Source organism: Myotis myotis, unplaced genomic scaffold (genome assembly GCF_014108235.1).
Source record: "Myotis myotis isolate mMyoMyo1 unplaced genomic scaffold, mMyoMyo1.p scaffold_m19_p_18, whole genome shotgun sequence".
NCBI lineage: Eukaryota > Metazoa > Chordata > Mammalia > Chiroptera > Vespertilionidae > Myotis > Myotis myotis.
This window is the reverse complement of record NW_023416322.1, coordinates 34,716,125-34,787,672: the sequence shown is the minus strand read 5'-3', so window position 1 is coordinate 34,787,672 and position 71,548 is coordinate 34,716,125. Positions and strand designations below refer to the sequence as shown.

At 49.1% G+C, this 71,548-nt stretch overlaps 1 protein-coding gene across 1 annotated transcript; it reads right to left on the bottom strand.

The window, feature by feature from the left end:
* Positions 1 to 21,045: 21,045 nt before the first annotated feature.
* Positions 21,046 to 70,515, bottom strand: NGF (nerve growth factor). Its single transcript, XM_036344576.1, has 3 exons — positions 70,468 to 70,515; positions 28,481 to 28,604; positions 21,046 to 21,929 (listed from the first exon to the last, which is right to left on the bottom strand). The coding sequence occupies exon 3, from the start codon at positions 21,915 to 21,917 to the stop codon at positions 21,192 to 21,194; it is 726 nt and encodes a 241-aa protein (XP_036200469.1). The 5' UTR covers positions 21,918 to 21,929; positions 28,481 to 28,604; positions 70,468 to 70,515; the 3' UTR covers positions 21,046 to 21,191.
* Between the last annotated feature and the right edge of the window lie 1,033 nt (positions 70,516 to 71,548).

The following is a 71,548-nucleotide window of genomic DNA, read 5'->3' as shown; positions in this document are numbered from 1 at the left end:
AGGACAACTTTAAAACGGATAAAATATTAATATGCAATAGCTTAGTTAAAATCTATGTGGGAAGCAATAAGGAGATGATTTTATAATTTGGAAAACAGAATTAATAGTGTGAAGAAGAAACTTAAGGACATTTTCCAGAAGGTGGATATAAGAGACAAAGGAATGAAACTGGTGTGAGAAGATGATACATAGGTGAGGCTTCCTCCCCTGAGCTGGCTTTGCTGCAGGTGTTATCACAGGTGCTGGAGACACAGCAGTAGCTCCTTGGGGAGACACAGGCAAAATACAAGGCAAGTGTGTAAATTATAGACTACATTTGAAGACCTTGAGGTCTATTGAGAAAAGTAATGCAGGAAAGGGGTGGCGGGCCTAGAGAGTATTGGGGAGGTGTTAGACTTTAAAATAAGGTGATCAGCAAAGGTTTTATTTCCTTGAGAATGTGGCATTTGAACAAGGTTTGAAGGTGATACAGAAGCAAGAAAAAATGATCCATCTACAAAGGTAAGCACAGAGACAGTTAAGGGGACACAGAGGCCCAATTGAGGTGAGGGGAAGTAATTCCTTTCATTTCAAATTTCTGAGCCCAGAGAACATTCATCCTAGGAGATTTAAAAGAATGCATATAATATCACTCCCACTAAATGGAGACACAAATATTCTGTGTGCATTTTTTTTCCTAGAAAAAGATAGATTCTGGCACTGACCAACTGGTTAGATTTCCCTCTGTCCTTGATAGAATTCTAGGCTGCATTAACAAACAGGTGATTGTGAGCATTTAGACAAGGAGATAGTTACTGGTGCTCTCCCAGTATCCTCACATGATTGTGTGTGTGTGTGTGTGTGTGTGTGTGTGTGTGTGTGTAGCATAGATTCCATGGTGAACCAATTTGAAATTCTATGTGGTATATCATTCCAACTAGAGCCTCACAATGCACATTAGCATATTAAAAACTCCACAGCAAATGAACTTGTTTTATTTTTTGACTCAAGAACCACTCCTTAAAAAAAAACAAAACGTATTGCTGGCAGAGGAGTGTTCCAATAAAGCACACTTGTAGATACTTGATGTGAGAAGAAAGGATCAAAGATGGAATTAGAATGTGAAGGAATTAGAGTAGGCAGTGGAGGGTTTGGGAGCAAGACTGGACTGGACTAGACTCGAATAAGCAAGAATAGCCCTCTGTGATACGCATGAGCAGCTAGGGGGTTGGTAGGGAGAGCCAGGCTGGCTTAAAGGGCCAGAAGGAGAGCAACCAAGCGCTCCAGCCAGCATAGATCCTCTAAGAACAAGTCTTTCCAAACTAAATCATTTCCTTTGATGGGCTTATTGAACCTGCAGATCCAGGGGATGCTATAGACACAGTACTGTCTGACTTCAAAAAGGCATTTGACAGAGTTCCTTATAAATAATATTCCTATGGAAAGGATGGATGGAAATAGCTTAATTGATAGTACAGATGTTGGACTTGTAGCTGATTAACCCAGATATTCCCCAAGAGCATTGATTGTTGGACTAATGATGTCAAAGTGGAAGGAAGTCTCTCAAAGTGTTCTGGCTGGAGAAATACAGAGCAGTGGGTAAGACTCTGGAGCCAGGACGCCCGGCCTCAAATCCTGCCTCTGCCATTTACTAGCTGAGTGACCTTGGGAGGTGACTCAGTTTCCCCATCAGTAAAGTGGGGGATATTCATTATACCTACATCTGAGCATTGACATGAGAACTACATGTGCTAACTCATGAAGTTTAGAATAGTGCCTGGCATGTGTTCTTAAACACTCAGTAAATGTTATAAACTATTGAATATTCTGTCCTGGGCCCTGTCGTATACATACGTGTTTTGTTTTTTTTTTTTGTTTTGTTTTTTTTTAAACTTGGGCTCAGATTAAGACATAGAAGTCACTTTTCTCCTAAAGCCAGGAGGGATAGATGATATGTTAGGTGACAGTGCCATGATTCAAAACCATTTCAATAGACTAAACGAAGCCTTGAAGCCTGGAGATAAACATTTCAGAGACAAAGGTGGAGATGGGCTGTACGCTTCAAAAAATCAACAGTGTCCAACATGAGGTGAAGGTGACTTCGGAGCCAGTTAATGCAGAAAAAACCCCAGATAAACCATAGAATGCTAGGATTGTGTCTTTTTTTTTTTTTTTTTTAAAGAACAAAGGATAAGGGAGGTCAGGTTCCAGCATCTTCTGTACTCAGCAGATCACCTCCAGAGGATTTTATTACTATCTGGGAGTTCCCTGCCTGCAAGACATCTTCAAGCAGGAGCCTGTTCAGTGGGGCTGCCTGAATGGGGAGGAGCCTGACAACCCCAGGAACCTGGGAGCCATTCAGCCCAAAGAAGAGAAGACTCAGAGGAGGCCCTCCCACCTACTTTAGCATATTTGAAATTTGATTTATCCTTTGAGGTTTCACAGGGTAGAATGGGTCTGATGGTTTGAGTTACAGGGAAACCATTTGGGACATGGAGAGGAGCTAATAAATAAAAGGCCTGGACTGTACCTTGAGGTGGCAAGCTCCCATCATTGGAGGCCCCATGAACAGGGGAGATGACCCCCAACAGGGAGGGCCTGGTGACAGAGGAAATTCCTACATGGGGATAAATGTCTTGCTAGATGGCCTCTAAGGCCACTCTCAACTCTAAGATTCAGGAATAGGATGTAGTAGGTTTGGAGAATTTTCTTTCTTTCTTTTTTTTTTCTTTTTAAATATATATCTTTATTGATTTTAGAGAGGAAAGGAGAGGGAGAGAGAGATAGAAACATCAATGATGAGAGAGAATCATTGATTGGCTGCCTCCTGCACACCCCCTACTGGGGATCGAGCCCGCAACCTGGGCATATGCCCTTGGCTGGAATCGAACCTGGGATCCTTCAGTCTGCAGGCCGATACTCTATCCACTGAGCCAAACTGGCTAGGGCTGGAGAATTTTCTTTGAAAAAAAAAAAAAGATTTCATGAGTTTTTGTCTGGAGGGAAATGCATGGGGGCATTTGGGAGCTGGTCGCTGGGTTCCTGGGAAGATGGCAGTGCCCACCTTCACCCCCAGACCACTGCGCAGTAGCCCATCCCATTTTGCATCACTGAGAAAGCCTTGGAGACAAAGCCTTTTTTGGGATAATAAAATAAAAGAGGAATGAAGCCAGTGTTGCTGTAGAAAGGGAGCACTTGCTTGGAGAGTTCGTTTGATGCTTTTGTTATTTTCTAAGCAGCTTGGCAGCAGACCTATTGGAGACGGCGTCTGTGCTCCGGAGTGTCTTTCCAAGTGTTACAGGCACAGATGTTTTGCAAATCTAAACAGGCTGCCTGAAGCTGATTTTTAAAGTGAAGAACTGTTTTCAAGTAATGTGGCAATCCATTTCAACTGCCTATCTTAAAATATTCTGTGCTCGCATGAAGAACAGTTTTAACTGCATGACCTGATCATAACTCCGTGGAGACAATCAGAACCTCTGCGCGATGAAAATTTGGGGCCACAGAGAACTGATTCTGTAACAAAGAAGGAACCCTCCCCCCCCCTCCCCCCACCCCAGCATAAACGTGTGTTTCCACCATGGAGGACTTCTCTTCTGCCTTCTCTCATCTCAGGGTGGATTTAATCAGGCTTCTGTGACCCTGGTCCTGAGTGATGATAAAGTGAAACAGAAAAACAGAGCCCAGGTCTTCAGGAAGCCTAAACTCAATTGGGACTTTGTTTGCTCTACACGAAGTGACTTGAGGATAATTGTAAAGCAATTAATTAACTGATAAGCAGGTCTGGCCCTGGCAGGGATGGAGACAAGCTATGCTCACTGCCTCCCATGCCAACGCGGTATTTTTTTTTTTTTTGAACGACTCATATTATGGCAGCTTCTTAGGAAACACGGTTACAGAGAGGGTGAGCTCCAAAGCCTGTTACATAAATCTCAGCGTGCGCGGCTAATGCGACTGCTCTACTTGGCTTCTTTTCCTCAGGAGGCCAATTAGAAGGAAGTATCAAGGAGGAACTTGGTATGAACTTGCTGGCAGCAGAACATATGTACCTTTCACTTGGCTTTGAGCAGGAATGGAAGCAAGAATAGTTCAGACAACTGCATTCAGCAACCCAGCTTAAGTCATGCTTGTCTGATGAGTTGATATATATTATCAGTCAACATGCATTTTTTGAGTCTCTCTCTTTTATGGGCTAACGTTTGCTAAGTGTGTAGCAGACCTGACTGCAAGAAAGATCTATTCCTTTGCAGGAGTCAGATTTGTGAACAAAAATGCCAACTTGTTAGATATGAAGAGACACCTTGTTTCCCAGCCATAGGAACCTCATATGTGTCTTTTTTTTTTTTTTTAAACTTCTAGTACATTATGGTAAAAGAAGAAAAAGAAAAGGAGCAAAAAGAAGGGAAAAACATTGACAGGAAATAATAAATATTGTTTTATTAGAAGTTAGAAGAATGAGGAATAACTCTTCTTTTTCTAGTAATAATTACCCTTCTGAAGGGACTATGTCATTATTTGTTCAATCCTCATGAACCTCATAATGACAAAGCTTTCCAGGGAATGCAAATTATGTAAAGAGAGGGAACTTGGACTTAGGGCTCCCCTTTTAACATGGAAGGCTTCCTGCTGTGTCCCTTGCTTGAGGCAGGGAGCACAGAAAGGAGGTTGGGCTAGGTTGGCCAATAACCTACAACCATGACATTCTGTTAGAGATGGCGGCCTTAGGCAGCCATTGCCCCCCTTCTGTCAGGACTTTTCCTCCCACGATTTTCATTTGTGGGACTATAGTTCCTGGTTTGAGGCTGGACACACGCCCTTCTCTTAGACTCTGCGGTCTGTGTTTATTCCACAGGAAACTGAGCGTGCATTAGCATCTTGTACATAGTCTTCAACAGGGAACCAGAATTTCCTGATTCCTTACCCCGGAACTCATTTTCCTTTAAGTTAACCAACTATATCTATGACCTCAATGTCTTCGCTCCAAGCTGTCTGTCTGTACACACAATGAGAGTCAATTGTCAAAGTAAAGGGAGGGCTTTGGGATGGACAGTGCTTATTGATACCCTTTGAGTCTTACTAGTAGTTGTCTCACTTGTAAAATGGAAGGAATTTAATGGATACAGAGGTTCTTTAGCAATGGTAAAGGGCTATAAAAATAGAAGGGATGACTAGAAGATTGCAATGGGAAGAAGTTTCTTATCTGGGAAACTGGGAGTCATCCTTGACTCCTCCATCGTTATCACCTACATCTGATGTTCCCTCCCGATTCACCTCTGCAGCACCTGCTCTTTTTCTTCCCACGGTTGCCACCCTTGTCCAGGTTCTTATTCCCCCATTGTGTCTCCAACCACCTTCCCCTCTTGCCTTCTTATAGGCAGCTGGAGGCAGGTCCCGTCCTGCTGCTCAGAGAACTATTGTGCTGCTTACTACTGATCCCAACAATCTTATTGTTTTCTTCTTTCCGTCCTCCAGTGCCTGCCATCAACATTTCTCAGACCCTCTTCTTGCCACCTCAATCCTTCTGACTCATCAACATGCATTTCTCACTCTTAAAATCTACATATAAAATGTAGAATATATATGTGCAGCTACAGGAATGTGACTTCAACAGTCTGATTTTTGTGTTCCTTTAACCCTTTCAGTAAACATTGATATTTTTATTTCTGCATGTCTCATGGTGCCTGGAGGAGTCCAGTGCACACACAGGCTCTTAGTGTCTGTTAAATGAGATTGTGTTAATCCAATCATAGCACCCTGGGATTGAGAGGATAACTGAGGTCATCAAATGTCAATATTCATTTGTTTGAATCTCTTCTATAACATTTCTTCCTGGTGTTTAGTTTGTTTAAACAATTCCAGTGACAGGAGACTCACTCCAAGGAAAAATGTCCACTTTTAAAAGAAAATTATGATAGAAAGTTTAGCCCTCTTTCAATTCAAAATTGATCTAAGTGTAGCATCCTGCCCTTGGTCTGAACTACCTCTCATCCATAAGGAAAACGTTGCCCATGAGCCCTGCATCTCACTGTGTTGGGTGGCTTCTTACTTGAGAAAATTTCACACCAGTGAATTCCATGAACCAGGATAAGTTTTCCTCCCTGTTTAAAAACAGCCTCAAAAGGCCCCAGCTCTCAAACATATTGCTGCGGCATAGCCATCACATGAAGGAAGACCTTCCCTTTGGCCACCCCCATGTTGCACAACACATTGGTGGGGGGTTTGAGGAAAAGTGGGAGTCCTCTATGATCGCGAATAGTGAGGGCAAATAGCCACAATGTGGGGTTCCACAGACTTTTCTCTCAGGTGTCGTAAAGCAACCCCAGCCGTTGGCCACAAGACCACACAGAGATACTCACCTCACCAGCCCTGACCTTAGCTGTGCTGTGTCTGGCCACTGATCCTACGCCTTCTGCAGGGGAAGGTCCATGAATGACTAATCCTGGAGTATAAAAAGGCTTTTGCATGGAGACATGGAAGGTCCACTTGCAAGGATGCTGCCGGCATGGGTCTGAACGGAGCAGGGAGAGGGATTTACTTCTCTGAGCTGCATCTCTGGGCTCCTCAGGCAGCGGTGGTGGGCTCTGCAGGGGAGCCACGTGGTGCACGCACGCAGGAGCACTCCCAGCCCTGGAGCTGTCCCAGCCTCACAGGAGTGTATAAAGTTGAAAGCTCAGCAGAGGAAATAATATCACAAATGAAATGGTTTTGAATGATAACAAAATGAGTTTTCCTTGGAAACTGTTTTGTTTCTTTAAATCAAAAACAAAACCTCAGACTGCAGAAAAACACGACCCAGAGACTGAGGCAATTTGGGGAGCTTGCGTGCTCCTTCCTGCCCTTTCCCTTTCCCATCCCCACCCCTACCCCCTCTCTCCACTTGTTGGGCCCAGGAGGGTCTGATGGAAAATGTGGGGCAAAGGACCTCTTTGACACCTAGACAGTCCCCAGAAGAGCTTATGACTTTCTAAGGCCAAGAGATTGAGTTTTCTGCAGGAGGAGAGAAAGAAGAGCATTGAAAATATGATGAATTTATTACAATTATTTAACCTGTCTACTTTCCAGGTACTGGAGATGTGGAGAGGATTAAGACTCAGTCCCTACCTTCAAGGCGGGAGAAATACCCACTCAATAATTATGTTTTGTTGTATATACATAAAACAGCCCAGTGTGTGTAAAACAGCTGTCGTAGGGGCCATTAACATGTGTGGAGTGTCACTGTGTTTCATAATTCAACATTTCTCATTACAACCCAGTGGAAGTAGTGGTACCACGGCTATTCTCTCGTTATAGATGGAGACACGGAGGCATAAAGTGTCTAAGTAACATGCTCAAGGTCAGACACCAAGTAAGAGGTGCCAGCAGACTGGAACCAGATCTGTCTGCTTCAATCACCAGTGAATTTAACCAGGGAGTTCTACACACACACTGTTTTGTTTTAAAAATATACATATATTTTTATTGATTTCAGAGAGGAAGGAAGGGGGAGAGAGAGATAGAAACATCAATGATGAGAGAGAATCATTGATTGGCTGCCTCCTGCACGCCCCACACTGGGGGGTCAAGACCGCAACCTGGGCATGTGCCCTGACTGGGAATCGAACCATGACCTCCTGGTTCATAGGTAGATGCTCAACCACTGAGCCATACCGGCTGGGCTACACACACTGTTTTATTTAACCCTCCCATCAGACCTAGTGGGTGGGATAAATATCCTTGTTTTACTAGTTGAGGAAACGGAGAGAGACAGATTAAGCAATAACTTGCCCAAAGTGTCACATGCAGTGAGTGCTGCCACTTGACCCAAGTTTGTCCCTAGCAGTAAGCTCTGCAGGACGGTCCTAGGCAGCTGGTTAGGATAGGCCCATTCTACCAGATATAGAAGGGACTCTCCGTACCAACTTGCACCAACATCGTGCCTGGCACTCCCACACTCTCTGAAGGTGTTTGTTGAATAAAATTTAGCTTAAACTCTCCTGCAGCTCCCTCATAAATGAAACCACACACACACACACACACACACAAAGGTTCATAGAGTTTTTTTCTTGTTTGAGTTTTCACAGCTAGCAAATGCAATTAACTAAGACTTGAACAGGCTCTGGGTGGGGATGCTGGAGTAACTAAGACGTATCAAATGATTCCTGCCCCGTAAGTTATAGTCTGGGGGGAGGACTCAATCTATCTGTGTAGGGATGACCTCGCCTCGCCAGATGCTGTGGCTTAATGTAGCGAGACCCCCACCCCCTGCCACCACATGGCTGTGTCTCATGAGAAGATGCTCTGAGCTCCCCATCTCGACCCAGATCAGAAAGACCTGACCTTTCTGTTTCATTTGCATCTCGATCCCAGATTCCTACTCTGTCTCTGCATTTACTTGGGACCCGATCTCCTACTGGATCTTCTTTTTAGGCCCAGGCCTGGTGTTAGACTCAGTTTCTCTATCTTGATACTAAAGCACGCGGTCATTGTTTTACATTGCTATCCTGCATCTCCCTGCTCTTCTCTGCCCCTGGTCACTTCTCTTTCTGGCTTAAACTTCTCCTTACCTTGATCATCCTGCCTGGTACAACCTATCCAGCCTGGCTCTTTCTCCGGGGGAGGGTTAGATAGCTGCACAGCCAATTTTTGAATTATCCTAGTAAATGGATTTCTCTCTGTTGCCCAGGTGAAGTTGAAACTGCTTTCTTCCTATCAGTATCTGAATGCTCAAAAGTACCCATATCAGCCCGTTTTACTACTAATCCAAGGAAAACGATCACAGAAAGAGAAGCAGGTACCCATTTGTCTGTTGCTACCCATTATGTCTTTTTTGATGCTTTTTGAAGAGACATGGAAGCTCTTTTATTGCTTTATCTCCTTTGGTTTACCTATAAGACTACTCCCTATGGGTAATAACCGAAAGTATCATTTCTGAGACTATAATGGGCAGATATTTCTCCCTTACTTAACACCTACCGATACCCCATAGAATTAGTGTTCTATAGAACACACTCTGGGAAAAACTGAGCCAACTCTAGCTGTCTTCCCAGAGTTTCTGTGATTGCTATTGCTTTAGATCCTCTGTCAAACAAATCCAAGTAACACCATATATAAAATGCCAAATGTATATGGGCCAACCAGTCATTGATGTCAGATGAGTTAAAATTCTCTTTGATTCTTCGCGATTACAAATTATCCTTCACATGGCTGCCTGGGTGATCTCTCTAAAGTACAAATTGGAGCTTTAGAGGCTTGCCATCGCCTATGGGATAAGATCTAAATTCTAGAGAACAGTGTTCAAAGCTCATCATGAGTGACTCTTGCTTGCTTTTCCAGCATCATCTTTCTCCTGATGCTTGAGGGCATCTTAGAGTCTGTCCAAGCCACCTTCCTTCAGTTACCCGCTGCCCCATGCTTTCCTTTGCATCCATGCCCTCGCAAATGCTGTTTCTCTGCCTGGGACTTCCCTTTGCCCCCTTGTAGAGTATCCCTACTTATCCTTCAAGCCTCGGCTCAAATGCCCCTCCTGTAAAGGGCCTTCCTGGCCTCTACAGGCAGAGTTAAGAACTTTCTCTCACAGTACCTTTTGCAGAAGGCCATTATCTCTGCCTTCCTCCTCCCAAGTAGGTCCCACTCATCTCTCACATCACATGTGCCTTTCTCCTTCCCAACCAGGTCAAATCCCTCTATTGTGGTGCTCATGGCCCTACATACTTTTATTTGTAGCTCTCATCATGGTTGCCATTTCACTTATTTGTGGGTTATCTCTCTCCTTCACTAGACTGTAAGTCCCATGTCTGATTTTTCTTACAAGTGTATTCCCAGCTTAGATGAACAAATGAATGGATAGGAACGATAAGCTCCACGTTAAGCAAAGGCAAAATATGGAAATCTGTGGGAGGCAGCCTGGGGTCTAAAGCTGGCAAGAACAAGCAAACCAACATGGTGAGGGAGTTAGCATTTAGACAAAATGAGTTTGTAGTAATTTCCTTGGGCCAAGGTCACCTACACTGGTCGTTCTCTCCAGAGGTCCCAGTTGGCCTGACCCTTTCTCAAGTCACCATTCTCTGACAGTTGAGAAGATCGATCAGTACGTTGGTTTATCAGATCAAGATTCAGATAGGAAAGATCAGTGGTCATTCAAGTTATTGAGCATTTCTTATTAGTCCCATGCTCTAACCTCTAGGGGGAGCTCAAGGCTTCCCCCTCCTCTCACAAGGTGACCAAATAGAAGAGATGGGGCTCTTAGTCTGAGGAATAGAATGCAGCTATAAATGGAGCTGGACTGAGCAAACACTCTTTTATTCACCCATGTCTCACACAGTTTGCTATGCTTTTTCTCCTCTGCTGTGTTTGCCATTAGATGGGTTGTTTGAATGAATTCACAAAAGTCCTACAAAGGTCAGAGGTGCTCCAGCCCAGGTTGTCAGGGTGGGAGACATTATAAGGGCTTGGGGGCCAATGGTATAATCCTATATAATAAAAGTGTAGTATGCAAATTGCCCCCTCTGTTGGGAGGTCGTCCAGGAGTTTGACCAGGGGGTGGGGCTGTCTGGGGGAAGGGAAGGAGGCTCCGGCCGGCAGCCAGAGACCCTACTAGTGCATGAATTTCGTGTATAGGGCCTCTAATTAGGAATAAAGATCTAGCTTTTTCCTGGCGCATTTTTGGTGCTTTTATTCTTTAATCTCTCATCACGGTGGGAGACAGCTGTAGAAGATGTAACTAACATGTCAGTGAACCGGGCACTGTACTAGGTTCTGGGAAACCATGATGACTTAGACTTAGTTCCTGCCACATAGACTGCAAGTCTAACCATTTAGTCAACCACACGCCTATGTTTAGCCTGAGTAATCACTGGTAAAAATGAAAGATGAAGGAGTCCTGGCTTAATAACAATAAGAAAACAAAGCACAATAAGACAAAACAAAAAAAACAAGTTATAATTTTCCATGTACTCAAAGTAAAAACCTAGAGTGATGTGGCAGCTGAAACAGTTTTTGTAATTTTAGGCTCCATTAATAGAAATATACTATGCGGATCAAAGGAGTTAATATTCCCATTGTAATTAGTGCTGGTCAGTCCACTTCTAGAGTATTGTGTTTCCTTCTGGATACCACATTTGAAGAGGAACATGAACAAATTAGAGTGTATCAGAGAGGGCTGACCAGGACAGCAAGTGACTGGAAACTCTATTATATGGAGATGACTGAAGGACCTGGACTGTTTAGCTTGGGAAATGAACAGCATAGGTGGGGGACATAATAGCTATTTTTGGAGATTTGTCATGTGGATAAGGGCACGGGCCAACACCTCATGTTGTATCAGAGAACACTTCCTAGGGACAGTACTTGGGTGAGTAGGTGGAAATGTTGGGGAAAGATTCTTAGTTCAACATGAGGAGAAACTTTCCAGCATCCAGGCCACCAAACATGGACTGGGTGTTCTCTTTTCTTAGCACTTCACTTTCTTGTCTCTCTCTCTCTTTTTAAAATATTTTTATTGATTTTGGAGAGGAAGGGAGAGGGAAAGAGAGAGAGAAACATCAATTGACTGGCTCCCTCCTGCATGCCCTACCCTGGGGATGGAGCCCGAAATCCTGGCATATGCCCTGACTGGGAATCAAACCATGACATCATGGTTCATAGGTCAGTGCTCAACCACTGAGCCACGCCAGCGGGGCCACTTTCTTGTCTCTTTTCTGCCTCTCCTTGTCCGGGTAAAGAGCTGGTTTGCAGGTTCCCTTTTCTTCCCTCATAACCTCAAGTCTCAGATCCTTCTTCGTCACCCTAATGGATTGAAGCCCTAGAATTTACTTCTATGTGAGTGAAAGATGATATTGACAACTAACGCTATGCTGAGCACTTACAGAGGTCATAGTGAATGCAACGTGTAGGATAGTTATAATTATCATTCCCTTTTACTGAGGCAAAGTTTACTTAACTTGCTCAAAGTCACATACCTTAGTTTTATAGAGTGAACGGTGTGTCCCTAAAATTCATGTGTAGAAACCCTAACTCTCAATGTGACTGTATTTGTAAATGGGGCCTCCAAGGAAGCAATTAAAGTTAAATAAGGTCATATGGATGGGGCTCTGATCCAATAGAGTTAGTGTCTTTATAAGAGCTCTTCCTCCCTATTTCTCCTCTCAGGAAGAGAGCCCTCACCAAAGACCAAATTGGCCAGGAGACTTTTCAGCCTTAAAATCTGTGAGAAAATAAATTTATGCTGTTTAAGCCACCCATTCAATGACTGATATAGGCTGTAAATGAGAGAGCCAGAATTTGAACCCGGAATTCTACTTCCATAATTTACTCCCTTAGCCACCTGCTAAAGTATAAATTCATAAACAAAACAAACCAGGTGGATTAGAAGTTTGGCTGAACGTGGACTGATGGAGTAAGGTTTCTCTCTCACCCCAGTGAATAAGGGGCAGAGATACATGTGTAGCTTATGTGGCATGTTGAGGACAGTGGGGATCAATGTGTTCTTTGGACTTGTCACTCCTTGCCACCTGAACTGTGCACAGTTAATCAGTACTCAGATCCACCCATAGTCCAGATGGTCTGCACGTGTCACCAGGCTGAGCCTTCTCCGTTCAGTGGCACAGTCAGGATTCTGATTTAAATATTGCTTTCTTGTCTGACACTCCCCTTATTCCACTGGGACCTGGTTATCCCATTCTAATTGTGACTTTATTGCTTTACATAAGACAAAGCCTTTTATAACGAGTAAGAAAACTGAAAAGCTTTTAAAAACTTCTATGACTCACCAAATATGCACAAACCACAACCCAATGAAGCCATAATTAAAGTCTATATAGACTAAATCCCTCACTGAGTAGAGTTTTGCATCCTCTTACCACAGGGTATCCAAACCCTTTGATGTATGTTGGGCCCTCTTGCTCATAGACCTCTGTCCTATCATCACTTTCCGCACCGTGAATCTTATGCCACTGTGAGTTCTCAGTGGAGACGAAGTCATGTCTGGCAGGAGGTACAGAGGGAGGCTTCCTGGAACATGTAGGGAGAATCCAGGAAAATGACAAAGTGAAAGTTAAGTCCAGAAGAAGAACAGCGGTAGCAAACAGACAGCTTTCTCAGTGAGAGAATTCTTGCTTGTGCTGAATCCAGAGGCTGCTGGCATAAGAGAGCAAGACTTGATTTAGAGGGAATTTTGCCCACATTTTGGTCTTTTGGCTCTCATCCTGTGTAGGATCATGTTGTAAAAAACAATCAAACAGTCTCTGAAACAAAATATTTTTCAGAGATAAGTTTATATTTACCACCTGAGGCTGCAAGTCTGTGGCTTTGAATACCTAGATGTAAACCAAAGAGATTCTGAATAGATGACTTCTGGTATGCACATACAACATTTACTTTGGTTTTATTGCTTTTAGCATCTATTAATTCAGAGAGAACTAGCCGTCTGTTCTGATAAACTTTAGGTGGCTTAAATTCTCTGCTATGTTTTTCCAGCAAAGCTTCTTTTAGGGCATTTGAAAGCCTCCTCTCTTTTTTTGGTATGTCCATGATATTTTACTTAAAATAGTGATATTTTTACTTAAGGGATAAAAGAGAGATTGTAACTACATCAGCATCCATTATAGATCCAGAAAGGAGCCAACTAAAGAGAAAAGGAATAGAACTGGCTGTTATTTTTAAATGACATTCTTCAAATATGACAAACTGTAAATAAACTGTATATTGCCCTTTAAGGGTGAGAGCCAGAGGTGGAAACTCCACATATGGCCATCAAGGGAGCAGTTTGGGGTTTTCAAATGCTTCAATGACTCCTGACATGATTTGGCTTTGGAATTCATCTACTTAAAGCTGGAGGAAGACAAACTCTGAGACTGATGGTTGCTACTTGTTTTACATACTTAACTGTGACATTTTTACAGCCATTGCCAATAGTTATATCAAGTGTCATATAAACTGTCCCGGGTGCAGTAAAAACAGCCCCTCTGAGAAATTTTAGGACAGTCCCGAATGTCTGACGCCGATGAAGATGACTTTTCATCCCTCTGTTATCAAGATGAACACACTGAGTGTCGGAGAAGAAAGCAAGCCTGCTCGGAAATATTTTGACACGAAAGATGGCATCAGGCCTCCGTCGTGGTGCTTTGCTTGTCACCGACCCTTCTTCTACGACTAGGACCAAGCCTGGTGCCAAGTGGCAGATGCCTTTCCCTCACCCTGCTTTGCTGCCAGAGGCCTGACTCTGACCTCGCCTCTGCCTCTGGCTTCCCGTTGGGATGAGTTTCTACATCCTCAAGACTTGGTTGTAGCCCTCATCACATTCTTGCCATATTTATGTAAGTCAGGCCTTCCCCTTCCTGACTTCTCCCCATCAAGGGAGGACAGCAAAGCTTACCATGTGGGACACTGGGCCAGGAGCGTGAGGCAGGGGTTGAATTCCCAGTGGCTGGACGTAGAGCCAGGACTGTTGTACCCAAAGCTAATTTGGACTTTGAGAACAAGACGGATGAGTCTGGTTCAAGTTCCCAACTTGACCTAAGTGAGAACTGAGGTCTAGACTTGGGATGACCATGTGTGGTCTATGACCCTGCTTCTCCAGGGTGTGGCCCCCAAAACAGCATTGTGGGCCTTGCCAGGGCGCTTGTTAGGAGTGCAGGATCTCAGCTTCCCACTCCCCCACTACTGAATCAGGTCCCCAAATGATTTAGGTGAACATTAAAGATGGAGAAGCACTTCTCTGGAAAACCTAGGGCAGGATCAGGGTCAGGGTCAGGGGGACAAGAGTTTGGAACTCAGTAGGGATGAAATGGAAGTGATAGCAGGTTAGGAGCAAGCAGGTAGAGGCCAAGGTGAAGAGACAGCATAGTTGCTACCAACACCAGGGTGTGTGAGAGCCCGCCTCCCTGTGCTGTGGGTGTGTGGTATGTAGATATATCCAGACTGAAAGCTGAAAGACCGAAATCCTCTCTTCAGCCTACAATTCGGATGTTGGAGGGCAGGAGGCCCATCTTGTCCCCTGTCCACTCAGGACCTTGGGTGGCATTTGCACATCACAGATGTGTAGCTGGTCTCTCCTGAACTGAGTAGGTCCCTTCACCCACCCTTAGGGTAATTGTAGTGGAGAGTCACCACTGATTCTGGTCTCCCCTAGGAGACTTCTGGTAAGATAAAGACAGTTTGCTGTTTTCTTTCCCAGAAGCCACCTTGCTGGATCAGAGAAGTTCCAGCCCTCTATTCAGTGAAAGTCCAGGCAGTGCCCCAGAAGACCAGGCCCCCACCTGGGTGTTGAGCTATTAACATGCCATTTCTGCATAAAAGAAAAATGGACTTGCTGATTCTTGCTATTATTGCGGAAAAGTCGGTGCGTAGATGCCAAGTTCAGAGGCTTGCTGTGCACTTGGGGGATTGTTACTGCCAGCCCCTGCAGAAGGCCGGGAGTGAGCTCGGCTTGCAGCAGCCTCCTCCTGGCAAGAGTTAACGCTAAGGTACAGCTGAAAAAATGTGAAGGCAGGAGAGCCAGCTTGTGGGATTGCTTTTGCAATCAGAAGACGGCCCAAGTCGGAGCTGCAGAGCCCTTTGAAGGGGTGCCAGCTTGGACACATGTTTCCAATTATCATATGCAATCTCGAGACAGTGTGCAAGTTGCACTTTCATTATGTCAAAGTGAAAGGAATGGTGAGGGCGAGATAAAGGGGGAGAGGCCCGCTGAGCTGGAGGCTGCACTTAGCCGTGGCACCAAATGTTAGCCGAGGCGTCTAGCTGGCCTCACACTCAAGTCCATCCCCGGGTCCGGGGCACATGAGGGCCTTCCTTTTTCCTACTTATTTTTTGGGGGATCAAGGAGATCCATCCCAGCTGATCAGGACGGGTGGAGGAAGCCCCATCTTCAGGAAGCTTCTTGACAGGCTCTTCAGCATTTGGTCTGAATACAAAGATATCCTGTGCCCACCTGCAGGACTTCACATGGTTGTTCTTTGAGTTTTCCCGAGGTCTGTATTTGCAGGAGAAGCTGGTCCCGCTGCCAGTTTGTGGTTCACGATGAGGTGAGAGGATAGAGGCTGCTCTCTCTCTCTCATCCAGACCTGGGAAACCTCTGGTTTGGGTTTTACCTTGTTTGTAAATCTGGAAGAAGTCCCAGCACAAACAGTAATTTCACTCAGCCTTTTCCCCCAAACACGGTTCAGAGGTTGTTTCCTTCGAGACATCTTCCTGGTTTTACTCTTCCCATCTGATTGCTTCTCATTGCTGTAGCCATCGCTCAGAATATTCATCTGCATAATCTGTGCATTGCTCTGTGTTTTGAAGTCAGTTTGCGAGTGCATGTGAGTGTGGAATGTACACTTCCCGGCTGCTTCTTAATGCTCAGTGGCTCTGTGAGTGTATATGTATATTGTGTGTGTGTGTGTGTGGGGGGGGGCCTATATTTACTAGTATGTGCATATAGCTGTGTGTATGTTTGCATGTTTTATATACAATAATTTACTATATGCCAAGCACTGGACTAAGTGCTTTACAAGTCGACAGCGTAGGATCTATTATTATCATCCACATTTTCCATGTAAGAAAACTGGAGTACAGAGAGAGCGGTCATTTGTCCAATGTCACTCAGACAAGCTGGTGGTAAGGCTAGGGTCTGACCGGGGCCATCTGATCATGTTCTTCACCATGACACCAGCCTCTGAAAAGTGCTGGGATGAGTCCCACGCAGTGGCCTCAGGAAGGACCTTACCTTCAACTCAGACTGTTAACCCACTTATTGCTGACACAGGGTAGGCACAGGCCGGGATGGGAACTAATTCTATCTGACCCGCCCTAAGATACTGATTGAATGCCTGTGACCTGCAAGATTGGGTCCAGGGGCTGCAGCCCTGAGTTTAAGGGGTTCTCCTCAGGCTGCTGCGGGGGAGGGCCCGTCCCACCTAATGTTGGCCCTGGGCCCCCGAGCCATCTCCACACGCCCAGGTGAACTCTAAGCAGGTCAGCGCTCTTCCTTTGCCGACCCAGACTAATTGGAGCAAACCAGAACCCACATGCTGGACACATGGAAACTCTCAGCGCCAATGGTTTATAAACTTGCCAAGGGCCGAGAGAGTAAACACATCCCAGAGAACCGTGGAGAGGCTCGCTGGCAGTGATGCGTGAACACAGAAAGCGCAGCCTCTGGCATCTCCGCAAGGTGCTCCTACTACTAGAACGTGGAGGCTTGCTCCGGCTAATCCACGTTAACTGCTTCCTACGGGGCCGGCACACAGCACACGCTCAGTAAATGCTAACAGTCATATTAGCTTGCTCGTCACAGAGTAAGCCCGTGATGCATTTACAAAACGCTCTGTTCACGAACCTCCTTGCCTTGCTGAAAGGTGTTCCACCCTGTTCCAACATCCTTTCAGGGTTTCTCAGCCAACTCTACTTAGTTCTCAGAACTAAAACGTATTCCATCTTCTTCAATGCCAGGCACTTGTGTATGTTTATATTATATAATTTATATCATTTAATTGTCTCCCAGCCCTCTGTCCTCATTACACAGATGAAGAAATTGGAACTCAGAGAAGTGAAGCAACTTGCCTAAGGTCACACAGCCTAAGTAGAAGTATCCTGCTTGTCTGGCTCCAGAGCCCATGCTCTTAATCAGGTCTCTAGCATCTAGGGCAGTGGTTCTCAACCTTCTGGCCCTTTAAATACAGTTCCTCATGTTGTGGCCCAACCATACAATTATTTTCGTTGCTACTTCATGACTGTCATGTTGCTACTGTGATGAATCGTAATGTAAATATCTGATATGCAGGATGGTCGTAGGCGACCCCTGTGAAAGGGTCGTTCGACCGCCAAAGGGGTCGCGACCCACAGGTTGAGAACCACTGATCTAGGTGGTTTTCCCGAGCCCAGAGCAGAATAGCTGCTGGTCTCACTTTTACCCTTCTGAGCCCGGCTGTGCCAGGTCCATATTTTTAATGCCCATGAGCAGAGGGTTTCCCTTACCCCATCTCCACATCTGCCAGCAAACAAATACCTAGTGAGCACCTCATAGTTGTTACTCTCCTACAATCACTGTAGGGATTGTAAGTTTAGAACAAATCACTTTGCCCTCCACTTGCAGGGCACCTGACTGTTTACTTTCAAATGCATGGTTTTGCTTTAGCTCTGGCTATAGAAATGCTTATTTTCATTCCACAAGGGCAGGAGCTGAAGTCAGAGAGGAACAGTGGCTTGCTGAGCGTTCGCAGGCAGGCATGGGAGCTGGGCCGACATCCTGGCTCTGCTGACACCAAGCCCATGTTTGTACCTCCACATCGGACTGCTTCCTCAGCACCAGGGCCCCAGCTCCCCACTGTCCCACTCAGGCCGTGGAGCAGAGACTCTGAGGTCACTGCTGAGTTGGGCCCTGTGTTCCTGCGGGCCCCTGCCCAACGGTCGGTCCCTTTCCTCCAAGGAGCAGGGACCCTGTGGCCCAGGAGGGGCAGCCCCTCTGTCCTCTGCACCCCAGGTGGGGGGCAGCCCCTGATCCCATCACGCAGATGATGCCGAGACGGTGGTGGGATGGACAGCAGTCCTGGGGTTCATGGGAATGAAAGGAGCCGTTTGGTTGTGTTGCAGACCTGTCTCCCGCTGCAGGATGTCTGTGAGGGGAAAGCAGGTCTCGGGGAGGCTGGGGCCTGCGCTGGGAGGGGGTCAGAGGACTGACTTGGAACATGAACTAGGGTCAGGCTCCGTCTCCCAGATCCAGCATTTTGCCTCAGCGTCGTCGCTAGGAGAGCTGGGCTGTGTCAGGCCGAGGCGGCAGGGACTTCGGTTGCTGGAGGGACGCTTTGGAGAGGGAGCTGCTCAGGGGAAGGCATCTGTTCTGACCTCGGGGCATTCCGTGACCCGGGCACGAAAACCTCAGTGAGGCAAGCAAAGGGAACGTTTACAAGACCCACTTGCCACTGCTGCTCCTGTGCAGAACACAGCGGGCGGTTTTGAGCCATTTTCAATGTGTCCAAGCGTCTGGGGCCTGGCGACCCAGGACGGCCCCTTGGGGGCAGCCCGGGTGGGTCTGGAAGCCAGAGCTTCCCCCCCCACCCCTCCCCCCCTGTGTGGGGGGCAGAGTCCAAGTTGCAGAAACCACCAGGCTCAGGGTTGTTTTTGGACCCCTCGGTTCAGGCAGACTGATAATCCCATGCGGTGTGTAAACACATTGGCTCCAGGCTCGGCCTACAGCCAATGCTGCCTTTGGGGAGGGCCGTGGTTAGTGGGGTCAGGGGGCCTCCGTTACCCACCCCTCGGCCTCCATCCTTCCTCGAAGGCTGTCTTCCCTCCAGGTCTTGGGGACCCATGCCCTGAAGTGCGGAATGGCTCCCAGATCCAGACTCCACGCTGGTGGAGACAAAGCCAGCTTCCCAATGCCCCCGGCCCCCTCCTCTCTCACCACCTCCGGGGCCCAGCAGGCCTGCGCAGCCCTAGGAGGAAGCGCCCGGGAACTGTTTGTTAAGAGGGGCCAGGGTGGCTGAGGCCCTGGCACTGGTGCCCAGGGAAAAGCCGCAGACACAGGTCAGCGGGAGGCCTCTCCCCCTGCAGTCTTTATCTGACCAGAATGTTCTGGTTGGTGTTTCTTTAACATAAATCTGCATTCTAGCTGCAGTAGCGTTGATAGGAAAAGCAGGCTACATTTCATCATGCTTTCGCCCTCATCAAATTCCTCTCGTGCCAAAGCTCTTGACGTTTCTAATTCGCCCTATTTGGGTTGGGTTGGGGGTGGGGTGGGCCATGGAGAGTTACAGAGGAATAAGCACGATTATTTGCTTTTTATATCAGAGGGACAATTTGGGCCAGTTCTCATAAAAGCTAGGGTCAGGGAAGGGGTGGGGGGAGAGCAAAATTCCCATTTCAGTGTAAGTCTCTCTCTTGAGGGGAGGTAGTTGTGCCTTCAGAGAAAATACAAAACAAACAAACAGAAAAGTTACAGGGCAAAGTGGCAGCTTGAGGCTGGTTGGAGTCCTGTTCTGGACTGTAACCTGGAGTCTTTCTGTCACCTCCATCTCTCTCTAAGACAAGATGCTCTTGACGTTGTCAGTGTTGATTAGCACCCATCCCTCCAAAAAAGAAGACCCCCCCAGGGTGCTGGGTCTCTTGGAGGCAGGGGAGGCTGGTAAAGGTGAGATGGCACCTTCCCCCTCCTCCTGCTCCGTGTCCCCCTTTGCACACCCTCCCGCCCTCCTCTCTCCCCTGGTGGCTCCCCTGTTGGGGAGCAGCGGAAAGGCACTGTTACCCTGGCGTGGCCCACCTTACCTGGTGTATTTGTGTCGGTTTTCGCTCCATTTACTTGGGTCTTTCCTACCCCTACCCTCTCTCTGAGATCCCAAGACCCTGCCCACCTTCAGACAAAATCACCCAATTAGAATGGAAACATTTTCAAGTTTTTTTTCAGGGCAGGTCTCTGACTCCCCTGAGCAGAGGCTGACATCGGAAGGGCTGCGAGGCCCTTCGTGGGTAGCAAGAGTGTGGAGGCCCTACTATTTCCTCGGGTAACAAAGTCTTTCTGTGGGAAGCGGCTGGAGGAGAAGCTGAGGACAAGCCATTTAAGGACTAAGACAATCCGAACCGTGAAATCAGATCCACCGTGACAGGCCTCATGTGGTTATTTCGGTGCAGCTCTGCCAAATAGCTCCTCAGCTTTTTGCAGATCTTCCCCTAGAAGCCGGCCAGCCTCGCGGGTCCTTGGTGCGAGTCTCCTCCTGCCTACAGAGTGAGCGGGTCCCCCCAGGACGGAGCCTTCTGATGAGGCCCCACAGACTCCCCGAGTGGAGCAATCAAGGCGCATGCATCCAGGCCGAGGGGCAGGTAATCCAAGGATTAGGGAGCTTTGGCTCTGGAATGCAGAACAAAGTTACCATCCAGCAGACTTCCCTTCCTAATCACGTCCACTGTGGGCTAATATCTGAAACCAGTTAGCCTTCCCGGAAGCGGCAGTGCCGGCTGGGGTGGGCTGAGGGCTCCAGGCAGGCCTTTCAGGGGAGCCAGGGGCTGCTGCGGACGACACCTCCCTTCCCCTCCGCCCCGACCCCGGCCGGCCCCAGACTTGCAGATGGTCACCCTGGGGAAAATGACCGGAGTGGCAACACACAGGATGCTTCCAAAAATTTAATAAATAATGATATTTCTTTAAAACTGTATAAACTATAAATTACCATGCAGTCCTTATAATTTAAAATAATTTACAGGTTGAGGTAGGGAGGGGCCCAGGAGAGAGTGGAGGAAGCTGGGGCGGGGCCGGTGTGCGGTCAGGCTCTCCTCCCAGCCTTCCTGCTGAGCACACACACGCAGGCCGTGTCTATCCGGATGAACCGCCAGGCAGCCTGCTTGTCGTCCATGGTCAGTGCCTTGACGAAGGTGTGCGTCGTGGTGCAGTACGAGTTCCAGTGCTTGGCGTCAATGCCCCGGCACCCGCTGTCCACGGGAGTGGGGTCCCGGCACTTGGTCTCGAAAAAGTACTGTTTGAACACGCTGTTGTTGATGTTCACCTCTCCCAACACCATCACCTCCTTGCCCTTGATGTCCGTGGCCGTGGTCTTGTCCCCCACCCACACACTGATGCTGTCGCACACCGAGAACTCGCCCCTGTGGAAGATGGGGTGGGACGCGGAGCGCTTGCTCCTGTGAGTCCTGTTGAAGGAGGCCGCACCACCGGCCTCCAAGTCCAGCGGCTGGGTGTCCGCGGCCACAGGCGGGGGCTGCGTGCTGAACAGCACGCGGGGTGAGCGCAGTCGCCGCTTCTTAAAAAGCTTGGGGTCCACAGTGATGTTGCAGGTCTGCCCGGCCACCCTGGCGGCTATCGCCCGGGCCGGGGCGCTGCGGGCTCGGCGGAGGGCTGTGTCGAGGGAATGCTGCAGGTTCGTCCAGTGGGCTTGGGGGACGGGGTGCCCTGCTGGGACATCGCTCTCTGCCTGTGGTTCTGCCTGGATGCCGATCAGAAGAGCTGTGATCAGAGTGTAGAACAACATGGACATCACGCTATGCACCTGAAACGAGGCAGAAACGAGGGTCATGCACGGAGGCTCTGTCGCACACAGGCAGAGTCTGGGTCGCGCAGAATCGGCCTCCCAAGAGGATCACAAGGAGGCTTCACCTGGGAGGCTCTGGAAATGACCTTCAGCCGGGACACTTTCGAGAGGGAAAGGGGGTGCTAGGAGCAATGACACTCAGACCACAGGCATAAATAGGCCTGGCTCAGACACCGGCTATGAGGTCATCCTCTCAGGGGTGTGCTTTTCCAGGAAGGGGCAGAGGCCCTGAAAGTCTGCCCTGTGGCCTGGTATGAACGTGGAAGCATCGCTCACAGAATCCCTGGAGCTCCCTGCCTGCCAGCTGGAGGCAGCCGTGAGCGGGTGCGTGTGCATATGCATGTGCACCAGGAGGCAGCGGGTGAGTGGGCCTCCTCTCCCCTCTCCTGCCCAACAGCTTGACTCCCCGGGACAGCAGTGGGCAGGGCTGCCTGGGACATGTCCGGAAGCCTTAGCAAGAACACACACCCTCTTCAGAGCCGCCGCACTGTGTCAGCTCTGAGATCCCGTGACTCTGAACACTTATGAATCCATGAAGCATCGTGTTTGGCAAAAGCTGTGTGGTTCTGAGACCATCTCAGTCAGCCAGCCCGTCTGGTCAGCCGCAGGCCTCGCCTATGACGTGACACTGATAACGTTCCCTCTCTGTGCGTTGTTGTGAAACTTTTCAAATATGTTCACTTCTAATTTCTCATTAGCCTGTGAGTTAGGTTAGGATTTATCCTCTTTCTCCTATATACGAGGAAAGTGATCCACAGAAAATCAACCAAGAGGCTTAAAGTCACTCACACACACTGGAACAGAGATAGAATCCAAACCTGGTCCTTTACTGAGCGAGTCCACCCTTCCATGCTTTCCTTCCTCCCTCACTTTCTCCTTCATTCTTCAACATGTCCTTTCTTTCTATTATTTGTTCTTAATGAGAAGAGATCAAGTGGCATATCTGTCTCTCCCCAAGAGGCAGTGCAAGCCCTGAGCATGAGCCAGATGGGCCCCGAGCTGCGTATGGTTACCCACCAGTAACCAGCCCCGCCCCCCCGCCCGGGTCAATTAGCTGTGGCACTAGCTCTCTTCTTGAGCTGGTGAGCCTCTGTTCACATGCGTAGATTCATATCAATTGTCACCTCCTCTGTGAAGCTTCCCCAAGTCTTCTTAGCAGGGTAAGAGCATCCCCTGTAGAGGGTGTTCAGATTCTAAATCTATCCCTTCCCCCACCTCCCCTCCCCATGCCCATGGGTCCTTCTGCTCCCTGCCTGCTTGTCCAGCCGGGCACAGATACCACCTGCGTCTTGAGACCTTCTCAGATCACCCCAATCAAAAGTGATCTCTTTCCATTCTCAACTTCGGAAGTGTGTGTGTGTGTGTGTGTGTGTGTGTGTGTGTGTGTGTTCTCTCCTGCTAAATCAATGTAGTGGAAAGAACTCTGCATTGGACCTGGGGTTAGAAAACCTTGTTTGGATTCCCAGCTTGCCTACTTGTTAACAAAAGGAAGTCACTAATCTTTCAGAGCCTTGGTTTCCTTATTGATACAAGTGGGCAATAAACACCATTTCACAGGGTTGTTGATAGGATTAATTAGGCGCTCATAAAATCCGAGTTAACGCTGACTCACTGTCATATCCTGTGGCCAAAGACTTCATCTTTCTGAATTATATAGCTGCTTCTTCGCGCCCCGAGCTCACTCCATCCACATCTTGTCATAGCACCTTGTTTTACCTCCATCAGGCTTCTTTCAAAGTGTAATGATTGGAGCCTGGCCCCCCACTGGCTGTGCCTGGGGGACAGAGCTGTGTCACACCAGCTAGTCACTCCGTCCCTGGCACCCTCCTAGTGCTGCGGATAACCACTTACACGCCTGTCTCCCCAGGAGAGCATTAGAAGCTGTGCCTTTTGCATTTAAATATCCCAGGGCCATGGGCAGTGCCTGGCATGTAATAGGTCCTCAACAACCATCAGGAGAAGGGACGGAAGAGTGAACAGGGATCGCCAGGGCAGCTCCCCATCTGCCTCCTGTCCACCATAGCTCACGTCTGGATTTTGTGCATGTGGCCACACCCGGCGTTCCTACCGCTTTAAAGCGATGCATTCCGCTCAGTACCGTGCTTTTCTGCATCTGGAAAACAGCTCTTTGATCAGATACCAAGAACAAGACCATCGCATTCTTTTCTCTTTGGTCACTTTGAAAACACTCGTGTTTGCTCCAGTTCTCCAGCCGGCCGTGCAGGGGGTTGGGGCACGTCTGGGCTGCTGACCACGCCCGGTTCTGTTGGCCAGTGGCCGGGCCGATCAATGCCAGCGGCTGTTAGAGAGCTCATCACTCAGGTGGCAGCGAAGCCAAGCCCTTTACTTTGGCTTCTTTTCATGCGTCATTTCTCTCTGCTTCTTAGGACACGGTATCTCTCATTAGGTAGATGGAGGGAGAAGAACTGAAACTGATATTCATCCCTCTCTACCCAAATTAGAACTTGGATGAGGAAATGAAAGAAAGGACTACACTGTAGGGTTTTGATGGCAATAAGGGCCATATTGCTCCCTGTTTCCCCTTTCCAGGGGTTCCCACCTCACTCCAGTCTCCCCGTTGGTGCTCTCACCCTCTTCTAAGGATTCACCTGAAATTGCTATGTTGTCGATGCCTGGAGACTGACACCTTAAACGCGAGGCATCTGAAACAGTCCCTCTTAGGACCATCACCTCCTCCTCTTTCCTCAGCAGCAGCGGCCCACTGGGGGCCCCTCACTGATTACGCAGCCGTTCCACGGCTACTGCCTCCTGACCCCTCTCCCCATCCTTCTCCGCGTGTTTCTGCGCATGCCCCTTTCTCCACGCCCGGGCCCCTGTCCTTCACTCTCCAGCTCCGGACCTGGGCTCAGCACCGGACTCCGCTCTAGTCTTGTGCCCTCCCTCCAGCCCTGTGGGTTCTGGTTCAGGAGCATCTCTTGAAACTGTAATCTCTCCCCTCTATACCTGGACCCTCATCTCTCTTCTCCCAGTGCCTGCTACCCCTGGCCGCCCCACTTACCTTCTTTAGGTGCTGTTCTGAGCACATCAGCCCGCTCTGAGCACCCAGTGGGGAGCTGGTTGTCTCGCGAGCCAGTGGGACTGCTCAGGCGCACGTCAGGCCCTGCCCGCCTTCACTGCCTCACACGTTTTGCATTCCCGGTAAACAGAACTCCTCCCCGGAGCGTCTGCTCTGTGCTTCCCCACCATTGGCCCCTTCAGACTCTTCTGTCCCAGGCATACTCCCTGCCGCCCCTCCCTGTGTCTTTTCTGCTCCTATCTCTGCTGGCTGGACTCCTTCCTGTTGTCTTTTAACACCCAACAAAGATGCCACCTCCACTGGGGAGCTCTTCCTGTTTCCAAAGAGACGAACTCTCTCCCTCTCCATTCTAAAAGCATTTCCTCCAGTCTCTTATCACAGTTGTGTTCTTCTCTTATCCTTCCTTCTAGAGCAGCGGTAGCCAACCTCTCGGACCTCATGGGCCACCAGTGGTTCACGGGCCACCGGTTGGAGACCGATATTCTAGAGGGCAACCTCCCCGAGGGCAGAACATCCTGTTCATCTTTGTTGTGTCAGGTGACCTCGTGCCCCGCCCTCCCCCCTGCCCCCCCCTGCCCCCCCGCAGCTAGCTCCGCCTCTAAGAATCTGAGTGTGTGGCAGGATAAAAGGCACCGGTGGGTCCCCCCACTCTTAGTCCCTTCAGTGCTCCTTAACTTCTCCATCTGAGTGGTAACATTTAAGGTAGCTTCCAACTCTGACCTTCTTGGCGTTTAAGCAATTACAGTCACACTTTGGAGATGTTATGGGTTTAGTCTCAGGCGACCACAATAAAGCGAATATTGCGGTACAGCAAATGGCACAATTTTTTTGGTTTCCCAGTGCACATAAAAGTTATGTTTACATTTTCCTGTAGTCCATGAAGTGTGCAATAGCATGGTGTCTAAAAATACACTGTATAACACCTTCATTAAAAACGACTTCATTGCTATAAAATGCTAACCGCCATCTGAGCCTTCAATTCAGCGAGTGGTAATATTTTGCTGGTTGAGGGTCTTGCCTCGATGCTGATAAAAACGAAATATCTGGGAAGCGCGACAAAGCGAAGCGTGATACAACGAGGTCTGCCTGTACGAAGCTTCCAGCTCTGCTGAGCGGCCTTGGCAAAGCTCTCACAGGCTAATGCTCCCTCTCAGCCCACCGTTCGCACAGAGCAGTGGGGCCTGGTGGCGTGCACTCTGGGCCGGGATTTGCATCATGGACAGACAGTTTCATTAAGATTTGAAGATACTCTCATCTGGGTTTCACAGGAAAAGGTGTTATTTTTAAAAAAGTATTTATTTGATTTACCATAGTGTGCCCTTATAATCTTTTTAAACTAAAAAAGTCTTCCTTGAAAAAAATCATCAGTAGAAAAAAAAAAAAGAAGAAACGAGTGTGTTTTCTATTCCAGTGATATAATGCACAACGCAGTTTACAAAAGAACATTCTGTCCTTAGTTGGAGTGAACCCGGCAGGACTTTGAAATGATGACAGTCCTGACCAGGGCTCCACTAAAGCGGAGCTCGCTCCGGAGCTCCCTGAGCTGAAGGGGGGGCGGTGAAGATAGGCTGAATGTGTGAATGCTCCCTGATGGCCCTGCTCCTCCCAGAATGGAAGATAAATGACTAAGAGTGCGGGGGACCCACCGGTGCCTTTTATCCAGGTACGAACAGGCTGCCCAGCCCTTTCTTCTCTTCCTGGGCCAGGGGTACCTCACACCCGGCAATAAGAAGAGACATTCCAGCATTAGGTGAATGAGCTTTGTGTAGGTTTTGGCCTCATCTGAATAGGGGATGAAGCTGCTGGACAGAGCTAAGCCACTGGCCCAAATAGGAGGGCTGAGGCATGGGGAGGCTCGGCCACCTGCCTTCAGAGGTGCGTTGCAGAGGGGAGTAAGAGCCTTCCTGCCTCCAGGGGCTAGCGCCAAGAGCTCTTAGTGATGCTCGGGCCAGAGATTGCATCAGTGAGCCAAGGTCACTGCCTCTTAGTGAGAGGGGAAATTCCTGCGGCTGAGGAAATCCAGCCTCCTCCTCCTCCATCTCACTCGCCACATTATGACAGCGGGTCAAGGGTCATGTCTTGTTTTACACTCGGCCTCCGCTGTAAATGTAAGCGGCTGCTGTCTTCAGTTGTAGACTCAGACACGCTCAGTGGTCGGGGCCTGTGTGGGGTGTGAGGGATTCTGTGGCTCCTCAGCTCCCCGGGGAGGTAGCCCCGACCAAGGCTGCGGTGGAGAAAGGCACCCAGCCCTTTGCTAGCTTTTCCCAGGGGGACTGGAGGGGATGTCAGAGGGTCTCAAGTCCAGAGGTGCAGTGCATGGGAATCACCCAGAGAAGGTGTTAAACCACAGGCTGCTGGGCCCCTCCCCCGGTTTCTGATTAGGGAGGCCTGGGGTGGGGCCCGGAAATCGGCATTTCTCACAAGTTCCCAGGGGATACTGGTGCTGCTGGTCTGGGGACCACATTTTGAGAACGACTCATCCAGCTCAATCATTGAACTTGACAGAGCAGAGAAATGGGCCTTGAAGGCTAAGTGACCTGGGGTTATGCAGGCTCCACAGGTGGGCCCTTGACGTTGCTCAGCACTTTCCAGGGGATAGAGGACTGAAGTCCCACACACGTCGTAATTGCTGGGGTCCTGGGCTAGGTTTACTCAACCCCCGACATCAAAGTGAAAATTCCTTTCAACAGACCATACGTCTTACCCTCCTTAGGCCACAAATCCAGATACCAGGAAACATTTGGATATTTAGTTATTTTAAAATCTAGTTTATCAGGTTTCTGGGCCTCGTGTAAACTTGATCCAAAAGCACTTAAAATCCCCCTGGTGGAAATAAGCAGCCAGAACACGCGGGCACATGCGGGTACCTGCGGGTTTATTGGTCACTGCAGGGCAGAATGGAAACAGAATCTACTGATCCTTGTTCTTAGAGACACATCTTAAAATGAATGAGGTGAGATCTTATTATCATCTCTTGGGCTTAACTGTCTCATTAACCATCACAACAAGCCGGGGATATAGGCCTTGTTATTTCCATTTTGTAGAGGAGGAAGCAGACACGGTGAGAGTAACTGGACCACGGGCACATATCTGGAGGGAAAGGAACTCAGAGCCAGGCCTCTGCCTCCACATCTGGGCTCTCCCCTCGCTCCACTCCATGGCCAAGGGCACGGGAGTGATCAAGGACCTCGCATCCCTTAAGGCTACCTGCACAGAGAGAGCAGGAGCTGTGTGAGCCCTGTGTCCCGTCATTTTAGTGGTGGGCGCTCAGACTCCCAGCATGTCCCTGGAAGCCCTGAGAGCACAGGGACTTCCTCTCCCACCTGGGCCAGGAGAGTCACATGTGTTGGAGGTAGGCCTTATGATCAGCAGTGGGATCCAATGCCCCTTCCCCAGCCAGGGGCTCATTTTCCGCCCTCCCGGCAGTTCCAGAGCCCGGAACCACGGTGAGATGGACACCCCCAGCGCTTACCTCAGTGTGGCCAGGACGGAAAGCTGCTTCCTTGGAAAAGCCGTTATTGGGCCCGGACGCTGAGCTGAGCTTGGGTCCAGCATGCCATCCAGCCACCTGGACTGCACGACCACGGGCCAGGACTCTGTGGGAGGAAAGAGCTGGCATGAGATGGGCACTTCGCCACATTCTCAGGCAGATGGAGAGCTGTGCCCCAGGCAGGAAGGGAGGGATGTGCCAACAGGACAAACCCCATTTCCCTGCGTTCTGGGATTTTATCAGCATCAGAGCTCAGAAAGGAGCTAGAGCCCAGCTTCCCAAACTGCTTGGGGCTGGCCTTGCACAGACCTGTGGTGGCATCTTGTGCCAGCACTTTTGGTTTCTGCTGGGACACAGTCTGGCTGATCTTATGCCCAGCATAGGTGCTTCCAATCCCACACCAGAGTCCTGCTCCAACAGACCCCCTAATCCAGCACCAACATGGATATTATTCTGTACATCACACACATGTAGATGTAGTAGACCCAACTCTGGACCAGCCTAAGATAACATACGGAAGGAAAAGTCTTGGCACTTGAGAATAAATTGGTGCTTTGATAAAAATCCAGGCAACCTGACCACTTGACAGATAACAGAGAGCTCTACAGGACTGGGATGGGAATCTCAAGAACCATTGCACAAGCCAAATTCCGGGAATCAGAAGCTATGGGGATCATTCAAGGAGAAAAAAATGCTACCCAGTTTTAGGTTGTAGTTCCTGGAAGCAGTGGAAGGTTTCTGTTTTCTCACTCATATAAACTTCATATATATATAAGTGCTTTATTCATTTAGTCAGCAATATTTCCTGAGCACTTACTATGTGCCAAGCACTATTTTAGGTGCTGGGGACACGGCAGTGAATAAGACGACAAGGTCTCTGCTCTCATGGAGCTTATAGTCTTGTGTAAATAAATAAGGTTATCTTCAGATTCTTCTTATGCCATGAAGGAAATACGTGGGGTGTGATGACAGGGGCAAGTGGCGAGGGGCTACTGTAGACAGGATGCTTAGTGAAGGGTTCTCTGAGGAAGTGGCATTCACATTGAGATCTGAAGGATGAGAAGAAAAGAGAGAGAGAGCATTTCAAGCAGAAGGAACAGCAATTGCCAAGGCCCTGAGGTAGAAACAAGTCGAAGTTGCTGAATGAGTAGGGAATAGTCCTAGGAAATGAGTTGGGATGAGGTAGAAGGAGCCAGGTCTGCAGGGACATAGCTGGGAACTATGGTTTTATCCTAAGGGAAATGGAAAGGGAGTGAAGGGATTTAAGCAGGAGAGTTACATGACACTTTTTGAATGAATGAATGAATGAATGAATGACTAAACTATTGTGTCTGCTGCAGAAGTTGTAGGGTGTGGCAGCTCTAATAAAAGAAAAAAATTATAGGATGACATTGTTACCCTTCCTGTCTATATTCTCTTTCCAACGCCCCAAACTCCTTTCCCCTGGGCCTTTTTTAAGTCTTTTTCCACTGTGGATCCCCACCAGTTACCTTCCTTCAACCCCCCTCTCATTTTGTGCTACAGAAGCAAATATCAATGAAGACACTGTGGCCCCAAGTCCCTCCCATAGAGGAGCCGAGGACAGAGAGGTGCAAGGGCCTCCTGCTGCTAGAACCATGAACCAGGGTGCTTCCATTCCTCTTCCTTACCCACTTTGCTCAAAACAGCCTCTTTGCCTTGGAAGAACCAGGAAAACCTTCCTACTCAATTGGGGTTCAGGCCTAGAGAAGAACACTTGCTCAGAGACTCTCAAAGAAGGTTACGTTCTGCAGCAAAGAACATTTCCACTCTCTCTGGGTTGGATTTAGCACAGGAGAGGGCGGATGTCATGCGCCCCAGGGTAAAAGGTTGGCACCATGGCGTCTGGTTCCATCACTTGTAGGAAAGGGGATCTGATCTAGTCCACACTCTTTTTTTTCTTTTTAAGAAAATCTTTATGGTTGAAAATATTACATATGTCAGGGTACCAGAAACTCTTTGTTTTGGTCCAGTTTGCTCTCCTTCTAGGGTAGGTCACTCAGTATCTTTAAGGAGCTTCCTCCGACGCAGAGCGAGGAACTACCACAGGTGATAGCAAAGGTCCCCTCCAGCTCTGATCGTCTGTGACTCTATGAGCATTAATGTTTTCCAGCCCACAGCCCTACTGGGTACTTGACGAATGCTTTCCCCCATTCAAACACTGGAATTCATTCATCCCATTAATTAAACATTAAACTTGCAGGTGCCATGCCAGCTACTGTATTAGGTGCTAGGGACACAAATAATACAAAATAACATTTAACCTCCATGAGCAAATAATCTCGAGGCGAGGAAAGGCCAGCACAGGAACCTGTCACATACTTAGCACAATGCGATAAGTATGACGGGTAGTGGGCGCGATATGGGAGGAGGACTTAGTCTTATCTGGCCAGACTCACCAGAGACATACGTTCCTAGAGGAAGTAACATCTGAGGAGGGTTCTTAAGGATAAATAGGAGCTTGTTAGGGAAGATGGGGAGGAAAGGCATCACAGAGCCCCAGAATTCAAGAACTGGCAAAAGGTCCAACGTGACTTCATAAGGGGTTTGGGGAGAGGTGAGAGGAGTATGTGATGGGCCTTATACAGAAGTAGGTGCCTATGAGCTTGTAGAGTTCACTGCTGTGGCCCACCCACTGGCTGCAGTTTCACAAAAAGCCTCCACTTTTTATCTAGGGAACAACCAGAGAAGTAAGGTGACTAGAAATATTCTGGATATTCCACTATATGCCAGGATGGCCTCCAATCTAGATTGGAGAAGAAGAGTGAAGTTCAAAGTAAATAAAAAAACACTACAACCTCTAAGCAGACCTGCCTTTCTTGGGGTCAGCTATAGACCAACCGCAAAAGGTTCCCTGCCCCTATTTCTGCGTTCTCTGGGCCACGCTGCCTTGGTGCATGCCCGAGTGTTGTATCTGAGACCCTGGCTAGCATCTCCCATGCCTTTGGCCTTCTCTTGTTCAGTGCAGGCACAGGTGGCTCGCTACTGGGGAGAGAAGTCCACTGTCCAGAACACTGCAATACGATGTGATTCTCACAGACATGACTGCCATTGTTTTTAGTCTCATGCTAGTAAAGGTTGCGGCTCTAAAATTAAATCTGATTTAAATATTACCAGTTTCTAATGCAAAAATATTAGGAACAAACAACCCAAAGGCATCTCTATTTTTAAAACCCTGTCTGTTCTCATGAGGTAATCACTTCATCAGATGGCTCTCACACTTTTATACACGCATGAAAATTAAACCCAGCTCCTCTCAGGACCACGTTCTGTTCCTTCCTGTAGGGCACAAAGGGATACTGGTGAAGTCTGGGGTGCCTCTTCTAGACCCGGACAGCCCTCTCCTATCCTGGGTCTCATGCTTTACAGCAGTGATTCTCAAAGTAGGAGTATTAGCAATACCTAGGAACTTGTTAGAAATGCAAATTCTAATGCACCCCCTCCCATCCCCGAGTTTAAGCCTGTTGGTATGGTCCTCTCTGTTGATGCTTGCCTCAGCGTCCCCTTCAGTTACTTTCTTTTTTTAAAAAAATATATTTTATTGATTTTTTTACAGAGAGGAAGGGAGAGGGGTAGAGAGCTAGAAACATTGATGAGAGAGAAACATCGACCAGCTGCCTCCTGCACACCTCCTACTGGGGATGTGCCTGCAACCAAAGTACATGCCCTTGACCGGAATCGAACCCGGGACCCTTGAGTCCGCAGGCCGACACTCTATCCACTGAGCAAAACTGGTCAGCCCTTCACTTTCTTAAGGCCTCAGTGATATTTTGGTCAATTGTAGCCAAGAAGCTTAGATGATTAATGGCAAGTTGTTCAAAATCTAATCAATACATAGTTTAAGGAAGCTGACCCTCTGCTGGTAGGTAGTTTATCAGGAGGGAAGGGCATTGGCTCAGCTACGGCAGCCTAACTTCAGTCAGCACCCTGCAGAGTCCTCCATGCTCGTACTCTGTGGAAGGTTCTACCTCCCTCTTGGCTCCCACTTTCTGCTGCCCTCCCTCACCCCAAACCCTCTATGGCAGTGCCTCTCAACCCTGCCACACGCTGGAATCCTCTGGGGGAGTTTTAGGAGCTCCTGACACCTGTCCCACCTCCAGAGATTCTGATTTAACTGGTCTGGAGGGCCACCTGGGTCTCAGTTATTTATAAAGCTCCCAAGGTGATCCCAAGGAAAAGCCAGGGCTGAGAACCACTGCTGTTCAGTGAATGGGATGCTTGACATTGACTTTGATAAGCTAGTAATTAAGAGAAATTATCAAGAAATGAACATGGTTCAGCAAATGTAAAGTGCAGGTGTGGTCACATTATTGGCAACAAGATGTGAGAATACAGCTCGCAGACTCTCTGGGGGATGCTGTCCCCATCTCCCCTGCTGCCCCCGCTCCCCACCCGTCCTCCCACCCCCGGTTGTCTAGATGTAATTGACATTTGTGAATTGGAAGGTTTTCTTTTTACTCCTTGCATGCCATTTAAAATGTTGTTTGATGTCGGAGCTATGGTTAGCTTATTATTAAGCCCAAGGATTACTGGCTGACATTTTTAATACCAAAGATTTGGGGATGCTTGACCCCAAAGATCTCTTGGATGACTCTTCAGAAGTAATGGCCGGTTCCAAGAGCAGCTCACACCACATGGAAGACGCTAGAGCGCTGGTGTGAAGAGCGGGCTCCTTTCCCCGGCTTCCACCTGCTGGTGGTCTGCGAGCTGGGAAAACTCACTAAAAACGTAGAGCTTAAGAACACATTGTGGAGGGCGTAATAATTGTTTGTGCTGTGGCTGTGGTTTTCATTGCCGTAACCGTTCCCTTTAATTCTCTCCTCTGTCTGTTAGTTCTTATTCTGAGCCTCTACACAAAGAGAACATTTGGAGTCTTTTGCATTGCATGTCTGTTTTCCTAATTTTTAGCCTAATCAGAAGTTTTCTATTATGGATTATGACTGTGAGGTTTGCTGAGTAGGAGCTCTTTTTTTTTTTTTTTTTTAGAAAAAAATTCAATTTTGGCCATTTTGAGATGATTTGATGTGTTTTAACTATTTAGTGGTTTTGGCACATCCAGTAGGAAAATAGTGCATCTGGCACCGAGGACTTAGGAAGACATTAAGGTTCAGCAAAACCACTATTCTTTTTCACTGGAAATTTCAATAATCACAGCTCTAAAGGGCCTTGCCACACACTTCCCTAAAAGAGGAATGGTCCTTTGGCTCTCTCGGAGATTCTGGGATAAATTACAAAACCCTTCCTGGCATTTCCCAAGAGAGTCAGGCAGCTCAAAGGAAGAAGCTATTGTGGTTGATTGACCTTGAGCTGCAGAATCAAAGAGCATTTGCTAGGAATGTGCATGACACTCTGGGGTGTGTGGTGGGCCAGTCTGTGTGGCATTTACCTGACTGGATTCCTGAGCTGTGCAATGCCAACACCACAGAAAGGCTTTGGGTACTTACAGCATTAACGTGGTGACGATAAGACATGAAACACACAGCGACCTTCTATTATAGAGCTGAGAGCAGTAAATACATTTTTTTTTTTGCAGGAATATGCTGCTAAATAACAGTCATTGTAGTGCAGCCCATCAAGTTAGCAAATTCCAGTAATAAATCTGTAATCTCCATGGGAGTGTCAAAAGCAATCGAATAGTTTTTCAAACTTTTCTGTGACCCTAAGAAAACATCTCCTTGGTTCCAACTGGCTGATCCTTAAACCACAAGAAAAAGATCCATTTCAGCTCTGCTTTCGGCCTCTCCCTGTGTGTTGTTTCCATATTTGGGACTAAGAGCAGACAGAAGTACTGGGGAAAAAGGCGGACTCTCAGGTTGGCTGGAGTCAAAGTGTATATCCAATAATACCAGCACCTATCGGGGTCCCCAGCCCACTGCAGGCCTCGGGGGACCCCCTGGGATGGAATATGTACATGAATGAAAACAAAACGTTGCCAGTGAACGTGAACTCAGATCCAAGCCCTTTATTCTATTTGTTTTATAGGATTAAATGTCCTCAGCTCTTCTTGAGCTAACCTCTTCCTCTCAGTGTGTGGTATGTTTTCCAAGCAATGGGTCAAGCAATGTTACAACATATAAGTCTATAATGCAATTCAGATGTAATTTAAGAAAGTCAGACAAGCTAAAGATTCATAGTCCTGAGAAAGACCAGGAAAAATCCTGGTTTAACAGACGCAGTGTTCTGGGGCTTGAAAAAAAGGCAGGCAGTCCACCCTTCAAGGAAAGAGGGATGCAGGGCAAGCTATGGAACTCGAATGTAAGGATTCTAGTAGAATGCCGCCTTTACCTTGAAAAATGTCCATGAGGTGAGGGCATTTCTGTGTCACTGCAAAAAACTGGTGCATCTCAACCAGTCTGCATCCGAGAGAACAAGGACCACAAGTAGCCAGCCCCAAACACCCCGGGGGGAAACCGAGTCCCAAGGCCACGTCAGATGCCTTCTGACTCCCCACCACTCTGGAGTGACAGCTGCCACCGTGTCTCCTGCTCCCTGTGCATGGCTTTGAAACCATCCCAGTCCCAATGGGCTCCTACCCCACAGGGACATACACAACAGATGAAGGAATGTCGGATGTCATGGGTGTGGTTAACTGCCCTGAAGGGCTGCTGGATGGGTGTCCTTAAGCTTCCCTCAGGCAGTCTCACCTAGCTCTTTTACTGTCTCAGGAGGAAAGGTCAGGGGAGGTGGAATCCTGCTGTCCCTTCTAAAGTCACTGGAGTCTCACATAATCATATTTTAGAACATTCCCAGTCTTCTAGTGTTTCTCTCTTTAGGTTTTACTTGACCGTGACATAAACAGAATAAACACTCCGCACTAGGAAATTCACTCCGGAGCTCACCAGAGGCCCACAGAGTGCATCTGTCTCCAGGGACCTGGCACACTGTGGGCAATTAGACAGTCAAAGATGGGGCAGAAGTTTTCCCCACTCAATCATGATAGTGGTGGTGGTGGGGGGGGGGGAGTGGGGAGAGAGAGAGAGAGAGAGAGAGAGAGAGAGAGAGAGAGAGATCAGCCACTCACCCTGTTGCTTCTAAAGAGTTAAGTTTGGAAGTTTAAGACTCAGAGAAATAGAAACTAACTTAGGAATCTCAGTTGTTATTTTACATAATTAGACCATTGGAGCCGTGAAGAAAGGGCACTGATGACTCTGCGGTCCAGTGGCTTCCCCTGACAGCCGGGCCAACGGAGGCCCCACCAGTTTTCAGCTGGGTGACCTTTAGCAAGTGACTTAACCTCTCTGTGCCTCGATGTCTCCATTCAAAAATCGGAATAATTATACCTTCCACCCTGGGCTATTGAGAAGATTAAATAGAATAAGCATTTAGCCCAGTGCCTGGCACCTTGTTGGCACCTTTACGGGCACATAAAGACAGGGTGTCCCCCAAAATGTATACATACTTTAACAGCTGATACCTCACTTAATTTTCACTCCTTTTCAGGTTTAATGGGTTTGAAATAATGGGTGAAGCCAGACTAAGCTTTGAACAAAGAACATTTATCCTAAAGTGCCACTAGACTTTTTTTTAATGGGGATACATAAAAGATAAAATTTACAGTACAAAACTGGCAGCAGTTGATAAATTGAGGACATGCACGTGTTGAACAAAATGATTCTTGATGCTTATGATTCCACTGCTTCACGTTATCAGCAGTGCCTGGACCAGAGCGGTCATCAGTATGAAAACATCGGGAAAATATTATTCTTTTCTGTAGATTCTTTTAAATGTTTCAAGTGAACTGTATGTTAATCAACACCTGACTTTATAATCATTCAAAGTGGGTAAACATTTTGGGGGACACCCTGTATTAGCTATTCTTAATATCATTAGAGACAGTCAGCTATACTAGTCATCAGGCAGCGAGTTACTGGCAGGCTGGGCACAGAACAGAAGTGAAGCCTGTGTCCACCCCGTGTCCCCATCTGGCTATCTCTGTGCTTTGCGTCCCAATCGTGGCCGCAGTGGCTGGCCGTGCACATGCTCAGTGGCCCCGTCTGCAGCTGCAGGACGATTATCTGCAATCATTTGCCAGCCAAGATGCTGAGTAAGAAACTGAAACATTTGCCTCTGAAATGATCCATTTCCTTCAGCCCTGTTGCAGTCAAACAGAGGAAGCTGCTCGCTATAACTAGTTGGGGGCGACAGGGAGGGGCCGGCGGTGCAGTGCAGTGTTCTTTGGGGACCGCAAACACTTGCCGGGACCCATAGAGTTAACAGCATCTTAGCGTAGGTAATTGCCCCTTCCAAGGGAATACATCAGGAAAGTGTCCTCATTGTCAAATTTAGGCTCAACGATCCAGGGATTTGGGACACATTTAGGCACCACCTGGATGCTTGACTTCTTGAGGTCTTTGGTGTTTTTCCAGCTGTGGGCCGGTCCTGGACTGGGCCCTGAATGATTGTTTACTGAACAAAACTGAAAACTCTCCACACAGCTGCACCAGCTTATTCAAAGTGAATCAGTATTTCATATTATGTTGGGAAAGAACAAGTGGCCCTCCTTCCTATTCCTGGGTAACTTTGGCAATGCAGCGTTTCCCTGAAGGAGCGCACCCCCTGGGTGGGTGACAGGTGCACTGCTGAGGAGCTAAGAGACTGCTCAGTAGACCTTCATTCCGCCGTCATCACGGGCACTAAAGAGCACTCACAGGTGTTGGACAAAACCTACTCCTTCCTGTTTCCAGCTTGCTTATTTTTCTTGTCCAGAATTTCCTTGGAGCAAGTCCGCTCCAGCAGCCGCTGGTAATGTGCAATCCACTGGGATGGCAATCACCTCATTGTTTAGTTACCACCCCTGAAAGGAGGAAAAAAAACAAGAAAGAAAGCAGAGCTCACACATACAGAAGAGGGTGGGGCTGCGTGATGATAATGAAAACCATTTGCTAGCGTTTCACTCCTTCCTTTGTGAACCAGCGGAGTGGCTGGCACCAGGCCTCTGTCTGCGAGGGAGCTGCACCTCCAAGGCCTTCTAGGGACCCGCTCCATCCTGCCCATCAGGAATGTCACCCTTTGTCCCCAGGAAGGAGGGGGCTTGACTGACTGCCCCAGCTCCCTCATCCACAGCCACCAGGCCATCTCCAGCTTTCACCATTGGTCTCCCCCAGGGCACCACCCCTCCTGTGTGATGGTGCATTGACCTCAGTTCTTTCCAAGCTCTGCCTGAGTCAGCCTTCGGTTCACTGTGTGTGAAGGTCTCTCCTCTCTAGTCTGTATCCTGTCCGCCTATCTGTGTCCAGGACTTGCAGCCCAGCTTTCTTTTTAACTGTTTCTACTTTTCTTTTTATTCCACAGACCTGATTTCCATATTCCTAAAATATAGATTCATACTTTTTTTAGGATAAGAAACAAAAATAAATAAAAATTTACAAGCAAAATGAACAAAAAAATTCCAACAAACAAAAACCCCCAAACCCCACAACAGGTAGAACAGTGTAGATTTGCCAAAGCATGTCTGTTTGGCTTGCACTGTCCCTGAGAGAGGAATCGCCTCCAAAGGCGCATGTTATAGTTATGGACAAGATCCCTCCTACCAGATGCTCTATGCTCAGTAAGTCTGAGTGCCCCCCTCTCTGCCCACTTCTCAGATCTACTGCAGCATCTACACACGTCCGGTTCGGGTCCGTAGAGCATGGCAGCATTATCTCCATCAACACCACCTCCATCACCATGACTATGACCTCCACCCCCATCATTGCCTCACCATCACCACCACCATCATCTGCTCCCACACTTCCTCCCACCACCATCCTATCACTACCTGCTACCACCATCAACATGACCACTTGCACCATTTTACCATCACTGTTACCACTCCCACCTTCAATACCAACATCACCATTGCTGCCATCACTATCACCACCACCACCACCATCAAAGGATTAAAGAACTCCCTGGAGTCCAAGAACTGACCACTGTTCCCCAAGACCTCTAGGCTGTCAATAGAATCAGCAAGACTGGAGTCACTTAGTTGCTTCCCGAGTAGGTAGGTGAATGGTTTAGGTCCATCTAATGCCCAACTGAACTGGATCTACTCACGAAAGCATTGCTCTCCTGTATATTCTCTTACAGTATATCCAGAAACCTTTCTTTTTATTTTATTTTCTTTCTCCTGGTATATTTTTGAGTCAACTTTGTTTTTCCAGTAATATAGATGTCAAAATTATTCACTTTAGACCTTGATACATTTATTTCCAAAGAGGAATGACTATCTCAAGGATATTATGTGTACACACACACATACACACACACACACACACACACACACACTCCAGAAGGTAAATGAGGAATTATGGGCCTTGGTCCTCCAAAACGAGGCAGGTTCTTTTGTTTGCCTGATGCAATGAGTTAAGGATAAGTGCACAATGTTTGCCGATCACTTTTGCGTTTTTCTGCGTCTTCACCCCTGGAGACAAGTGGATTTGTGCTTAGGTCTGCAGGAAGGAACACTCTCTCTCACCCCTCCCCTCAGCCTCTGCCTAGAAGACTGACTCCCTAGCAGTGATTGGTTCCCGCTTGAAAGAGGGGCGTTCCCTGAGAGTTAAAGGCCAGGCTCTCTCCTGGCCCTTCTGTCCCAGCAGGGAAAGGGACCCACCAGCTAGCTGGCCCAGGAGGCAGGCTTCTTTCTCAGCCACTTGTTCAGACTGAGTGGGGAGCTTCTTCCTGTAGGGCCATGAGGGTGAGTATGCCAACTCTGGAAGTTTGAGCTTGAGCTTGGGGGAGAAAGGGCAGGGGTGGGATAGAAATCCCCAAGGAGCCCCCTTAGGCTGTCTGAGAGGTAGTGATTAGGATAGAAGTACCTATATTTTAGGTGTAAAGTTCAATGTAATGTAATACGATGTGTTAAAATATGTTGAGTACTTCCCTAGAATAAACTGTGGGTTAGAAGTGAATGCAATTACGACCACTGATCACATTTATTGTGTCGTATGTGCCAGGCGCTATACTGAGGGCTTTCTATACTTCCTCCTTTAAAATACTTACTAAAATCTTCTGAGGTCAGTATCATCCCCATTTGATAGGTAAGGAACTTCGGCTTAGCATGCAGAGGGCAAGTGCAAAGCCACCCTGCCTAGGGGATAGGAGGATGGAAAAGCCCAGGCCCCCCACTCTCTGGTCTCTCCTCTTCACCCCGCTCTGATCTGCTCAAAATCTGATCATGAAAAGGAGCAACGGCCATGTTCTCTGGGTTTTGCATTCGAGGGTCCATTTCTGCTCCTGTGATATGGATAATGTATGGGCAGGATTCTGCACGTTTTCTATTCTTGAATTTACTCATTTCTTTTTAGAATCTGGTACTGATTTTCTCATTGTAATTGGCCTTGACTCCTCCACTTGTCTGTCACCAGACCCTCCTCGCTTACAACCTTGAGGGTGACCATAGACCATGCTCCCTCCTCACTGAGATACTCTATCCACCCAGAAACAGCTTCTTGGAAGACCCACGGTTCTGGCAGAAATGCAGGCACAGAAGATAGATGATGAGAATGTGGGGTTGTTTCTTACTGGGCAGTTTATAAACATAGGAATGTGGCGATTCCAGTGACTCTCCTACATTTTCTGGATAAGGTTTACTGTTAATTGTGAGGCCATGGAGGGGGCTGGCGGGCGGGGGGGGCGGGGGCACAGGCAAGACATGATCTACTCACTCTGGCCTGGGGTGGGATTCTCTGTTGGCTGGCATTTTGGGCGTGAAGACCAAGCCTGAGGCTGATGGAGCCAAGTGGGGTCTGTTAATATTGCCATTCGTGGACATGCACTAGAAAACCACCTCATGCATTTACAGGAAAACATCGAATGTAATATCTTTGTTGAGTTTAATCAGAACCAGAGTAAAATTCCAGTTGCCAAGAATAGAAACTTACCCTAATGATTTCATTTTTAGCCCAAAATATACAGTGTTTTCTCTGCCTGCTCTGTTTGCCACTTTCTAAAACAAGAAATTACCCAGCGACGACTTTGGTTTGAGGGATGGGAGGGAAGTAATAAACACTGAGCAGCAAAGCAAAGCGATCGAGTGTCGAAGGACCTTGGTGGACCGGCATTCGGAAGCGAGTTCAGTTGGTGAATCGTTGCCTTTATTTCCCAGGACCCTGTGAACCATTCGGTAAGGGTTCCCTCATCCCGGCTGTGTGCTCTCGGCAGCGAGCACTTCAGAGGGCAGAAGTGAGTCAAAGGCAAGAAGAGGAGGTTGAGTTACTATCTCTGTATTTTTCAGGCAGACATAGTTGTTTTCATAGTTTCATCTTCTAGAAAATGGCCCTTTTCTAGAAGAAGGAGAGTCTCAGGCTGTGAGAAAGAGACAGGGCACCTAGACAGAAGAGAAGCTGTTCGTTCTGATTTGTCATATTGAGTCGAGGAAATGGTTTAGATTAGGAATCATGCTGCTCTGAGTGCAGCAGAACGGTGGTTTCCGCTTTCAGATCTGGGGTGAGAACCTGGCCTTCCAGCCTACTGCCACCAGACGCTCTTTAAAAGAGACAGGGCCGCTGCCTTCTTTGAGCTTCTCAGGAATAGCGTGAGCAGGAAGGAACAAGTCATCAGAAGGCTCTCCACCAGGGAGCACTGACTGTCACCTATAGGACAACAGTGACATTTTGGCAGATGCATCAGAAGGGCACACACTGGCCATGAATCATGTGGCTTGGCCCCTTCCCCCCGGGCACCACGGGAATCTGAGTAATGCTGGCACTGAGGAGGGCCCTGGCTCTGGGGCTGGCTCTGTTGCTTCCAATTAGGGGCCAGCCTGGGGCTGAGCCCAGGTCAGGGACAGAGGGAGAAACCGATCTCATTTCCGATCAGCTTGGAGCGTGATGAGTGCTCGTGGCATGAATGGATGTGTCTCGAACAGATGGACTCAGACCAGCCCAACACCTGCAGGCACTGGGAGAGCTGAGTGAGCTAGGATTCGCCCTACCGTTAGGAAGCCTGATGTCATGGTGGAGGGAAAACGAAGATGTGGAGGCAGGAAGATGGACCTAGAGTACAAAGCAATTGAGAGAAGAGGGGAGTTGGAGAAAGAATAAGAACAGTAAATGAGGGGCGAGAGGGGGCAACAAAATGACAAAGGAGAATGAGCAAGGAAAGGAGGGTGAAGAGAGAGACCCAAAGGGCAAAGGAGCAATGGAAAGAGAGGGGAGCAGCTGAGAGAGGAACCGGCGAGAGGAGGAAATGGAAGATAAAGGCAGAGGTTGGGAACAGACCTTGAAGATGGCCTTGGCCTCAGCTTTAGGAAAGTGGAAGAAATCCTTGCACAGATCATAGTCTGTGCTGGTGAGATGTGACTCTGGGTTTCCCTAGAGAAACAGCCCGAGCAGCAGCTACACAGCCACTAGCAACTCCCCCAAAGAACCCAGATTTCATCGAACTGGCTTCTGGTAACCTTACCAGATAATCCTGCTGATATTTTCCAATTAGCAGTCTATTAGAATATGATTTTTACTGGAAACATTCCATTCGAGCCCAAACCCAGTGATAACATTGCTTGGCAGAGCGACACAGTGATTTCATTCCATAGGTTAGGACAAGGCCACATCCCAGGATACTACACAGCATGTTCAACACAAAAGTCCTTCATCCCAGACCCGCTGTGCTGGGTGTGCCAGACCGGCGCACTTAAGATACATGAGATTAAATGACCTCACTATTATCAGATTCAGAGAAAATGCCTTGGAAAGAAATGGCAAGTGAAAAGGATCAAAAGTCAATGCGGGGGGAATTGGGGCTTCCCATTGATGCTCCGATCCAGCTGCAGTTCGTTAGAACGTAAACTGTGTTCAATCAAATCCTCTGTCATGAATAAAACCCCAAACCAAATCCAAACACAGATAAATGGTGATGTACTTAGATTTCACTCGGGGCTTGCATCATGGCTCCACCAGGTGCCATGCGTAAGTCTCGGGTGCAGGCCACGTCTCCATTCTGCCTGCGCCACTGCCATTTCCCTGTTACTGCTGCCCAGCCAGTTAGTGCGTCCTTCTCTTCCTGGTGCCTCAAGCATGAACGGCAAACCAGGAAGGTGGGGCACCTGGAAACCACCCCCTAACAAAAAACGACCGGATGGATTAGGAATGTTACGGATGCAGGAACGCTTTCACGGGGTGAGGGAGAAGAGCTGCTCTCCGTCGTTCCGGGAGACACAGTTGGGATGAATGAGCAGACCTGGGGTCTTCATCACCGTGAGGTCGCTGAGAATATCCGGCAAAAGGGCCGCCTGCTGAGGTGGGATTTCCACCGTGAGCCCTGTTCAATGCGGGAGAATGGCCTCTCATAAGAGAGTACTAAACTAAAAGTCTATTCAATTATAAGCAACTAGGACCACTCAAAGGAGGAAGGGAGGCAGGAAAGGAAGAAGGAAAGAGGGAAAGAGAGAAAGTGCGACACAGTGTCAACATGAGGGTGATTCTTCATGTTCCACAAAGTGAGCCTGGGAGGTGGAGAGCTGCAGACTCAAGTTACTCATCTGACTGCCTTCACTGAGGCTGGTACCACATATAACTGCTCATGCAGGAAGCCTCATCTTGGTAATATTAGAATAAAGCTAATTTTAAGTAGATGCATATGTTAAAGGCAGACACAGGGGGGGAAAGACTAAAAGGAAATACAGCAAATGTTAGCGGTACTTGAGTTAGAGGATTATGGGTAATTTTTGTTTATTCTTTATACTTTTCCATATTTTCTAAATTATTGCAATGATCCATGAATAGCTTTTATAATCAGAATAATGTATTTTAAAATACTTGGACAATATTATATCTAAAACTATTGAAATGTCCATAGATTTTACCTATTAATTCCACTTTTGAGACTTTATCCTAATAAAATAATCTGAAAAGGGGAAAAAGATACACTCCTGATTTTTGTGTGTGTGGGTAAATGATTTATAATTGCAAAAGCAGACGCCAAGTGTTCTTCAATAGTGGGATAGTTGTTAGTTACTTTGTGGAAATTCTTTTTCAGGAACTTCTCTGTAGTCATTCAATATGAAAAACTGTGAAGACAGCAGGAACGAGGAGACATGCTTGTGCTGTAGTGTGAAAGGAGGGAGAAGCAGGTTCGAGAAGACTGAAATCATTGCAGCCCAGGGACATCACATGTGCATAGGAGCCAGGTCTGGGAGTAAATACTGAAAATGAAACCAGTTGTATTGAGTGTTAGAACTTCGGGTGATCGCCTCCTCTCCTTCATTTTCCAAGTGGTTCATAATGTTGTTATAATGTCTTTATAATGAAAGTAAAGTCCATAAACCTTTCCATATGTTCTTTCTGTAAACCCTTCAGGTTTCGGGCGATACCAGATACATTCCCACGTCAGCGTTCGCCCCATGGTGCCTAGTCTAAGCTGTTTCGTTCTGCAGCGGCTCAGTCAGTGTTGCTGACTAAGTCCCCAGGTTTACTCTGTGGCTTTTGGCGAGTGCAGGTAGCGGACATGCTCAACCTGTGAGCAGCCTCTTTGTTGTCTCAAGTTACAGATTTATCATGTTGAACAGAGAATGAGAAACTGCTGAACGGCTCAGATGTCTGTGGACACATTCCCTATATTTGGCAGCTCTCGGCCATGAATGTGAAGGGTTGAGGACTCAGATTCTCCTTTATCTATTGTTGGCTTGGACGGCTGCATACTCCAAAGCTCACATAAGGTTTGGATATAATGTCAGCTTCTGATTATCTGTTACATGGGAGGAAAAAATTGGAAACAAACCGCCAAGCTATTTGTAGTGCGTATCGTTTGGTTTTGTACACCCCAGTTTTGGGGCAAGAGCAGGAGGAGGAGCAGTGGGAGGAAGCGGAGGGGAACCACCAATGCATGCCCGCCACTTGCCCAGCGTTATACTAGGGCCTTTCACCGTGTGGCTCACTTGCACTTATCAGATAGACAAGGGAACCGAGACGCCGAGATATGGTAACTTGTTGCAGGCCACACAGACTAGGAAAAGGAATGATCTAGTCCCAAAGCACATACTGACAGATGGTCCACAAAGTGAAACAAATCACTTGCCATTAGTCTAGAACTGACTTTAATCACCAGGGGTTCTTTTACCACCCGTGGTTCTCAACTAGGAGTGATTTTGACCCCTGACACCACCCCAGGAGACACTTGGCAACATCTGGAGACATTTTTGCTGGGGGTGGAGGGGTGCTACTGGCATCTTGTAGTTAGAGGCCATGGATGCTGCTAAACATCATATTGTGCACAGGACCACCTACCACAGTGAAGAATCATCTGGGCCAAACTGTTAATAGAGTTGGGGTGGAGAAAGCTTGCCATATCATAATAGAACCCAATGTAACTCACCCCACTAACTTCACTTCCTGTTCACTTATGATATTAAGTTTCCGTGGCTCTGAACAGTTCTCAAAGATATGAAGCATCTGAGGTGCTGTTTATTGGTCATATAATTAGGAACCACTGAGCATATGTAAATCAAATAAATGTGCATAAAATCTGGAGGACAGTGCCAAGTTTAACTCTGAAATTTATGAGGGGAGTTCATAGTGAAATTGCCAGCAAGAAATTAACAACTCCCCAAGTGTTACCAATTGTGGCTAACCCTAATCTGTATTAAATTCTACGATGAATAGCTAAACATTCACGGAGTCTCACTCGGGATTCCCATATGTAAAATCGGAAACTTGGCTGTTCTCCGATGACAAGGTCAAATCACTAAGTTTTAACACTTCAGCTGTGTCTATAAGCAGAGTGTAAATTGCTTTAGTTTGCTGTGGCTGGCCTATTTGGAGGAGGAGTACACATTAATTTTGTTCCTTCTATGTCATCAAGACAGCCCCTGGAAAACCGGAGTTAATGAATTAGTCAATATTTTTTGTGGTTCACCATAATTTTGAGGCATAGAATTATAACAGTATTTGAGAAAGACTCTTAGAAACTCTGCAAAACTGAAAAGGACTCAGGAATCATCTAATTTAGTCTTTAATCGATCAAGTGGTATTCATTGGATGACCTACGATGTGCCCAACACCACGCTCAGTACCGTAGAAAATACTAGGCAAGTATAAAGCATGAATTTTGCCTTCAAGTAATAAACAATATGGGAAAGAGATAAGACAAATGCACAGGAAATATTTAGTGAATAACTTGGGTTCTAAATTGTTTTGTATAGACTGTCAGCAATGACGGGGTTCAGGGAAGGTGTATCACATAAAATTGTTGATATTTGTTCACTTGTGTACCTGTCCATTATCATGACAGCTACCTGCGTGCAGGGACCTAGAAGGAATTTTCTACTCTGTATCTGTCTTGGTGTCTAGGCAGAGCCTGGCCCATGAAAGCCAGCTAGTAAATGTCCATTTAATAAGGGAATGAATGATCTCAATGGGTAATGAACCTGATCTTGGCCTTGAAGCCACAGGAATGTCTTCACCAACGTTTCCCATTCCTGGGATGTCCAAAGAGGTTTGGTAAAACAAGGGTTCCATGGCCAAATGGTTTTGGGAATTGCTGGGTTAGAAATAGCTCTCTCTAATCAGAGCTTCCCATATTCTAATATGCATTGGGTCTAGAAGGACTCACTGACTTGGGGTCAAATTTATTTGCTCATGGAAACATATCTTACTAAATATTTGGTAACATAAATTTGACTTAAGATACCAAGAAATCCACGTTGAGAATAATTACTCTAACTATCCAAAGGAAATAGCTTCTTGAGTTGACTAATGCTTTGAAAACCAGTATGCCGGAGCTCATACAGTTATGATTTGGGGATCTTCTAGAAAGAGTTCAAAGGAAGTCCTGTCCTTTGGGGCCAGGCCTGTATGAAGGAAAAACCAGGACACTTTTTATGCTACCCTAAGTAGCTTTTCTCAACGGCCTCTCTGTAGCTCTGGCTTAGAGAGTCCTACTTTGGCGTGAGGCCATGGCTTGAGCCTGGGACGCACATTTTTTAAAAATTTGGATGAGTCTTTTCTTAATATTCCCACTGGGCTTGTACTTTTATTTTTTAAATGTCTTTTGCCCTGAACTGCTCAACTGGGCCTGATAACTTCCCAGCAGGCTGCTGGCTGCAGAGCATGACCTGGGATAGTGGCTGTTTGTTTCTCTGTAAGTCTGCGCTTGCTTTGATTTGGGTGGGTTTCTTTCCATAGTTTCCCATTATGAGGATCACTTATGGGATCAAACCACTAAAAAGGCAAAAGCAAAATTGTGTTTGTTAAAAACGCTTTCCTTTTGAAATATATCTTTCAAATGTACAGTTATTTTTCCTTTTCTGATCAAACTTTGAAACAAGTCTTCCAGACCCCAAAGGTTTTTTATTAAAAGACAAAGCAGTTTAAAAATAATTGATGGTGAACTGGGGAGCTGAGTAACGTTCTGTTACCATCAGGAGCAAATACAAGCAGACGGTGACACATTTTGTGAATGATTTCTACTTCAACATTTGAGCCTGAGGATACAGTTGAGAAGGCAGAGCTAAATCCATTTTTGGTAGCTTTGATTTTAAGATAAATTTGTAAAATGATTCCTAGCACATTGTGTCATGTTCTATCTCAACTCGTGGCCATGAATTTTGTACCTGTACTGGGACTGGGGGGGGGGGGATTGGGGGGCACGGGTCCTGAGGATGGCATTACAGAAAGACCCCACCCAGTCCGTTACTGCAAGTCATTGGACGTGATTCCAACGTTGAGGAATGAAGTTGTCAAATTCTATGGAAATGCGGCAGAATGAGGCAGGAGCAAAAGTCGAACTCACCAAGGTGTGTCTACCAGTTACTGTTGTGGGCGTATGGCACACCCTCCCCTTCAAGACAGGCCCTGTGACCCTAGTGGCTCAGGTGTCATCAGCTCTTTGGTCACATTTACTCTGGCTGCTGTCTCCAGCGCTGGCTCTGCCTGCACAGGCCTGACAGGAGGTCTCTGTGCACTGCTCTGCTGCGGCTGCTCCTGTGTCCAGGGTTCTAATGAAACACGGAGACCACCTCTCAGAAAATGTACAAGCCCTTTGGGCACAATGCTGTCTCTTGCAGATGATATGAACTGGGCTTAAGTCACATAATTTATGGCTAGTGCTTGGCAACTGTTCAACTGAATTCAACAAACATGTAATGAGCACCTGGGCCCGCAGGTGCAGCATGCTGGGAAGTTAGGAGGGGAATAGGCTGGTCTGGGCGGGGTAATAAGAGAAGCACACACACAACGAACCCAAAACAGAATGAAAGTATACTATTGACTCACTTGCTTAGCAAATATATAGTGAGCACCTACTGTGTGTTAAGAGCACTGTTCTAGATGTGGGGATACAGTAGTGAACAGAGTGGGGACGGGCTCTGCTCCCAGGGAGCTTAAATTCTAGTGGGGTGGACAGAAAACACAGAACAAATAAGCAACAAAAAGTCAGTTGGTGGTAAGGGCTGGAAAAAGCAAAGCCTGGTGAGGGTTTGGGAATCGCAAGTTGAAGGAAGTGCTGGTTCGGTCAGGGAAGGTCTTTCCGATGAGGTGATGTTTATAAAGAGACCTGGATGAAGTATGGGAGACAGCTCTGCAGAAACAGGGCCGAGGGTGGCCAGTGTAAAGGTCCTGAGGCAGGAGCACGCTTGGCAGAAACATCGACCATGCCCCTGCGGAGGGGCGGGCAGATGATCACCGCCAGAGAGAGTAGCAGAAGATGAGATCTGAGATGCAAGCAGAGCCAGCTGTTGTAGAACGTTATGGATCCTGGAGAGGGCTTTATTCTAAAGGAGAAAGGAAGCCATGAGAAGGCGTTGAGCAGGAAAATGACACGTCTTGATATGTTTTTAAAGGAGCACCCTGGCTGAGCCACACAATGGAGAGCATGAGTGGAAGCAGGAAGATTGGTTAGATCAGCGGTTCTCAACCTGTGGGTCGCGACCCCTTTAGCGGTCGAACGACCCTTTCACAAGGGGTCGCCTAAGACCATCCTGCATATCAGATATTTACATTATGATTCATAACAGTAGCAACATTACAGTTATGAAGTAGCAACGAAAATAATTTTATGGTTGGGTCACAACATGAGGAACTGTATTTAAAGGGCCAGAAGGTTGAGGACCACTGGGTTTGATGGTTCTTGTAATAACCTGGGTGAGAGGAGGGGGCGGTCTGGGCTAGGATGGCAGGGTAGAGGAGGTGAGAGGACATTGTAAGTGGGGTAGGTGGAAGGAACAGGGAGATTAGGATTCCCGAAGTGATGTAGAAAAGTGGGGAAGAGGAGAATCAAGGATCCCCAAGGTGTCAGCATCCAGCTGGATGGAGGTGTGATTGCTGAGATGGAGGGCACTGGGGAGGAAGCAGGTGTTAAGATCAGGATGACAAGTTTAGGTTTAGACATCTTAAATTTGAGCTCCTTAGACATACAAGTGGAGCGTTTGAGTAGGCAGTTAATACAGAAATTTGGAATCAGGCGGAGAGGTCAAGGGCTACATTTTGGAAATATCTCGCTTTGGAACTCATCTGGATAAGGAGCCTGCAGAACTAGGTCACCGAGGTTTATTATGGGATTCAATTTCTGACCTTCATTCTCTGCAGATGAAATTAAACAAGTCTCCCCTCTCTGAGACCCCCCTAACCGCCAATGCACCTTCCCTGGTAAGTCTCTGGAAGGTTCCTGAAAGCAGACACTCTGTCTTATTTAGCTCCCTACCCCTCACACGGCCGCGCATGCACCTGTCACATCATCGCCCACAAACCACAGCTGAGTTGGAATGCCACCTACTATGCCCCCAGGGCTGTGCTGCGTGCTGTGATGTTGCGAGTGGGATCAGGAACCAGTGGGGAGTTAGTCTCATCATACATCAACCAGCAGAGAAACTGAGGGACCATCTGTCAGGAAAGAGACTCACAGGCGGCAAGGGCCCCAGGGTCCAGTCTTATCTCTGTTACTCGGGAACACTGGGTATGTCACCCCATCTCTGGCTTCAGTCTCCTCATCTGTCCAATGGTCTGGACCAATTATCTCTAAGATTCCTTTCGGATCCCTGCCTCACCAAAGGAAGCATTACTTGTAGGGTAGCTGGGAAGAGATCTAAGACCTGCTGAGGGCGGGGGGACTTGAGTTCACCCTGATATTCCTTTCACGCTCACATCTACCTCAGGGAAATTCAGAAAAGAAGACAATTGATATCTGCTCATTTGCCTACTTTTTTCATATCTTTAAAAGAAAATGAAATATACATATTTATTTCAGTGAATATATATATTTCATTTTCATATGACTAGTGATAGCTAAGATTCATCAAATATTTTGTATATGCCAGTGGATACGAAGTGGATGATCTCACTTCATGCTCATGCTAGCTCTCTGAGTACAGTTGTTTTCTTGCACCGAGGAGGAAACTGAGGCCATATATATGCTTGCCTTGCTGAATGTCAAAAACCAACCAACCAACAAACAGATACACTCTAACAGTGTTTTACCCAAATTACATCATTTTAACCTAGAAAATCTCAAAGAGTGTCATACAACTGAGATTAAACTTTTATATCTTAGAGCAATTGAAATAGTTTATTACCTAACTAGCATTTTAAGGCAAATTTTTCTCAATGGATATTGTGTGTGTGTGTGTGTGTGTGTGTGTGTGTGTGTATGTGTATATATATAATTTCCCCATAACCTCAAGATTTATTTATAACTAATGGAATATTTTGGGGGGATTGAGTGTAATTTTCTCAAACAAGTATGCAAAATTCCAGATATTCTATTGTGTTTTTTTCCAATCCAGGGATAGCTAATGCTAACTCAGGGATAACTAATGTTAACATTTAGGGCACACCCTTCTAGAATTTAGTTTTCTAAAGGATCTTATTTTGACACAGGCCTGGCCCCTCGGAGCATGTGATGGAGAAGGGGAGGTCTTTCTCATGCCCAGTAGGTAAAAATGGAGTTTGGCCTGGCAGCGAGGAGGTGGAGTCACGGCTCTTGTAATTTTCCAATGGGATGGCACTTGCCTGGAGCCACCATCTGTTTGCAGGGCAGCTCTGAGTGCTGGGCATCTGATTTCAATAAGCCCGGAGAGCGGTCCTGGCCTATAGCACATTAGCAGCAGGCACAGCTGCTCTGTCTCCACACCCCACAAGCCCACGGAGAGTTGGTCTCGTGGCGCCGTGGTCCCGCGTGACAACAGAAGACAGTGGTTGCTGTTGGACCCTGTCCAATCCTGCAGAGGTCAGCTCTTGACCCAGAGCCTTCTGGAGCGTAGAGGCCAGGCTGGTATTGTTCTTTATGATTCGTTGTGTTGTCTCAATTAGAAAAAAGAAATCTATGGAAGTCTGGATGCAGAATTCTCAAGTCTGGAATTCCGCCCACATATGGAAAACAAGACTCACTCACGGAAACAATGCCACTGTGTTTGTCACCCACGGACTCGGGGATGCGACCACAGAGAATAATTGGCGCGTCCTCCCAGCACGCTTCGCCTGGGACTGATAAAGAGCCATCCCCGAGCCCAGCCGCAGTCAGACCCCAGTCCAGCGACTGGGGCAGCAAGTGGCGCTCACTGTCTAACGGCAAACACAGCCCCGCCACTGGCAGCCGGCCCGTGCTCACTGCCATTTTGGCTACTTATCAGCAATAAGATATTTTATTTCACAATATTTAGACAATGAACACAAGAACATAAACAAGTTAATTATTTCAACGTTAATAAGGAAAATATCCCTTCATCTCCAGACCACATGCGTTTATTTCAGTGGAGTGAGCGGGTCACCCTGGGCTGCTGGCTCTCGCAGGCCTTGTTAAGTGGGCACCACTAGACTTCACCTTGCCCTCCTCCAACCTCTGGCCCTCCTCTGGCCCCCACAGTGCTGCCTTTCCCCTCCTCTGGGCTTTCCATCCTCTCCCGGGGCTCCCTCCCTGGACCCCATGGGGGCTCCCCAGGGTCGGGCTGCATGGAGCCCTTGTGTGAATTAGCAGAACGGACCCTTTTCTCAGGCAGCGTCAGCTCTGTGCCAGGGGGATGGTGTGGTGAGCAGAGAGAGCCCTGACTCACCCCCTCGGCTAGAAGCTCTGTGCCGGATACAACCTGTACCACCACCACGGAGACTGACTGCCCACAGTGCCCTCCCAATGACTGGACGGGGCTGGCTGTGGACGGGGCTCACTCACAGTGCCCGGCCGGCCCCTGAATTGTTGCACAGGCCCGGAGGGTCCGCAGGTACCCCTGGGCTCCCAGGCGGTGTCAGCAACGGAATGGGGAGGGGATGTGACATCTCTGCAGGGCAGCTGGGCGTCCGTCTTCACGTCCACCCAGCTTTTGTCTGCGGAGCTGTGGGTGGCTCACCCTGTGCCAGCCTCTTTCCCACACCTGTCATCTCCGGCCGCCTCCTCTCCTTTGTCTCCTCCGCTCTCTAATCACACCGCACCTGCACACAGCAAGCACTCCACTCCCCGCCTCCCCGCCCGCAGCCCACCTGCTGGCCTCTCTCTGCCCACACACACCCCTTTGGGGAGCCCTTCTCCCCAGCCCTGCGCTCCTCCCCAGCACCCTGAGAAGTGGATTCCAGTCCAGGTGTGAGAAGCTGGTGATGCCACCCTGATCGCTCCTGAGTTCGCGTTTAAGGGAACTGGAGACTCACTGTCACCAGGTGGCAGTGCCTAGAGTGGTGCCCTGGGCAGAGAATGTCGGGGAGCTTCACGGGACCCCCTAAATCAGTCCCCATGTGTTCATGCCTGGCTGTCACCGAGAAGCCTGGTGGGAAGACTGACTGGTGTCACCCAGCTTTCAAATCCAGTAAGTGGTTGAGCTTCTGTCACCCAGGGGGTGCCTTCCCCAGCCAGGACAGCTAGTCCTGATCAGGAATAGTCCCAGCGCTTGCCCAGGAGCCGGGAGATGGTCAGAGGGAAAGGAATACGTCTGTTGATCTAGAGCAGTGATGGCGAACCTATGACACGCCTGTCAGAGGTGACACACGGACTCATTTTTTTGGTTGATTTTTCTTTGTTAAATGGCATTTAAATATATAAAATAAATATCAAAAATATAAGTCTTGCCGAAACCGGTTTGGCTCAGTGGATAGAGCGTCAGCCTGCGGACTGAAAGGTCCCAGGTTCGATTCCGGTCAAGGGCATGTACCTTGGTTGCGGGCACATCCCCAGTGGGAGATGTGCAGGAGGCAGCTGATCGATGTTTCTCTCTCATCGATGTTTCTAGCTCTCTATCTCTCTCCCTTCCTCTCTGTAAAAAAAAAATCAATTAAAAAAAAAAATATATATATATAAGTCTTTGTTCTACTATGGTTGAAAATATCAAAAAATTTCTATATGTGACACGGCACCAGAGTTAAGTTAGGGTTTCTCAAAATGCTGACACGCCGAGCTCAAAAGGTTCGCCATCCCTGACATAGAGCACTCAGCTTCTCTTCCCAGCCAGACCCCATGGCTGCTCTGTGCCTTTAAGATTCCCCATCTCACCGCCCTGCCTGACTGCCTCATAGTGCCCTGTCCCCTGTCCAGTCACTGCTTGTTCCCCCACATTCTGTGCGCACAGCAGACACCACACACGCACGCACGCACGCACACACACAGGTGTTTCCTGGAAACAAAAATGCTTCCATTGCACAACCCTCCCTCTGGGATGCCCACCCCTCCTTGCTTCCTGCCCGTCTTGGTAAAAACTCAAAACTCACTTTTTTGTTTGGCAAATCTCTTCAGAGAGCCGGGATTCAGTGGGTGCACAAGGTCAGTGGAATCCATTGTTTTTAAACTTGATCAAATCGTATATATTGTGAGCACTGCCCTCCACTCACCTGGCTTCCTGAGCCTAGACACAGACTGGGGAAACCGGCGGTGGGGCCAGCTCCTAATCTGGTGCCCTCGGCTGGGCTCGCAGCCCTGGTTCCTGTGCCCGGGCAGCCGAGTTATATTAAGGAAGAACAGTGTCGGCCTGGCAGCCTCTGCCAGGCCCCGAATTCCTGAGGGGTCACAGCCTGACTTGAGATCGGCCTGGCCGAGTGTCTCCCGCAGCGCTGGGCAGGCGTGGGTGGTTGATAAATATCGTTCGATGGCAAGGGGTGACGAAGACCCCAAGAAAGGGCTCTTTCTTAGTTGCTCGCTACTAACTTGCCGGGATGTTCCGGATCCTGGGAGGAGCCAGGGGGCCCAGGGTCTGAAATAAACAGCCCCAAGGCCCAAGGCCCTTGCTGACAGTGCCTTCCTGGGAATAGGTTCTTGATCGAGTTTCTGCAGGAAACTAGGCCTGGGCTTAAAGCCGGGTCTGTGCTGTCCACAGCTAGGAAGCAGGTGGAGTGCATGCAGCCTGGCAGTGTTGGTAATTGCCTCTCCCAAGGCAGGGGCTGAAGGGGAGAGTCGGCCTGCTTTGTGGCATCTGCTGCTTTCTGGGATGTAAGTACTCCCACTGTGGCCAACTGCAAGCTACCAGTGTGACCTCATGAGTGTGGAGAGAAGAGACGTTCCCAGTGGAGCAGGAGTGAGCCCACATGAGCTGCAACATTGCCTGGGATGAGAAGGGAGGACTTCCTTTATCTTTGGAGCATCTCACCTTCTCCTCCTGTCGACCTTTCAGATCTCAGATGTACCATGCCTTCCTCCAGGAACCCTTCCCTGCCTGCCTGGTATGCCCTCTCAGACAGCATACAGCGCATGGCTCTCTCAGGGCCCTGATCGGAGCAGGACCTCCCCTTCCTTTGCGTGGTTCTTGGTCGCTGTCCTTCTGACCAGTCTGCAAGCCCGTGCGGGAGGGAACTGTATATGGTTTTTGTCCACCTGTCTCACCAGTGCTAGCACAGCTCCTGCCACAAAGCTGGTCTTGAGAAATAGCTGATGAGTAAAGTAGAAGGAAAGAAAGAACGGGAGAAAGAGAGAAAGAAAGAAAGAAAGAAAGAAAGAAAGAAAGAAAGAAAGAAAGAAAGAAAGAAAGAAAGAAAGAGAGAAAGAAGAAGAGAGAGAGGAGGAAAGAGGAGGGGAGGAGAGAGGAGGGGAGGGGAGGGGAGGGGAGGGGAGGGGAGGGGAGGAGAGGAGAGGAGAGGAGAGGAGGACAAACCTGAGCCAGGCTTTGTGCTAACTCTGATTTTAGATAAGGCACTTCATCCACTGGTCTTCTTTCTTTATTTCCCCCTCTCCCCATCATATATTTAAAATCTTCCCCATGCAGGATTTCTCACGATTCTCTCGATGCTAGGATTCTATGGATCTTTGAGTCAGAATGGTTGTGCAGGTCTTGAATATTTGCAGCTGCCTCAGCAATGTCTATTTTTGTGTGTGTGGTGTGTGTGTGGTTACGTGTGTGTGTGCACATATACGTGCATGTGTGCGTGTGGTGGAGGGTAGACGGGGGCAGTCAGAAGAAGCCTGCAAAAGGGGGAGAAGTACATTTTATAATGAAAGCCCTTCATTCCCTTTTCATGTCCGAGGCTCCCAGGTCCTAGAAGAATCCTCCTGACCCTGCGGTATTAGATCCATCCCAGTGATTCTTTGCCTGAAAGGCTAAAGGCTTCCTTGGAATTAAAATGCAAGTAAAAAGGGCTAATCAGCTTGTAGGTCCCTTGCAGGCAGGTCTGAGTCGTAAATGTCCTAAATGCAGCTAATGCCCAGGGCAGCACAGGGCAGTGAGAACTCAGTAAAAACTACGGAATAGTTCGCCTTAAGACAGACCTCACTTTGGCAGTAAGTACTGGTTCTAATTAAGAACTTTGGTGGGACCCAACGTTCCTCCATTTTTATGTGTTTACTTAGGGACATATGGGCAGACACAGCTTCAGAACACTTTATAAGTTTGGTAGCTTTGATCACAAATGAGACAACCCTGCAATTACTTCTCCCTGAGTCCAGCCAAGCTAGAGGGCTCTTGTCTCTGGCATTTCTTTCCTATCCCGGTCCAGCTCTTTTTGGCCAGGCCAATGGCAAAAGCAAAGTTATGGGCCCCTTTCCCTTGTGCGGCATAAGTTCATGCCAGAGACCATGGCTTTGTCGCTTTTGTGACCACTATGAGAGGGGAAGCCACCTCCAGGCCCTGGTAAGAAAGGAAAAGAGCTCTGGTCTGTGCAAAGCATGGCATTGACTTTGCATGTGACGAAGCCACGTGGAGGCAGCGTGGAGAGAATCCCAGACATCTGTGCGAGTGAGTTTTAGCTGCCTGAGAACGCCCTGTGATGGGAACGGACCCTGGAGGCGGGGGAGAGCTGTCCCGGTGGCCTCAGTCCTGGGTCAGTGCTCAGGAACCCGGGTTCAACCTGTCTGTGCAGAAGCTGTTGACCTGTGTAAGAACTAGCAGGGGAAGATGGGTTGTGCCAATGCCAGCAATAATGACCAGAACACTCAACATTTTGAGGCTTATGTGCCTGGTGCAATGTACCCATTTTATAAGCATTATTCTATTTAATCATCACAGCCGCCTTATTATTACCCCCAACGTATAGGTGGCTTAACTGAGTTATCCCACAAATGAGCGGTAAATCACAGTGATACTGTGACATTGAACCTGTGTCTTCCTTGTCTAGAGATTTCCTCCCAATGTCTTAAACCCCATTTCCCTTTCCTCTCACTTTCCAAGGACCTCATACTTTAAAATATCCCCTTGAGTCATTGACTGATGTTTGAAAGTTTACTCCAAGGTTTTATTAATATAATGAGGACAGCTGCCTTTGTTGAATGACTTTTATGTGCCAGGTACTATGCTGCTACATATATTCTCTCATTTAACCACTACTTTGTAAGGATGTCTTACTATTGCTCCGATTTTACAGTTCAGGAAACTGAGCATCAGGGGGAGTTTATATAATGTATTTAAAGTCCCACAGTCAGTAGGAAGGAAGGCCCAAGGCCAGCCTTTTGCTTGCTCTGTTGCCTGGGAGTGGTCCACGGCCTTCTGGCCGAATTCGATGGCTACTCAAAGCAGTCGCCTCTGGGATCAGCAGCAGCCGAGCATGATCGGCCATGCATTGCTTATGAATGAAGGGTCAGAGGTCACTTTTTGATGGCGTAGAAGTTTGACGGCATCAAACTTCTGTGTACCAAGCAGAGGACCTAATGATCAAAGTGGGCCCGGTGGCAAGTTGGCAGGCAGGCTTCGTGAACAGAAAGTCACAGGGGCATGCCAGCAGCTCTCTGAGGAAGCAGAGAAGGGATGGTCAGCTCGAGGTGTGACTTCCGAGGCTGTGTGATGGACAGCCTCATCACCTCAGCCCTACGAGGCACACAGGGCCCAGGCAGCTCTGAGAAGGCGTCTGCGGGAAAATCTGTATTTTCATGGACTGAGTCAGGGCTAAATTAAACATTAGGGTAATCCACCACATCTGAATTTCATCGCCATTATATCATTCTTCAGACCTTGTAAATGTTTATAATGATATTTTTGGTAGGTTGGAGTAAGCCGTCTACATCTGAGGTATATTACTTTAAATCTACATTTATAGACTAATAAAATGAGGTATTGGCCAGCTCGTCTCCTATAGTCATATCCTCATGAGTATCCAGGCAGCAAAATGAACCAGGGTTATGAGTAAGTGTCCTGAGGTAGCCCTGAGGGCACAAACCCTAAAATATCCATACCGTGTCATTTGTAGGAGGTGTGGGGATGACCAGACCTGTGTGTCTGGGACCAGGCATTCCCCTCTCAAGAGAGGCTCAATGATCTGCATCTCCTGGAAATCTGAGGCCTGGGAAAAAGGAGCCATGGCCTACACCCCCTCCCCGATCAGTCTCGCTCAAGAACTGGACATCAACATCCTTACTGTGAGGTGGCACTGGGGGCTGACCTGGGATGGGCTGAGCATGAACTATGCATTATCACAGGTGGCATTACAAGAATTACTTTTTAAACGGAAGCAAAGGGCCAGTGTTTGACACTGGATCAGTGTTTGGAATCAAGACTCTCTTGGAGCCATGATTTTCCTACTTATCTCACACAGACCCAACTCAACAAGTCTGTTCAGGACAGTCTCTGCCTGGCCTTCCTAGTGGCCCTGATCCCTCGCTCACTCCTGGGAAATGATGGTGAAAGACCTTCCCAGTTCCTTCCCCAGGAACTACCGTGAGCCCCTCGGGATGAGCTGACTCAGAGATTCTCCCCTGGAGGTGGCTACTCTTCCCTCCCAGGCCTCGCCCTCCCTCTATTCGGAACCAATGGCAACTCACCTCTCTTTCCTGACTCCTCTGTTCAATCACACATCTTGGGCCTCTGAGTCCTCCAGCTTTGCTCTTTATACCGAATATTAAAGTCCACAGCTGGCTCTAATCTACAAGGCGGCCGGCCCCCCAGGTACGTTCGTGCTTGTGAGGAAGCTGCACATCCAAAGTCCTGCCCCTTTGGGGCCAGCTTAGCTGTAGGGGCGGGGACTCCAGAAACTTGCAATGCAACCCATGGCACGCCTCCTCCAGGAAGCCTTCCCCGCAATGCTGCATCCCACTAATCTCCTTTCCTAACCTCTGTAGTTTCTTTGCACCATACTTATCAACAATCCACTCGTTCAGCACACACTCACGGAGCTCCCACTATATGATGAAGTACTTGGTGAACACAGAAGTTCCCGCCCTCATCCTAACACAAGGAAACAAATAATAGAATGAAGTACTAAGCAATAAATGAAGTTGGGTAAGGGAACAGAGTCTACTGGTGGCAGGGTTTGGTGCGGGTGGGAACAGACATTTTCAACTAGGGGTCATCTGGGCAGACCTAGTGGTGAAGCAGATCTGTGGGTAGGAGTGTCCTAAACAGAGGAAACAGCATATGCAAAGTCCCCGAGATAGTCACAAGATCAGCGTGTTGAAGACATAGCAAGAAGGTCAGCGTGGCTGCCACAGAGCAGGCAGGCAGGATGCAGACTGTTGGAGAGGGTGTCAGCGCCAAATCATATAAAGGTAGGGCTTCTCTACCTCAACCCTGCTGATATTTTGAGCCAATTCTTTGTTGAGCGAGGGTGGGTGGGTGGTTATAGCCCTGTGCATTGCAGAATGTTAAACTGCATCCCTGGACTCCACTCATTAGATGCCAGTATCACCACCACTACTACCTCCCACCCCACCCCCGCGCACACACACACTGTGACAATCAAAAATGTCTCCAGCTGTTGCAAATGTCCCCTGGAGGGGGGACGGGGGGGCGGGGGCGAGAATTCACTCCTGGTTAAGAACCACTGAACTAAGTCCATGATAAAAATTTGGATTTTACTCTATGTGTAATGGAAAGCTCTTGGAGGGTTGAGAGCTGGGAAGTAATGTGACATGACTTATAGCTCTAGAAGGGCACTCCGACAGCTGTTGGGTTAAAAGGCTGTGAGGGAACAAGGATGGAGGCGGTGGGACCCAGGAGGAGGTTCCTGTAGTCGTCGGGTGAGAGGGGATACTGGTTTGGACTAAGAAGCAGTCGTGGGCCCTGGCCAGCTTGGCTCAGTGGATAGAGCGTCGGCTTGCGGACTGAAGGGTCCCAGGTTCGATTCCGGTCAAAGGCACATACCTGGGTTGCCGGCTCGATCCCCAGTGGGGGGTGTGCAAAGAGGCAGCTGATCAATGATTCTCTCTCATCATTGATATTTCTATCTCTCTCTCCTCCCTTCCTCTCTGAAATCAATAAAGAAAATATATTTTTAAAAAAGAAGAAGCAGTCGTGGGATGGGGAGAAGTGACTGGATTCAGAATTTTGTATGAAGCCACCAGAACTTGCCGGTGGTTTGGCTATGAAAGGTGATGAGGAAGGCAGAATCAGGGATGCTTTCTAGATCTGGGGTCAGAACAACTGAGGGAATAATGACGTCATTGAGACTGAACTGAGACGTGAAGAATAGTTTGGGGGTCAAAAATCCTACATTTGAGATGCCCATTAAACATGCACGTGGCCGTGGACGTTTGGATGGAGATCTAGAAGTTGTAGGTCGTGTTTAATGCCTGGGGAGCATGAAATCATCTACGAAGAGTGATACGGGAAAGAAAGGATCCCGGAGCGGCTCCAGGGCACCCCACTATTTCGAGGTCCGGGGAAGAAGAAGCTAGCAAAGGGGGTGGCGGAGGAGGCCAGTGAGAAAAGGGCATAAGGAGAGCTCCATGTCCCCAAGGCATCCTGGCCCCGTCACTCCATCTGCCTGAGCCTGTCCTCAGCCAGGTCACCATGCAATCAGGGAGCTCCTAGGCATTTGTTTGTGTTCAGCATCACCGACCACTCAAACACCAGGATCTAAGCAACCGGGAGACTTCACAGACGTCACCTTGTTTAACCCTGACACTCACAAGTGCTATTAGTCCCATTTTATAGCTGAGGAAAATGGCAACCAGAGAGTTGTTGTACCTCACCCCCCATCACTACCGGGCCTGGCACCCTGGGAGTCTGATTCCATGTTCAAGCTCTTTCCACGGTGTCCTTGGCCAGGGGCCCACGCAATGCCTAGCACAGGCCTCCTGCCCGGGAGGGGCAGGCAGGAGTGTGGAGCACTCTTGTAGGGCAAGTGACTCTTAAGGTCCCTCAGCCACCACGGTCCAGCATTGGCACCTGGAGTCTGACGCTCCTCACCTGGGGCTCTCACATCTTACCCCTTGTCTACGGCCAAGGTGTTTCCCCAGCCCTCAGACCATGGTCAATGCAGCAGCCCATTCAGCAGGCAGGGGCGATATTATTAGTCTTATTTTACAGATTAAGAAACAGGCTCAGAGGGGTTCTGTGACTTGCCCACATTACACAGCGAGGAGAAGGCTGAGCCAGAAATAAATCCCTGCCTTCCTGAATTGCAGCATTACTGTGTCGAAATAAAGAACCCATCCCTGACTTAACCGTTATTCTGTCTTACACACAACTTTCCCATTCCATAAAAGAAATAAGCTTCAGACAGGTTTGTGGACTTTTCCCAAGCCCAAGCATGGCCAGTCCAACTTCTGTCCATAATCATTTAAGAAGCTGAAATGACTAGAGTTGAACGTTTAAAATTTTAAGATTACTTTTTGTGGTTTTTGCTTAATCATAAAGGTGCTTTTAAAAAGAACCTTGGAAACATATTTGTCGCTTTACTAAGTCCTTCACTTTCTGACATGCCCAGTTCTTTCTCAGAAAAAATGAAAAACAACAATGCTTAAAAGCCCCACCCCCCAAATGTTTTCTTCCAGCTCTAAGATACAGAGAGAGAGGTGCTGACACCCGGCCATGAAATCTGGAGTCAGGTTTTGGTGTGTGACCTCCTCACCAAGGAAAAGGAAAACATTGTTAAAGGTTCATACTTTCCCCATCAAAGGGCAGACGCGACACCCTTGAGCCGGACGAAAAGAAGGTAATTTGTTTCATGCCTAGGAGACATCCTTAGCGGTGTGTCATGTCCGGGACAGTCGATTCCATTTGTCATTATGAGTTTCAGAAAGGGTGGACATACACTTTCCATCCCCCCCCCCCCCCTTTTGGGCACAGAAAAACTAAGTTGGCATTTGCTTTTCCCTTCAAAACAAAACAAACTAAAAAAAAACCCCAAAACCACCAAGGTGCAACAGTGATGAATTCAAATAGCCTCTTGGCTACTTTGCTTGCCGTCCACTCAGGTTCAATAGAGTCCCCTGGGCGGAGGGGAGGGGACTGGGTGTGATGTGACACACGTCTCTCTTCGGCTGTAAATGTTACTGGAAAGGTGCAACTGGCCTGATGACAGTGTTACAGGGAACAGTGGCCTGAGCGGTGGCAAGGAGAGCGGGATACTCAGACGAAAATGACACTAGAAATAAATCTGTTTTCTCCCCTTCCCTCCCCTCACCCCCCACTGCCCGGTAACCTCAAATAGAGCTGTCATAGCTGCCTTAGACAGGAGCGCTGGTACTTTGGTTGGGACTGGAATTCAGCATTTGAGGAGATGTCACTAATAATCCTCTCTGAGTCCCGGTGGCGAGCATGGGGCCAGTGGGAGGGCGTTTCACAAGGGGAGAGTTGGAATGAGCCCCAGGGGAGCATGGGAAATGCAGAGGGGAGAAGGGGAAGCTTTCTTGTTAAAACAGAAGCTGGGGGCGGGGGGGGGGGGGGTGGATTGTCACTGCTGATCTGCCTGCAGGGGCTGCGTTAGCAGGGCTCTCAGGAAAAGGGGACAGGTCACCTTTGTGGCCCCCTCTGGGTGTGCGTCACTCTTTCGCACACCCTCCCCTGGGAAGGGAAGGTTGGGCCTGGGGTCAGTGACTTAGGCTGCCCCTAAGTTAGGGCTGGAGTTAGGATTAGGGTTTGGTTTCCCTGAAGGTGTCAGCTCCAGTGTCCACACCAGGAGCCTAAAGCTGTTTATAGGAGGGGAGACGCTTAAACGGCCCCCTCCCCCGCCCCCCACGCTGCAGCAGCCTGGAGCCTCCCTCATGAGAAAATGGTAGGCTCTCTGCTCTAGGCAGGGAGTGCTTAAGAATTTGACAATGTCAACACTTTAATGGCATCTTAGCCCTGCTGTCCTTACAAAAATATACTGAGGGGAAGGGATGCGATTTGTGGGGACAGAAGCTCCTCCCAGAGCGACTGCACCCACAGGAGGGCCAACACAGTTATCCCCTCCAGCGGCGGGAGGAGGATGTCTTGTGCCCCTTGGACAATTGCGGTCACGGTCGTGTCCAGGGGCCAGAATCACGGGAAGATGGCTCTGCAAGAATGAAGTGGGAGGAAGATGACATGGAAGGTGGGGACAAAGGCCAGATATGATTATTGTTTTCTTGCTGGGTTTGCCAGAGAACATCAAACCGCAGGGATGAAAGCGGGTAGGGAAGTCATGGTGGTGATGAAGTTGCATTGTCCTAAAGAAGATAGAGAGAGAGGAGAAGAAGGAGGACAAGGCAGAGGGGAGGACAGACGAGGACAGCAGCTCTCACTGACTCGGGGCCTTCTTGGTGGCAGGCAAAGTACCGGCCACACTGCACACTTTGGTCAGTGACTCCACACGCCAGCCCTGCGAGGGGTCATCATTCTGACCTTATACACTGAGGCTTAGAGAACTTGTTGCCCAAGGTCAGACAACTGGGAGCCACAGATCTGGCACTTAACCCCGGCCTCTGAGCTATGCCTTTTCCTAAGCCATGCTCTCATCCATACCAGTAGCTTGTAAGCTTTTTTTTAACCACGACTCACAGTGAAAAAATACATTTCCATCATGATCCAGTTTGCACATGTATATGTGTAACATATATACAACTGAAACAAGTTTCATGAATACTTTCCCTTGCTGCATGCAATACCCACTAATTGCTGAAAATCGTACTCTGCTCTCTTTCATTTAGAGAGAGAGGGAGAGACCAGTAAATTGATTCCACATCTCCATATGGGTCTTTGAACAACATTTTCCTTTCCTCTGGCCTCTGACAGTTGATTTGAAATGTTTTCAACTCCCTGCTTGATCTTGTTGGATGCCGGGCAACATCTTTGCTTCTGAGGCATGTTGCTAATTGTGCACTCTGGACGGTCCCTCTGGTCAGGGGCCATCATCAATCAAATATTTCAGAAATTACAAATATCTGACAGAGACGCTTGCTTGGAAAAGAGTCAGTCCAGGAAGCCATCCAGAAAACATAACCGCTGATCTCAGGCCCCGACTAGTAATATTTTAGGCGGTTGATGCATGCTTTCGCAAAAGCAGCTATTCTCTCTGTTTCCAGAACCTAAAGGTCTCCTCTGTTTTGATGGGGCAACGCACAGTCACCATCTAACACTAAATGCCAAAGGACAAGAAGAACGTGAGGGGCGGTGGGAGACCTACCAACCCACCACCAACAGTAGGGCTGTCTTTCTCAGTTTTTGGTGATCATGCTTGCTTTTCGGGGGGGTGCGTGTGCCTCTACCCTGCTCGCAGATTTGGGGGGTGATGTGGTTTCGACAGCAAGGGGCAGTGCCAGGCTTGGCTGAATCAGATGTAGGTCATGGAAAGTGAAGCCCAGATCAGGTGGCTCGGCGTGCGCCGGCCCTGATGAGCCGCGGCCACGGTGACTTCACTGAGAGCAATGTGCACACTAATTGAGAAAACATGTTCCTGTGATGGCCTCATGCAAAAATCCAGTTACGAATTTTTTTTTTAATTCCTAAGAATTCCTTGAATATTTGCCGTGCGTGTCTATACAGCCTCCCGGAGTACTTTTCCTTCTTACTGAGGGGAGTTGTGTTTTTCTGCTGAGGCCCAGGTCAGATTTTTAAAGGGGTAGGATTCTGACAAGTGGGCACAAGGACACAGACCTCGGGAGGAGCAGGGAGAGGGCCGGAGAGGAGAAAGGTCACCTATACCTTCTGTCCGTTTCCTGGGGCAGGAAAAAGCAGTCGAACTCAGGCACTTGCTCCGTCAGCCTCTGGGCTTAGTAAGGGCTTTCCAGCGCCCTCTCACCCTCACCACTGACCTCTGACACTGACCTTATGGTTCCCTTTTATAGATGAGGAAACTGAGGCTCAGAGGGATTACGGAATAAACTGATAAAATCTGTCTGAGTTTGGGCCGGGCTCCTTCTATTAAATCTACTCGTCCGTGGGACGGCCCCTCCCCCAGGAAGCCTTCCTGGAGGGCGCCTCATCATCGAGGCCTCTCCTTTCTCTGAGGTCTTATGGCCACACAGTCAGCACCTCTTCGGCTGGCTCCCCTGATACGGCTCTCAATTGCTCCGAGTCTAGACGAGACGGTAAAAAAGCCTGCTGACAGGTTCTGTTGGCGCTACACGGATGTTTTTGAAAGTGAAGAAATTATACATTCAACCTCAGAGTCTTGACTTTTCTCGAAAGGTTGGAAGATCTGGCCACACTGGATTTATAACAGTGCAAAGCAAAGGGGACGCACAGCCTGTCCCCTTTCCATGGGCCATGCCATTTGTAGTTCACTGCACCCCACCAGCCTGTGGCCTTACCTCACTCACATGCCCTGACCAGCCCCTAACGCTATTTTCATTTCAGCTCCACAGCAAGCTCCTTGGGCAGGATCATGATTTACATTTGTCATGACTCCCCTGGTTAGCACCCTGATAGAGATGCTAATTGGGAGGAGGGGAGTCAATCCAGCCGCCTGATAGCTGGTGGACCTCCCTCCCCAGTGGGGTGGGCTGTCCCCCCTTTGGCCACAGGGATATGCAATTCAGCAACAGCTGCCCGGCCTGCTCACCTTGGCATGGAGAGCGCAGACGCCCTGCTCTCGTGGAAACGCTCACAGCCTCCTTCTTCCTTCCCCTGGAAATTCCATAAGACACAGAAAGTCCTACAGACACCAGTTGTTGGAGGAGGAGGAGCTGTTATGCGGGTAAGGAACCAAACACTCTGGAAGCTGCCAGGACAAATGGCCCTCCTCGAGAAGTGCCTTATTTAGAGAGCGTTGCATAACGTTTCTGAAGTACGAGTCTGAGGGGAAGCTGCCTCGGAAAGAAAACCGCGGGAGCGTAGCCGCGGGTCGCCGTTTACCAAGATATTATGAGGCAAAGACAATGCAGATGAAGAGTTTGGTTAAAATTCTATGTGAATGAGAATGTTCATCACAGAAGGTCAAAATACAGACTTAGAGAATGAAAGGTGGTATTGACTGACCTGAAGTGAAAAGGTATCAAGAAAGATACCGCCCCCCCCCCCCAACCCCTCAGATCAGTCCTGCCCAGGGAGAACAGGAGGGGAAGGATCGCGTGTTGTGGAGTGCCCACTGTGTGCCAGGCGCGGGCTAGAGTCCCACCGACAGCACCCCCACTGTGCACTGCAGCCGGCAGAGAAGGTACTGCTCATCTCTTTTCCAGAAGAGCACCTGGGATCAAGAGATGCCCTCCTGCATCTCTGTCCCCTGGTGCTCCTCTCCGTCCTCTCTGCTCACCTGGTCCAACACCCTTCCTGCAGTCAGAGCCCAGCATGACCGCTCCTCCCTTCAAAAGCACAGTCCTAAGGGGGCCTGACTCTCTTGGCATCTCCCGTCTCCGCGGGGATTCGACACAAGGTTGTGGCCCCCCAGTGTGTTCACCTCCGAGCCTGGTCTGCTCAGGTCCTACCATGAGATGGCATGTCACCGGAGTGGGCAAATGAGATACTCAAGTCACTGTAACCACACCTCAGAGCCACAGCGACAAGGGCCTGAGACAGCACCTCTCTGTACCCCCACCTGGGCTGAGCACACCTGGCTTCCACCAGGCAGTCCTCCTGGGCGCACCCTGGAGCAGCATGCAGCAAGCAGACAGGTGATACGTACCACCGACCCTGGCCCCTAACCCAAGAGCCGAAGGAAGACGGCACGGCAGCCCCTCTGTACCAAACAGCAAATACGATGTGGTTCCTGGGAACAGGTCCCGTCGGTCCCGTCGCTGCGGGCTGTGGCTGCCCTCCACGTGGCAGGGCTTCTGTGCGGAGCTCGGGGCGTTCCTTCCCACGCGTCCAGTGCCAGACCCTCCCCACCCGCAGAAGCCACCACAGGCGCGGCCCGAACATCGCCCTCTGCTGAGCCTGGCGGCGGGCTTACAGGGAAACCCTGACTGACTCTGACTAATACTCCTGCTCATAGAAATAAAAGGATGCTCCACGAGTGGAAGGGGTTGGCCAAACTCTTGGGCAATTCAAAAGGCATCTGCTAGTCCCACCTGACAGACCACAGGCTCAGCCAGTCTCCTCCTTACCGGGATCTCACTAGGGCTCCCAGCCTTTTTTTTTTTTTTTTAATTACTTCATTACAAGTCAACTCTCCAAACTCTATCAGCCCTACCCCTTTGGTAGTTTTCTCTCTCCTACTACTTGGGGGTGAGTAGCAAGTAGGCCTCCCTGTAACATCCTCCCAGACACTCCTGTGGCCCTTGGCACTATGCATAACCAAATGGTTCACACTGCCCTCCAGGGAGAGGCTGGGTCAGAGGTAAGGATGAGCTGTTCTCCTTGAGAATAAGCCCAGCGCTAGAAGCACCGTCCCTCCAGGGTAGCATTGCCAGCCTCCTTTTTTCACTCCAGTGTCACATTATTGGTTCCCATTTATCCGCACAGCTGGGGCCCAGGTGTATTAATTTGATAGCAACATGTACCCACGTGGCATTAAGTGCTGTCAGTGCTGGGGAGGTTCTGCTTCCTCATCCTGTCATTTGGGGAGGAACCTCCTGGTGCCACAGTGTGTGACCCACTTAAGGAAGGAGGGGAGGGTCTCTGCCCAGAGCTGCGGGCACCCCGGGCAAACAGTCTGCCTGTGTTTTTAGTAGCAAATAGCACAGACAGAGGCCGCCACGATCTAAACCCTGCCGGCCCTTCTCCCCATTCCCTCTGGTTTTGTTTGCATGTGGCTCATTTGCAGTCACACTCCACTGACAGAAGGCAAAGGATGAGGCCTGGTGGGGCGACAGCACCGATGTTCCTGCCAGTGGCTTCCCGGAGCCTGAAATGCTGATTCTTGGAGAATGGCTGGGCTGCATTCTCAGTGATAAACAGATGCCCAACATTAAGGCCTGGAAGAAAGGGCCTCGAGGGTAATTTCCAAGGGCATTCTGAACTGGGAGCAAATTATCCTTTTAATAAGCATTTAACCATAAATGGCACGGCGGGGAGGGGTAATCTTCGGTTGTCACCCTGACTTCCGTCATTCAGTAGCGAAGGTAGGGATACTAAGCTTCCCGCATTAGGTAAATAGGTCATCCTTACCCAGGAAGTGTCCCCAGCTGCCACTGGCCCCATTGAGAAACACTAGTAATTCAATGCACTGGTCCTGCCGATTGGGAAATGGAAGCTGAGAAGTTCAGTGACTTGCTCAAGGGCACAAAGCTACTTTCCCTCCTGTTTCAAAACTCAGGAAACAACCACAGGAAGTTACCTAAAATACAGGAGGAAAATAGCAAGAGATCATCCCGCGATGTTTCAGCCTGATTCCTGCTGTGTCGAAGGCCAGTAGTCTATGGCGACTTCTCAAAAGCATGTAACGTAGCCCCTAGGAGGATACAGGAAGCATCACGGAGCACGGAACTCTTCTTTGTTGTCCGCTGTCATCATTCTGCTCTTGGCCAAACTCTGTGGCTGAAGGGCTCTCCGCCTCGGCTCAAATAGTGACAGTCCCTGTGCACATCCACCCAAAGGCCGGGGGCCCCGGGCCCCAGTGTCTCCAGCCGCGCTTCTGCCTCAGGACCATCTTGGCTTTACTGCTCTTTGGAATGAGGATGTTAACGGTTTCTCCACAGCCGGGAAGCAAGTTTCCTGGGAACGGGTTGGGGAAGGGTCCTCCATCTCCATGCATTTGCTTCCTGCCACCGCCCTATGCTGTTCTGTAAAACTGGTCCATCACGGAGCTGGTTTCTCAGACCAGCCAAGCCTGCGAGCTGACGGTTCCGCCGAAGGTTTGTAAGATCAGAGGCGCCAGTCACAGAAAGACAAACCCTCTGGGAACATGGGTTGTTTGCTCAGAGACGTCCAGACATTTTAAGTGAATCCCCTGCAAGCCTGCCACTGCCTCCCGAGAGCAGAAAGTGTTTGCTGCCAGCAGAGGTCTCCAAGACTTACCTGCTCTGGGCCCTGATGTCCCTACAAGGTCTTTTTGGGAGAAGACAGATGGCCAGGCCTCTGGTGCTGGGTGTGGCACCGATGTCTGGGTGGGCGACTGCTCCCTGCCCAGTCCGGAGGGGCAGGAGCGCGTCTCCTTTGTAGCTTCTCTGCGGCTCCATGCAGCTGCGTGGCAAGGGGCACTCCTGGAATGTGCAGCAGGAGCGCTGCTCGCATTTGAAAGTGAAGTGCAGTGGTTCTCATCAGTTTCATCTCAGCGGTGATGAGAAACTTCCCTGAGGCTGCAGCCCTGCCCTGCTCTGCCCTGCCCTCCCTGCTGCTGTGGCAGCTGGGCCCCCTTCCTGGCCAAGGCACGGATTTCTCCATGCAAGAGAGAGCGAGAGAGCGGAGTGTGAAGCTTCATCCCCTCCACCCTCTGGTGCTCTGGGTAGGAGATGTGGGAGGGCAAATGGGACAAGGTGAGACCCTCACTCTGAGAACGGCTGAGGGTGCAGTGCTGGGATGCCTGCCCTGAGTGGACCCATTTCCCAATTCTGTAGTGGGGCTGGGCTGCTGCAGGGGTAAGGCGGCTGCCCAGGGAAGGCGTGGCATCAGAGCTGGTTATAAAATCTCTGTTACTCCTCCAGTTCTTTCAAACACGTGTCCCCATGCCCCAGAGACCTGGCGCCTCCTAACATGTTCCCCTTCGAGGCTGCCCTTTTTTTCACCTGCATACAAATATGGGGAAAGCCTGGGGGAGAGGTTTGGGAGCCTGTGCTGTTAGCCCCGCCCCTCTCCAAGGACCCAGGTGTTGGGACGCTCATTTCTTCAGTGTGTCCATGCCAGCAGGGCCAGTCTCAGCCCCCAGACCACTCTCACTGCCCCCTCACCCCAAACCTCTGGGAACGCTGCCTGTCATGGAGTGACAGTGGGGTTGCCATGTGTCTTAGTCCACAGAAGAGACCCATCCGGATCTCAAGTGGAATGTCTTGACCAGTGGTTCTCAACCTCCCTAATGCCACGACCCTTTAATACAGTTCCTCATGTTGGGGTGACCCCCAACCATAAAATTATTTTCATTGCTACTTCATAACTGTAATTTTGCTACTGTTATGAATCGTCATGCAAATATCTGATATGCAGGATGTATTTTCATTGTTACAAATTGAACATAACTAAAGCATAGTGATTAATCACAAAAACAATATGTAATTATATATGTGTTTTCCGATGGCCTTAGGTGACCCCTGTGGAAGGGTCGTTCAACCCCCAAAGAGTTGCGACCCACAGGTTGAGAACCGCTGCTCTCTCTCCTGAGGCTCTGCAGAGGGGGAGTTTCAGGCGCAGAGCGTGAAGCCCCTGGAGATAAGTTCCGGTGGGCCCTCCAGCAGGATCCTGACTTTGCAGAAGGCAGCTGGCAGCACATGTGGGGGAGGAGGGGCTGGCACGGGCAGTGGGTGTGCCCAGGGGATGGAGCCAGGACATTAATCAAGGGCCTTTTCTCCAGGATGACAGACAGGGCAGAGGCACCCCGGCGAGCACTGTTTTTGCTTTCCAGCTGGGAACGTGCACTAAGTTGTTCTTGAATACCCACGGCACCCAAAAGGCTTTGCTGTAATGCTCTTCACTGCACGGAACACCCATAAATTATCCTTCCCACTCTTACAACTTCCAACCTGGAACAACTTGGAAAAACCAGCCTAGCAAGCAGGCTCCTCTCAAATCTCAGTTCGCAAGAGAAGAGAAAGTTCAAGCAGAAAGCACCTTCCAGGAGAATTGCAGAGATTTTTGTTGTTGTTGAAAGAATGAGGAAAGTCGTAATGGAACAGCGCAAAGCCTCTTGTTTGCGTTGGCTGCGCGATGCTGCTCTCTGCCCCCTGGGTCCTCTCAGCCTTTGCTGCCTGGACCAAGGCGCTGCCGGCCCCACCCCTCCAGGCCAGCTTCTCACACACCTGGCAGCAGACAGCCGGTGCCCAAGAAGCCGGAGCCGAGCCTTGGCGACCTCGGTCGGTCGGGGCTGCTTGATGGAGGCCCCTTGGCCCGCAGGCTTCCTCCATCAAGCTTCGGGGGCCTCCCTCGTGAATCCCAGCCCTGCAGCTACGCACAGAAAAGCCCACAGACACTTGCTCCGTTCCTGGCAAGGTCCAGCGCACCCTGCCCTCTGGTCCCCTCACCTGGGGAATTTCCAAACTCGTGCACAGCTCAGCCCGCGCGCGCTGCACTCGCCCTCCGGTGCAGACCACGCTCCTCTGGTCCAGGCGCGCTCCCCTCCCGCGCGCATCCCTCTCGCCTCCCGCCACCCCGCTCACTCGCTCTCCCTCACTTGCGCGCTGTCCCCTTCTAGCCCCGGAGCGGATAGTCCGTACCTGGCACCGCCACGCGGCTACCGCAGGCGCCAGGGTGGCCTCCGGACTTCGGGCCATTGGGAGACCGTGAACTCCGCCACCGGAAAGACCGCAGCTCCCCACGACTTGCCCGCCCGCCTGCCGAGACTCCCGCACCCCGGCACCCACTGGGGACGCTCTTCTCAGGAGCCTCGGGGTGCACGGAGGTCTGGTTCGTGGGGCCGGGACGTCCCGGGAGCCCAGCCCCGCCGGCCCCGGCCCGCCCCGCCCCCGCGCAGCGCCCTCGCGGGGCTCGCTCCGGCTTCCAAACTCACCCTGCGCGCTCGCTCCGTCCCCGGCGCTCTCTGCCGAGCGGGAGCGCCGAGCAGCTTTTACACTCACTGTCTGAAATCCTTAGCCCCTCCTCCCAGACTCCTCCTCACTCCAAACCCGTCCCGACTCCATCGCTCCCGGCCGGAGCCCCACACCTGTCTGGGCTGGGCCGCGAGGCCGGGCGGTAGATGGTGTTGGGGACTCGCAATCGATCCTTCCCCGAAGGGCTGCTCCGCTCCGCCACGGAGGGTTCAAACCCCAGAGGTCAAATGGAAACGCACGGGGGTGAAGGGGCCGCGCATTTTGGGGCACCAGGCAGGGGTGCTGGCCAAGGTGGCCCATGGGCTCACAGGCTGTGGGTGGGCGGGGTTGCCCCTGGCTTCCCCCCACCCCCACCGACTTTGCCTGCAGCCAGTGTCTGGGGGTCTGCCTGGCGTTTGCCATCCTGCCTTAGGTTTGGCTATTCCTCACAGTCTAGAGAGAGAAGCCAGGGGGCTTGTCACCCCGGGAGAAGCGAGCACCCAGAGGAGCCCCAGAAGATGCAGGTGCGGGCGCTCTCCGACTGGAGGGCGGTGGCTCCTAGAACCAGAACTGGCTGGAAGGATTCAGAGCCTGCCCTCTCCTACCCCAGCCCCACACTAGCAAGACAGAAATATCCCTGGAGTCAGATTTTTCACCAAATGTAAGCATGTTCTGGGAGATTCATAGGTCTTTCAAAGTCATAGCCCACTTTTTCTGGTGTTGAACTCAGCCAGATGTCTTCACTTCCTCCCTGGCACACTGTGTGCTGAAGCCCTACCCTGTGCCTGGTGCAGGGAGAAGGGATGTGGGGAGGGAGGCAGAGAGGGAGAGGCTCCCAGTCTCTTCATGGTGAAGGTCACCCTCGGGTACCTGGATGTAGTGCGTATAGGGGTTCCTGTTGTAAGTCCCAGTGGAAGGCACTTGAGCAAGGTGAGGCTCTTCTTAGGCACTTCCCATATCCTTGGCACGGATTGGTCTGAGGCTGCCACTGCTTCCTAGTTTCGTCTTTGCCCTAAGTTCACCCCATTTGTGCCTGGTCTGCGAAGGACGAGGTAGGAGGAA

Bases quoted from the DNA above. Each gene is read 5' to 3' on its own strand.
- NGF (XM_036344576.1), bottom strand. From the start codon at position 21,917: ATGTCCATGTTGTTCTACACTCTGATCACAGCTCTTCTGATCGGCATC.